The 56,760-nt window shown below is 39.2% G+C and overlaps 1 protein-coding gene across 1 annotated transcript; it reads left to right on the top strand.

Moving 5' to 3' along the window:
• Positions 1 to 9,150: 9,150 nt before the first annotated feature.
• On the top strand, positions 9,151 to 38,493 carry LOC130844447 (rho GTPase-activating protein 20-like). Its single transcript, XM_057720692.1, has 14 exons — positions 9,151 to 9,215; positions 10,172 to 10,339; positions 14,669 to 14,818; positions 17,234 to 17,275; positions 17,907 to 17,991; positions 21,757 to 21,834; positions 24,270 to 24,336; positions 26,866 to 27,066; positions 29,739 to 29,914; positions 31,305 to 31,466; positions 35,048 to 35,157; positions 35,701 to 35,890; positions 37,130 to 37,259; positions 38,190 to 38,493. Exons 1-14 carry the CDS (start codon positions 9,151 to 9,153, stop codon positions 38,318 to 38,320), a joined length of 1,755 nt encoding a protein of 584 aa, XP_057576675.1. The 3' UTR covers positions 38,321 to 38,493.
• Positions 38,494 to 56,760: the final 18,267 nt, after the last annotated feature.

Below are 56,760 nucleotides of genomic sequence, written 5' to 3'. Positions count from 1 at the left end.
ATGAAGGAAGGCTGGGAAACGATGTCATAAGGCATTGTTCTTAAGCGAGTTAGAAGTCAGCCAGGGCTGCCGTCCTCTCAGCAGGGCAGGCAGCTGCTCACAGTGCTGCTGTGCTCTCACCATGGTACACTCTGCTCCTTTCTACACAACGTTCCCCTCTGGAACTGCTGATGGGCATTTCACCTTTTGCCCACAAAAGACTCTAGCATCATGAGTCAGCCAGGATTCCATGCGGCACCCTAAGCTCAAAATTCACTCCCTATTCTATTCTTATCAGTAATTATCTCCTGTCATGTTGTCCAGAATAGATCCACCAGATTTTATGAAATGAATATAAAGACTGGATCAACAACATAAACATGTCCCAAATTTGAACAATAGGAAACTCTTATTATTCAACGTCCTCAAAACTAAATCCCCTTGCAAATAAAAGCCCACAGAAATTAAAGTCCAAATGCCTTCATTCCCAATTTTATACGACTGGCTCCGTCTCAGCCAGAGGGTCTTACGTACTTGTCTGGGTTCCCACATCTGCAGCTGTGTCCCAAGCTGTCTTTCATAGGTATGTAGCTTCTTCAGCCTCTTTAAATTCAAATCTCTGGTTAGTTTTACTCTCCAAGGGGTCAGTAGCCACAAAGGAAACTGCAGCTCCACTGCAGAAGTTATCACAAACAAAATTATGATCCCCAAATTAAATGAATGGTGGAATGTCGTTCGATGTTGCTATTCTCAGCCAAAGAGCATGGCAGGTAACTTAGTGGTAGCTGTGTGGGAGACAGTGAGAACCTGAGAACACCTGGTTTCAGTCCCATGGCAGGCCAGCCAGCTGCACCAGTGTTGAGTCCACAGCCTGGGCATCTGTGTGTACTGACCAGAAACTGCCCAACAGTTGTATTTCTACGTGTATAATATATGTATTTCTGTGTTTCTTCTTGTTTTGTTTTGTTTGGGAGATGCTTGTGGGGATTCCCCCCGTATGTGTTGCCTACTTTCTCTCAGAGAGTGACATGTGAGACATTATTGCCTTCTTATTTAGATATTCTGGTTTCTTCATTTCCTCCTGTCTATTGTCTCATGCAAGACTGTGGTCTAGAGAAAACCTCTACTCCCAGATCCTTCCAAGTGTGTTCTCTGTAGGGGTGAAGTACACTGTTCTCCATGAAAACGTGAGGAATGGAGTAGAGACCATCACCCTACTTCCTTAGCACTATGTTTTAACTTAATAATGTACACTGTTTTATTTACTCTGATACTAGTAATTGTCGTCACTTTTCCATAAACGTTTCCTTCCTACCTAGGCAGGCTGAGTTGGACCCAGGTGGGCCGTAGGTAACTAGAGTCAAAATTAAAAAAAAAAAAATTAAAACACTAGGATCAGGACTTCCCTGGTGGTCCAGTGGGTACGACTCTGCACTCCCAATGCAGGGGGCTGGGGTTCAGTGCCTGACAGGGGGAACTTGGTCCCACCTGCGTGCTGCAGCTAAGACGTCTGCATGCCATAACTACGTTCGCATGCTGCACCTATGACCTGGAGCAGCCCAAATAAGTATTAAAGAACAAAAAACAGAAACAAACAAAAAAACACCAGGATCACAATAGAGGCCAGTGAGTCAGGATTACTCTTGTGCACTGTTGGTAGGAATGTAAACTGGTTCAGCCACTGTGGAAAACAGTATGGAAACGCCTCAGAAATTTACTAGAACTTCTAAATGACCCAGCAGTTCTACTTCTGGGTATTTACCTGAAGAAAACAAAAACACTAATTTGAAAAGATATATGCACCCTTATGTTTACTGCAGCATTATTACAACAGCCAAGATATGGAAACAACCCAAACGTCCAAGGATGGGTGAATGGATAAAGAAGATGCAATGTATATAGACACAACAGAATACCGTGTAGCCATAAAAAAAGGAAATCTTGCCATTTGCGACAACATGGATGGACCTTGAGGGCATTATGCTAAGTGAAATAAGTCAGAAGAAGAAAGACAAATACCATATAATTTCTCTTTTATGTGCAATATAAAAACCAAAACAAACAAAACAAAAGCAAACTCACAGATTCAGAGAACAGATTGGTGTTTACCAGAAGGAAGAGGGTTGGAGGAAGGGTGAAGTGAGTGAAGGAGAGCAATTGTATGGTGATGGATGGTAGCTAGACGTACAGTGCTGATTATTTTGTAGTGTATACAAATATTGATTTATAATGTTGCATACCTGAAATTTGTATAAATGTTATATACCAATTTTACCTTGATTGAAAAAACAAAAAAAAGAAGAAAAAGTAACAGGAGGATACCAAAGTTTAGCAAAACTTTACGGAGATTCTAGATATCACAGATGTAAGTAGTCAAAAGTTAGTATTCCAAAAGGTTGGGCCACTGAAAAGACAGAGCACAAGCACAGACAAACAAAAAATACTTAAACCTAAGCTTCAGGGTAGACACTTTTCTGTTCTTACGCATTCCTGTCTCAGTAGGATCTGACCATCAGTGTAAGGAGAGAGACTGCAGCTGTGGAGGAAAATGGTGCCAAGAGCTGCAGCTGCAGAATTTTTTTTGTTTGTTTTTTCTGTGTGTTTTTTTTTTCAGTTTTTACTTTAACCTGTAAAATTAATACATGCACAAGTTAAAAAAAATAAAACAGTACAGAGTGGTACTAAAAAATGTAAGTTCTCTACCTGACCTCGTTCTCCCACGGCCCATTTCTAACCCAGCTTCCTACTTTTTTAATTAATTTTTATTGGAGTATAGTTGCTTTACAATGTTGTGTTAGTTTCTGCTGTAGAGCAAAGTGAATCAGCTATATGTATACACATATCCCCTCCTTTTTGGATTTCCTTTCCACTTAGGTCACCACAGAGCACTGAGTAGAGTTCCCTATACTATACAGTAGGTTTTCATTAGTTATCTATTTTATACTTAGTAGTGTATATATGTCAATCCCAAAGTCCCAATTCATCCCACCACCCCTTACTCCCTATTTTTAAACATCTTTTATTCTGTTGCTGGTTATTACCATACCTCTGAAACTTATGCTAATTCCTCCACTTCTCATTCATCAACTTTAGATAGTATCTATTGAAAGACGATAAACTTAGTTCATATTTCCTTATCCGTTACTAAGTTTTTCCAGTTATAGTGCTTTGGTTCTTCTGGTGGTTATCTATAATTTTAAAGAATATGCTTAAACCCCATATTTCGTTACATCAATTTTAGATAGTATATCTGATTCATTACTAGATAACGTGAGAAAAATCTGTCTGATATTACCTTCCACATCTCTCTGCTGCCTTAAAAGTCAGACTTCCATTTTTATACATTATCAATGTTATTAATATTAGATTCTCTTTTATAGCTACTATTGGCTTCCAAGTTTTGTTTATATGTTGATTCTACAAACTGAAATAGCATTTACATTATTCCGATTATTAAATTACTCCTTCTTGAAAGACTGAATAGCTCTACCTATTGAGGAAAAAAAGGTAATCTATATCATTAAAATGGAAAGATGAATGTTCCAAGTGTCAAGCTCAAATGGGATTCCTTAAACCCAATCTTCAAGACTTCCTACTAAAGTATTCATTTAGCCAATGATACCTTTAATTTCCAAGAAATCTTTCTTCTTTGATTATTCTAATTTCCCAGCCACCTATTCTTTGGCTTCTTGACTCTGAAGATGTTAGGGTTTGGGTTTTTTTTTTTTTTTAATCAAGTTTTTCTTCAGTTCTCTTAATTAACTGTTTTCTTCAGGAGCCAACTGTTATATCGGTTCCACTTGGACCCTATCATTTTTGCTGCTGGTTTCTACTACACTTTCTGGGGTTTTTTTCTCATACACATGCATGATGAAAAAGACTGATCAATACTGTTAGCATGATTCTCAACTCTGCTATCAGACCTGTCCCTTGAGTGAAAAGATGGATGGTAGGGTCTATGTACATATAAGATGGTACAGTCAGCCCTATGCATCCATAAGTTCCACGGATTCAACCAACTTAAGGTCCAAAATATTCCAAAAAAATTCCAGAAATTTCCAGAAAGCGATACTTAAATTTGCTGCACACTGGCAACTGTGTACCTAGAATTTACATTGTATTAGCTATTATAAGTACTCTGTAGATGATGTAAAGCATACAGAAGGATGTGCATAGGTTATATGCAAATACTATGCCATTTTACATAACAGACTCAAACATCCGTGGATTGTAGTATCCACAAGGAATCCTGGAACTAATCCCCCACAGATACTGAGGGATGACTGTATTCTTTAAGGATACACTGAGATATTTTGTTAATCATGTATTTTTTTTAAATTTGAAATATATTTTCAAGTATTTTTTTGAAATTTGCCTTTTAAAAATAATGCATGAAAATATCACTTATTTTATTTACTTAGTTTTTTTGTGTGTGCCAGGATTCACTCACTCTATTACGAATCTGGCTTGGACCAAGGGCCTGGGGGTTAAACATAATTCCCAGGTATGGTCAGCAGGGGGCAGAAAAGGGTAGTGGAACAAGTACTCACTGCCAAGGCCTGGGCATCCCTCTCTTTCCCCTTTCTGCGGAGGTAAAAATCAATTAGTAGGTAGTAGACGGTCCAGAGTGCCAGAATCAGGAGAGAAATTACTCACAGAGACAGTGACCCAGAATGGCGAGTAGGCTGAGGAGGCAGGGGAAAGGTTTAGCCACCATTCACAGCCTGGTCTGTGTCACAGAGACGTGGACAACCAGACATCAGGAGGTGAATCATCAGAGCACTTTCACAGTCCTGACTGCTACTCCCAGCCTGCCCAAAGCCCAAGGTCTGGCTCCTTAAAGTAACAGGAGTCGACGATCCACCTTGGGAGCTGATATAAACTTCCTGTCTGAGAGCTAGTCCATGCTGCCAGCCAAGGGTTCCACAACCAGCCATTTTAAGGAGGACAGAGTAGGGTATGGGCACCAAATGCAAATGCTGACAGTTAATGAAAACACTTAGATACATTCCAATTAAATAATTTGGGAGCCAACCTAAACCTGATGTGGCTTAAATATATTTTCTTCCCTCCTCCAGAGGGGAAACATTGTTCAGTTGTGCAAACATTTTGACTTTGAAATGAGACAAACGTGACTCTAAACTGTTCGGTATATGGTTCTCAGTTACTTAACCTTCCTGAGCCTCAGTTTCTCCATCTCTAAAACTAGAAATAATGATTCTCACCTCACAAATCTGCTGCAAAGAAATGAGATGATGTACATAAACTGCATGGCAAAGAGCTTGGCAACTTGTAGTCAGTCAGTCAACATTGGTAGCTGTTCTATCTCCCTGTCTTTGTCTTGGAAGAATATCCACCATACTGCTTGCTATCTTTGAATACAAAGTTTCAGTCTCCTAAAAGTATGACTAACATTAACTGAGGGATTACTGTGTTAGGTACCACAGTAAGTTTTCTGAAGTATAATCTCACTTAATTTTCATGATGTACTTTTATCATCATCTCTATTTTACAAATAAGGACATTGCACACCGATTTTCCTAGTCTTTCCACATGGTAAAGAACAAGGAAGGATTCAAAACTAGGTAACTGGATTCCAGAACTCATGCTCTTGACAATACCCAATCTGTTTTCCAATACAGACATTTAATCAAAGAGTTAAAAATCTAAAGGAAAAAACAGAATAGTCTCGTCTTTGCAACGTGTTTAAATGTTGGTACTATTGTCACAGGATCACCTCTTCTATTTGATACTTAGGGCAAAAGTTCAGTGTTCAATGAAATAAATGAAAACGCGCCTTGTCGCAGACACAGAGAATGGACATGTGGACACGGAGGGAGATGGAGAGGGTGGGACAAATTGGGAGATTATGATTGACATATATACACTACCATGGGTAAAACAGATAGCTGGTGGGAACCTGCTGTATAGCACAGGGAGCTCAGCTCGGTGCTCTGTAATGACCTAGATGGGTGGGATTGGGGGTGGGGGTGTAGGGAGATCCAAGAGGGAGGGGATATATGTATACATATAGCTGATCCACTTCATTGTACAGCAGAAACTAATACAACATTGTAAGGCAACTATACCCCAATAAAAAAATTAAATAAAATTTAAAAAAAAAGAAAACACACGTCACTGTTTTTCCATTTAGAATTCTTTCATAAAATTAAAAGAACTAACAATGGTATTTTGGAAGAAATTCAGCTTTAGCTATTACATTTAAAGATTACTATTACATGACTAAGGAACACTTCCTTGATCTTTCTGAGAAGTGTTCTCTCTTTTGCTTCACTAGAAAGGGAAGATGGTGTAAGAATACTTCTTCCTCAACTGATGCCTAAAAAAACAATCACAGTCCTGGTCCTATGTAAGGATCACACAAAACACTTTATATAAATACAGGTTTTCTGGATCTGGTAACTCAAAATTTCTGGGAGAGGACAGCCTAAAAAGCTCCTCGACGAATATCAGAACTGATTACCAGTGACTAGATTCTAGAAGGGGAGATGTCTTCCTGGCCCCTAACCTCTCCAAAAGGGAGAGGCAGAGAATGGAGATAATTTGGGAACTGGGCAAGGTGCAGAGATATGTCTGCCTACATTTCTTGCCTTAAATAGATTCTGCCAAATGCTTGATGAGAGGCCAGAAAGTGTTGCCCAATGAGCCTCCACAGTTCTAATCACAGTCAAGCATGTCCAGACCAGCACTGTCCCTTTAAAAGTGCTGAATAGTCTCTGGAGGCCACTGTCTATATGCCGCTTCTATGCTAGTTCATTTTAAGAGTGAAGACCTTAACAAAGTCACAAAGGACTAAAAAGACCTGTGCTTCTGGCCTCCACCCACCTTTCCTGACTTACTTCACCTTCCCGTACCTTCTGTTAGTGTCTCCAATCTACCAAACTCTTTCACGTCTCTGAAATTTCATATATTCAGATTCTATCCCTTCAGCAAGAAATATGAAACATCCTCTCCCAACACACATTTTTCTCTTCTCTTCTCTTCTTCTCCCTCTTTCCCTCTCTCTCTTTCCGCTCCTTCCCTCCAACCCTCTTTACCTCTCTCCTTTCCTCTCCACCCTCCTAATTAATTCCAAATTATCTTTTTAAAAAAATCTATTATTTATTTTGGCTATGCCGGGTCTTAGTTGTGGCATGTGGGGTCTTTAGTTGTGGCATGTGGAGTCTTAGTTGTGGTATGCATGTGGGATATAGTTCCCTGACCAGGGATCAAACCTGGGCCCTCTTCATTGGGAGCACAGAGTTTTACCCACTGGACCACCAGGGAAGTCCCCCAAATTATCTTGTAAAGCTCATTTCACAGGAGCTGTTCAAAGAAGCCTTCCTTGCCTGCCCTCTCCACAAAGTCAGGTGTCTGGTCCGTCTTGTAATTGCTCATCTCACTCTTTAATTTTTCTTTGTAGTACCTACCAGAGTCTGACATAAGAGTTATTGGTGAGATTCTGTTTAATTTCTGTCTCCCCCATTTCAATCTAGGTTTTGTGAGAGAGCTGGGCCAGAGTCCCTTTTGCTCCCTGCTGCCCAGACCTAACCAAGTGCCTTTCCTTCAGTACGGGTTCAAATACTCTCTGTTAAATGAATGAAGTAAAAGGAAGAGAGACTTTTAGATTCTCTCTTTTTTTCCTTCATCCAGGGCAGAAAGCTATATCATTGATTTACTCAATAAAATGTTTTGAATTCCTCCAATGTGCCAATGCCTGTGAGAATTTAATGATACATCAAAAAATAGACTCATTCCTTGAGGTCCTTAGAGTCTAGTGGGGAATAAAAGACATGTATTCAGATAACTATTACAGGAGCCTGCCAGGGAAACCACAAACTTTCTTACATAATCAAATTTCAGTCCTTCACTGTTGTCAGAGCAAAGAGACCATCCCTGTGAGAAAAGATTAGGGGCCTCACTGCCCAGAGGCTGTGTGACCTCCAGAGTCAGCGGGATTTGAATCCTTCCGTTACACTGTGGCTGCTTGGGTTCATGGTACCTAAACTATCTGTGCAGCAGCCTCCTCAACTGCACAATGGTCAGTTTTCTAGTGGAAAGAGAAAGGTGTCTTTACAGGAAATGTTTTTAGCAGATTACCGTAGGTTCGTAAAACTGAAGAAGATATACAGATGGCAAATAAGCACATGAAAAGATGTTCAGTGTCATTAACTATTAGGGGAATGCAAATTAAATCCACAATGAGATGGAGCTACCCAGCTATCAGAATGCCTAAAATAAAAAATGACACCACCAAATGTTTGTGTGGATTTGGGGAAACAAACACATACAGTACTGGTGAGAATGTGAAATGGTACAGCCACTCTGGAAAACGAGTTGACCGTTTCTTTAAAAACAAAAGGTACAACTACCATACAACCAGACATTTGCACTCCTGGGCATTTAGCCTAGAGAAAGGGAAACCTATGTTGACACAAAAATGTGTACACAAGTTTTTGTTGCGGCTTTATTTGTAACAGGCCAAAACTGAAGACAACCCAGTTGGTTAAGCAAACTGTGATACATCATTATCCTGGACTACTACCAAGAGTTACAAAGAAACGAACTATTATACCTGCAACAATCTGGATGAATCTCCAGTTATGCTGAGTGGACAAGAGCAAATCCCAAAATGTTACATACTGTGTGATCCCATTGGTATAACATTCTTGAAAATGGCAAAAAGTAAAGAAATGGAGAAAGATTAGTGGTTGCCAGGGATTAAAGAGGTGGTAAAAGTTGGAGGGAAGTCTACATAGCTGTAGAAGGGTAATTTAAAGGATTGCGGAGGTGATGGAAATGTGCTGTATCTTCACTGTTTCAATGTTAATATCCTAGTTATGATATTGTATTATAGCTTAGAGACATGTTACCATTGGGAGAAACTGAGTAAAAGGTTATAGACTCTGTATGATTTCCTATAGCTACATGGGAATCTACAGTTATTTCAAAATAAAAAGAGGAATTTTAAAATATGAAAAGGTGGAAGCAAAGTCAGCGAAACAAGTATGGCGTTTGTCAGTTATAGCATAAGCCTCAAAACTCTGACATCATAATGGCCAGTGATCTTGACTACTACAGAATCCTGAGCTTTCGTGGATTTGTCCACAGTACTCTGCCAAGTGCTGTAGACATACTCTGGTTTCAGTGCCAAGAATTGGAGAAAAAACGATGTTCGCGTCAATCAGAAAGCACTTTGAGCTTTTTGGTGGTCAGTCAAGGTTTCGCCGCCTCAGGTAGTCTTTTAATATACTATTTTTGATCATCAAAACAGATGGTGGTCACAGGAAGTGTTTTGTTTTATTTCCTCAAAGACATATGAACTAATTTTTAACTTCAGCACTGGTTTCATGAAAAGCTACTGGTGTTCATAGGATTCAGTGCTGCTGAACACAAGTGAGCAGCTTTACATTCCTGGGGTGGAGTGGGGAGTAGGAGACACTTTTTTGGCTCCACGGGGGAGAACTTTCTGTAGATCTATGAACATGTCTGTTCTATTTATCAAAGAGTATTTTCTGTTCAACTTAGTTGTTTTACCTATCATGACCTGAGAGTTATGTTAGAGCGTAGTCATAGCTCAACCAAATAATAGCTAAGCACTACCATACTTAGAAACTTTTTGATGTTTCCAGCATTATTTGCTGATCTTTGAGAATTTTCCCCCAAATTTGAATACTTAGATAAGATTGGGGTCAATCTTCCAGAATCCTCAGTTATCTACATTTTTATGTTCACGTGAAACTGAATTGTAATTACTTCTTTGCAAATCTCCATATCCTTTTATTTTATCTATATGAGGCCACGAATTGTCCTATTTTGGGTGGTTGTTGTTGGTGTGTTGGTGGTGGTGGTTTTTACCTTCTTGTCCTACTCTCTACCTTTGGCCTCTTGGTTCTCCTCTTCCTAACAGTTCCTGACCAGCTTTGCTGCTTTCTTCTTTTCCCCACCTTTAAGAGTCCACATGCCCCAGGGTTTTGTTCCTGAAACTGTTCTCTGTCCATATCAACTCCCTAGGTGACCTCATTTCTTTCAGTAACTTTCTATAACTTACTGACTCCTGAGTTTGAGCTATGAAGCCCTGTTTGGGAGATTGAGTCTAATTTTTAGAGGTGTGTCGAGCTTGACATTTAACATAAACTCCATCACATATCTGACCAGCGACTAGCTGTTCTATGGTGTTTGTGTTTTGCAGGAGAAGCCCTTCCGTTGAGGTGGACACCCACAGCCAAAATACTACATCCTCTGAGGGAGCCAATCATACCCTGCTGATCCACAGCCCCGTAGAACTCAAAAGAGGCTGGAGGAGGCAGAAGCTGCACCTCTTCTTATACAGCGATTTGTTGCTTATATCTAATACCAAGTGCGTATACATGACATGCTCTCCCGAGGATCATAAAATTGCACATTTGCTAACCCTTATTGTAGGAAAATATGACAGTGTCTCTCTTGCCTGGGGCTTGCAGACAGATGATAAAAATAAGAGGGGGAAATTACAGATTGTGATGAGTGCTTCTGATAAAAGGGAGATAGGGTACCGTGTAGAAGATGGGACCATCTTAGAGAGGGGCTGTGCAGGAGAACCTCTCAAGGCGGCAGCCTCTAAACTGGACCTGCGGGGCGAGCAGCAGCCACCATCCCCAGCCAAGGTGCATGAGTCTCCTAGGCGTCTAGGCCCAAGTGGGTGCGGCTCAGTCCCCTGGAGGGAGGAGTTCAGGGAAGGCCAGTGTGACTGGAGCCTAAAGCAGGGGGCGTGACATTAGATGTGATATGGTAGTCAGGTCACAGAGGGTCTCCACAGGCCTGGAAGGGGTTGAAATACTATGCTGAAGGGCGTTTAACTAGGATAGGAGCCATATCTAGTATATATTTTTAGCAGAATTTTCTAACTATTGGAAGATGATGGACTTTTGGGTAAGCAAGAGTGGAAGCAGGGAGACTAGTTAGAGGAGGCAACAGTCCTGATGAACAGTAACAAAGGCTCCATCGTGGGGTTGACAGTGACAATGAAAGATGAGGCCAGACAGATCTGGAATACATGTTGGAGACAGAACCAACTGGGTGCACTTTGCTATCAACCCTGAATACAAATGCAACGAATACCATAGACTTGGTGGCTTAAACAACAGAAACTTATTTTCTGATCGTTCTGGAGGCTGGAGGTCCAAGATCAGGCACCAGCGTAGGGAAGTTCTAATGAGAGCTCTCTTCCTGGCTTGCAGATGGCTGTCCTCTCACTGTGTGTTCACATGGCATTTCCTCAGTGCATGGATGCGGGGAGAGTGGAAGAAAGCTCTCTCCCTCCTCTAACAAGCCCACCAACCCTACTGGATTAGAATCTTAGCCTTATGACCTCATAAGCCTTAATTATATCCTAAAAGCTCCATCTCCAAATATAGTCGTGTTGGCAGTGAGGGCGTCAGGGTGTGAAGGTGTTGGCAGGGAGCGGGGGGAACACAATTCTTCCATTGCAATAACTAGCAGGACTGAGTGCCGCCAACCTTGCACAAATTTTCTCCACAATTTTTAGAAAACTACCTACAAGATCATTCCCATAATACATTTAGGTATAGTCATGATCATTATTAACATGAAAGAAAAATTGTTTTTTTTATTCCAGAAAGAAACAACAAACAAGAAATAGCCTTCTGTGATAACAAACGTACTTCTTCCCTGTCGTGCCTCATCTTTTTAGATGGAGGACCGTGTTATGCCCTGAATCAGTCTGTTCCAATTAATAATCTGAGTTTAGCACCCAGTTTTTCCACTTGCCGTAAGAAGGGGTGGAGGGAATGAATGAAGTTTCCTTTTACCTCAGCTCACCTTCAGACTTCAGGTGAAAACTCACTCATCTTTAGACTGATGCTACAGAAATCAACACAAATGGAATAAACAGCTGATTGCTACCTATGTAGTTGGTCAGAATAAGTAAAATTTAGCTTGTATGTAATAATAAGGGGGATTAAAATGTTTATTTCTTCACAAAGAAATTATATTTCTCCAGTTGTGTGGGATGTTAATATTCAGTGAAAATTGTTTTGAGGTTTTTGTCCTTTCTTTTTCATACTACATACACTAGAAAATTCTGTTCTCAAGAATTAAACTCAGATGAAACCTTCAATATCACTTTTGATATTCATTAGAATGCTTAATAAGTTATTTTTCAAATAAAATTATTACCTCTGTTGTTTAGAACAGGATCTGCTTTGTAAATACTAAGATATTAATACTAGTAGAGGTCCATGAAGAATTTACAAATGGGAAGGGACTGTACGTAGCTCACACTGTCTTTAGACATCACTATCCTCATGTTTAGTTATTGAAGAATACAGAAACAATGAAAAATGAATTTTATTTAGGTCAAAAGATGACGATTACTATTAATTTACCAGTGAAATGACAGATACTTACAGAATACACCACAATCCCTTCTCCTAAGCATCTAAGGGGACACCCCTGTGTAAAGAGAAATCTCCCTAGACTCCTATAAATTCCACAAACCATTGGGGCTTACTCCCTGGTATAAAGGTTGAGGTAAAGGAAAGGAGAGGGGTATCCATAGTAAGGGACACACGATAGAAATGAAAACTGCAGCCCTCCTCTCCCTTCTTCTCGAGTTAGTTTACATTAGCTTTGTTCTTTCTGACTTCTACTGAGAAAATCTCACTGAGTTGTGACTGAGTGTGAAGAAACACAATGAGACCCTAGGAGAATCACTGTAGTATAAAGCTTTGTTGTGATACAGTTTAAACATTTCCAAGCTAGCATCTAGCTCTGTTGGTATAATATCATGAGATATATCATCTCACTCCACAAATAAAAGAACAATCCCATCAGAAGGCCTGGTGGCTCTGTGGGAAGAGGTGGGGCTGAGGACAGGCAAGAGGAGGAGGCTTCTTCAGGGACCTACAGGTCAACACCCATGGAGGCCAAGTGGTTACGAGCACAGGCTCATGAGTCAGGTTGTCTGAGTTCAAACCGTTTCTGTTGCTTTTGGCAATTCACTTAACCTCTCTGTGAGTTTCCTCCTCTGTAAAATGGGGCTAAAAAAGAGTGCCTGGTGTGGTTGTTTGACAATTAAAGGAAATAGTGTTTATAAAATATTTACAACAGTGCTTGGCATATGGTAAGTGCTCAATGTTATAGGACATTGGAAACCATGCTCTGGACTTTTGGATAACTCCTAGGTTTGGTTTCAAGGGAGTGGATAATTTTGGCACTTCATTTCACTAAGAAGAGAATTACTGAAATGACTTTTGCAAGGTCAGTGTATTGGGAAGTTTCTGCACAGTACTTTGGGTGTCAATACACATGGATATCTACATCAGAAAAAAAAATCTATAAAATCCAGCAGATATGTGTCTATCTTCCCCATTGGCCATATATTTTTAGCTTCATAATGTCTTTAGAATTACTATGTAGAAAAAGAATTTTATCTGATAATTGTGTTTCATAGAAATCTTAAAATACACAGACATAGGGTAAAACTGTTGAAATTAAGTGTAGAAAAAAGCCACCTTGAATTATAAGGTATGTTTCCATATATATATATATATATATATTCATAGTGCCCACTGAATCTAGATTATCCTTCAAGTGGGCTTCCTGCAAAATTATTTTCATTTCATAAATCCCACTGAAGAGTTGTAGCTTTAACTGTTCCATGAATCAGTAGAGTCACAGGGATTTCTGCACATGCGGTGTCTTTGATCTCATTCTACCTTTAGTGTTTCTACATGTGGTTCTGGCTAGTGGGGAGTTCCAGAGCAGTGTGCCCAAGTCCCCTAGGCATCTTTCATAGGACTTGTAAAGATCTAAATCCTAGGCCCACCTAAGTGTTAAATTTGTGAATTAACCAAAAGATATGGTAGTTTCCATATCAGAAGTCAAAAGAGAATCAGCAGAAACTGTCAGAAAGCAGTTTCACTGGTGACAATCACCTTCTGACTCCCCAGAGATAAATGGGAAGTATGTCTATCACTTACACATGAGACACCCTAGCCACTGGTCTGAGATTGACTGACTGATTTTTCAGTTGGGGTTCAGCCTGTATGCTAACAGTTTTTCAGTTTTAGCTATAATCAAAGAGAAAATTGTATGAACAAAATCTTAAGAAAGGAAACTTAAAATAACCTATACTAAAAAATCTTTTTAAAAATTAAGGTTGAAAATGTATTTTAAATCTCTCTAATCCCAGCTTTTATTTTGCCTGTCTCTGCTAGGAAAAAAGACTGTATAATTATTTTTACAAACCATGTACCATGTATCTTTGTTCAGCCCCTCAATACTTTTTGAAGTAGGCAAGACGTGAATGTATAATAAATTATAATTACAAAGATACATATATAATATATAGTGTCATAAATAACAAATATAAGAATGAGTTAATGGTTCTCTAAAAAAAGCTCTAAAATATAAACGATGGTCCATACTCAACACTCAACATTCAGAAAATGCCTATTTCCTGCCATCGAGGAAGTGTTTTCAGGGCCTTCCTGGACCAGCCTCTGCTCAGCACACACTTTGAAAAGGTCTATCAAACTACTCGCTATGCTGTGCACACAGAGTAACAGAGATGAAGGAGACATGCTTTGCCCTGGAGCAGTGAGAACTAGCATCCTTAGCATGAACACAGCTTCTCCCATTACATTTAAGAAACAGACTAACAGAAGTGTTGTTTGGTTCTTTCCAGGTATAAAAAGAACTTTAAGGTAAAAAATGAAATACCACTGAGCACCATGTGGACTGCCAACTGTACAGACAAAATTGGTGAAGCCAACATTGGTGCCAGGAAGTCCTTTGTCCTAGGCTGGCCCACGGTGAACTTTGTGGCCACCTTCAGGTAAGACCTACAGCTTGGTCCTGTATTTGTAAGGGTTAAAAAAGGAAAACACTTAAATCTGATCGTATATCACGCCAGTGACTCACCTTTTGACAGCCCATGACACCTGTATGCCTTGTACTTTCCCCAAAAACGGTTTTTATGTGCAAATACGTGCATATTGATCATAAATAGTGGGAACTACTGGAATAACTTCCTTTGGTTTTGACCAGCGGTTTTTCAATGGGCCATGTGAGCTTGGGAAGTTGCATCTTCATGTGTTCATGGTGTTCGTGTATCTGGAAGGAGGAGCATGAGAGCAAGACCCTAGGAACCCGCTCCAACTTCCTGCCCCCTAATCTCAAGGGAGTATCTGTGTCTTTAAATCACTAGAATATCTTTCTTGAGCAAGTACAATTACATTTGAAAAACTGACTTTGTATTCCCAAATTAATTCCCTTAAAAACAGGATTTAATTAGACACATAACATTCATCATTTCATCAAATACTAGGTCGCCTACATTGCTGTGTACAGGTTATCTTATTTGGTGTCTGCAGAGGGGTGACAGTCTAAAACAAAGGTATGATTTCATGGAGTACAGGTCAGTTTTCCAAGACGCATCCTTAGGCTGGAGTGAGGATGGGGAATGTGGACATCCTAGGTCGACACTGCTGGGTTCCCAGGGGTCACGCAACACTTATGCCTGCCCTTCGGGAACAACCACACCTCAAGTCTCATTCTTATGCACACTGAGTGCTCATCACAGGCACTCAACACTCCTCTTTCTTGTCCCCCCCGCCCCACTCCACCAAAATCTCTGGCACCATCACAAAGACAGGACAATGAAAATGTTGCCAAGTTGTTAATTTATACTCTATTCTAGAATGCAGCTGTTGACTTCAGGAACGTTTTCAAAGCTTTTTGGGAAGAAACATGATTTGTGTCATTTTCTACATGTCTACTTTCCATGACTTACTTCTCGAAAGATTATCAGCTCCTATGGCTTAACATCTTTTCCATGTTGCAAGTGAAAGGAAGCAGTTTCAACTGGGAATATTCAAAGATTATGATAAGGGAGGGTCCAAGATTCTTGTTTTCTAGTGAGGGGGGAATGCGAAAGGCAGGTTCACACGTGTCATACTGGCTAAAAATCTGTGTAAGAACATATACGGCATGTATGACAATGCCTGGCACCTAGCGCTTTTGCCATTGGCTGTTTTGCTCTCCCACAGACTGCCATGAGTAATTAGAAGCTGTGTCATGTACATATGTCGGTTGCGGAGATAAGTGGGCATTTCCACTTCCTGATTAAAACACGTCCTGAAATGGTGATGGAGGGGGCAGGAGCAGCGTTGCGGACAGGAAAATAAAATGTGGCAGCCCCTGGAGAACATATATATTCTGGGTATATACCCAAAGGAAATGAAAACACACATCCACACAAAAATTTATACACACATGCTCACAGAAGCATTATCCACAATAGCCAAATAAACAAGCCTAAGTGTTCATCAGCTGATGAATGTATAAACAAAATGTGGTACAGGGCCTGAGGGTGGGGGGATGGGGAGTGACTGCTTAATGGACACTGGGTTTGCTTTTGGGTGATGAAAATGCTCCAGAACCAGATAGTGGTGACGGTTGCACAATACTGTTAATGTACTGAAGGTCACTCATGGTCAATTTTATGTTATGTGAAATTTACTACAATAAATAAAAGCTAGTAAGTGATAAGTCCACACATGAATGAGACTTAAAACATTTTCAGCTTTGGATAGTAAATGCTGCACAAACTTTAGCAGACAAACTACTACTCTTTAATAACTTAGCAGTAGGTAGACTGATCTCGATCAGAGGATCACAGTACTGAAAAACGTGTTTTCTAGAAACTAATTTAATGTATTACAATCTGCTATACGCTATACACATAAAGGAATAAAATACTGTAGGGTTTTTTCCCTAAAAAGATACTCTTGTTTCTGGGACAAGACAGTTCCATCCAAATGCCAGTTCCTAAGTATGATGTAATCTGAATAATAATGTTCTTTATACCTGAATCGCACTTCCAGCTGCAAGAACACTCTGAGGTATAATTAACCTTTCTTCAGTTCTGAAAACTGAAGCTCAGAGTGGTTAAGTGACTTGCCCGTGATGACACAACTTGCATCACACAGCTGCAATCAAGTGTTTAGATTCCAAACCAATTTCTCTTAAGATCTACTTGCGATCGCTGTAATACTGCTTGAAAAAGAGCAGAGTCCATCCATCAAAAGCCCAGTTATGAGGAAGGTACAACTTACACATGCATACACATCGGTTAACAACTGGCTGCTGATATTTTTATCTGGAATGGCACTTGATATGTTAGTACAAGTCTTAATATGTTAGTGTAAGTATTTCATGTAATTTTTTCTCCCATTTTTTAATATTACAGTTCTTCCAAACTAAAGGAAAAATGGCACTCTTTCCTTCAAAGGTATTTTGTATACGTATCTTAAATCTTTAATCCATGATAGAAGAATACAAATCTCTTCAAGGCAGTGCCCCCAAACTTTTCTCCCTCTCTTTGGTAGGAATTGTTAGACTACCCTCTTGTGTAGATTTATCATGGCTCCTACTGCAAATACTGTTCTCTCATTTACATGTATGTTCTGCTTATTTTTGAGGAAGTTCTGATTATCACTCTCATCTTTCCCTTTTCTCCATCCTGATGGCCGGAGCTACCATTATTCTCAAAACATATATTAAATTTCCATAAGTGCAGGTTACTGACTGTACTGAATGATTCTCAAAGCAACTGCTACTTCCTACCCTTGAACCCAGGAAGGCACTGGGCCTGCCAATCTAGGCAGGAAAGCTTTGAGGACTGGATCTGCTGCCCACATCTCACATGACAAAGGAGACCTGTTATTTTCTGGGTCATATCTTATTTTCCTGAAACATTTTTGCATATTTTCTTCCAACCCCTAATTTGATTTTGTTGAGTCTATCTATATGCTTTGAGAATAAAAAAGACTATTTAAAATATTAGCAACACAGATTGATTTGAAAATAAGCTAATAGCTAATTCGTCTACTCTGTTTTGGGTTATTACTGAATTTTATTAGGTACATCAAGTTAGCCAAAGAGAAGGACCAGCCAAAAAGCATTCCCCTCAAAATCTTCACTGAGGACATCAAGAACTGTGCCTGTGTAAGTGTTTTTAAGATCAAACATGAAATTCCAAGTTCTTGGCTTAGCAAAATGAAACTGATAGACATATACAGGAGAGAGCAAGAGAGAGAGAGAGAGATGGGATGGGTGGGAGGGAGGGAGAATGAAAGAGAGTGGAAAGAGAGAGGGAGTATTTAGAAAGTACTATGTGGGAACATGTATTTTCCTATAAAAATGTGTGTCTACACACACACACACACACACACACACACAAGGGTGAGTCAGAAATGATCTGCACTCTGGCTGTAGAATTTAACTTTCAGAAAAGACAAATACATCATTTTTCGATGTAATCTCCTCGCTTTTCAACACACTTTGTCCGTCAACAAGCTTTCGTATTCCCTCATTAAAAATGTTCAAATGCACTGCTGTCTTCACTTCTTCATCAGAAGTGAATCTGGCTCCTTCTTGATGGCTAACACTTGTGTGACCTTCCTTGAACTCCTCTATCCATTCATACACACTTCGTCACAACAAAACACTTTCTCCATACTGCGCACAAAGTCTTCGATAAATATCGGCACCGGGTACACCCTCAGACCACAAAAAACAAATCACTGCACGCTGCTCTTCTTTTGTGCAGATCACAAGTGGGGCATCCATTTTTGCTTGCACTGCAGTTACAAATGAACTGATGTAACACGTTCACACCTCCACACCAGTGACTGCGGAGACAGTAGCCTTGAACAGAAAGCGCTGATAAGACAGTACAGCCAACAGAAGTTTTAATATAACCGGAGTGTGGATAATTTTTGACTCTCCCTCATAAAAAGTGAATCCTAGGCAATATGAAGCAAGAGGAATCCACGATAGCTACACTGTTTAAGCATGGAAAGAATACTGACCGTTAAGTGTCCATAATATTTCTCTGGATTCTTCTAATAACGACTTTAGTGGTTCACTGTAATAAAGTAATTTTCATAAGCAGGTATTTCCTATTGAAATTAAACATTTTTTCTTCTAATTGTTGCTACTTACATACATTGTGGTTTGGATTGTTTCCACAGTTTTTTTTTTTTCCTGTGATGTTTTTATTTGGAATAATTGCAAACTTACAGAAAAGCAACAAAAATAAAAACAGTGCAAAGAATACTCCACATACCCTTGACCTAGATTCATCTATTTATGAACACTTTGTTCCATTTGCTTTATCATTTCTCCCTCCCTCTCTCTCTCTCTCTCTCTGTAGGTGTATGTGTCTAACTATTTTTGAGGGTCATACATACACCATGGCCCTTTATGCTTAAATACTGAGGTATCTCCTAAGAATGAGCATCTTCTCTCATATAACCACCACACAGTTATGACCTTTACTAAATTTAACATTGATGTAATACTTTAATCAACCATTCATGTTCCCATTTTGTCAGCTGACCTCAGTGCTGTCCCCTTTCCAGTACAGGATCAAGGGGATGGTGTTCCTTTTAGTCATGTCAAATGCAGAAGTCTTCTGAAAGGTCTTTCATTCTGAAGAATGTCAGGATCAAATTGAGCTGAAAGGGATGACACTCTGAAATTACCAGCATATTTCTACCTGATTTTGTTTCCGCTGTTGGAGAAAAAAAAGAGTCACAGCATTAGCCCCAGTTATCTGTATATAATTTAATTTCTGAACGTGTACTGTAGTAGCCAAAACATTTACAGTGACAAGATATTCTGGGTATTTTTTATGACATTCTGTTCTGCTCTAGTTTACAGTAGCTCTAGATCACACAAAATAGTATTTGCAGACAGAAGAAGAGGTAGTTTAAGACAGTTATTTCCTGGCCAACAGCAAAAGCCATGCAAATATTCTGATCTGTTTCTGAGCACCAGATAAATGCAATGGTTGAGGGAGATGAGACTAGAGAATTCTCCTGTAGCAAAGCCCACTCTTTATCTCTGCCAGCTTTGATTTGTGGCAGCGGGTTACACTCAGAATTTTTCACAGAAAATCACCTTGAAATTTTAAAAAATCAACTTTATATATAATTTACACAAAATAAACATTTCTGATGTTTTTCATTCCTGAAGATCCAAGTTTCCCTCTGGTACTACCTCATTTCATCCTGAGGAAACTGTCCTTAGCTTTTCTTGTACAGATCTGGTGCTAACAGATTTTCTTAGTTTCTTTTATCTAAAAATGTCTTTACTTTGGGAGACTTCCCTGGCAGCCAAGTGGTTAAGACGTTGCCTTCCAATGCAAGGGGTGCAGGTTCAATCCCTGGTCAGGGAGATAAGATCCCACGTGCCTCAGGGTCAAAAAAAAACAAAAAACATAAGACAGAAGCAATATCGTAATAAAGTCAATAAAGACTTTTTAAAAAGTCTATCTCACCTTAACTCTTGAAGGCTATTTTTGCTGGCTATAGAATTTTGTTTGCAAATGTTTTCCTTTCAGCACTTTAAGGATGTTCCATTGTCTTTTAGTCTCTGTGTTTTCTGATGAGTATTCTGTGCTCAAACATTAATCCCCTGTATGTGATTTGTCATTTTTCTTTGGCTGCTTTCAAGATTTTTTTCTTTATTTTTCGTTTTTAGCAGCGTGGCGATGAAGTTTCAAAGCATGGTCTTTTTTGAATCTGCCTGTTTAGCATTTTCTGAACTTCTTGAATTTGTACATTTATGTCTTTCACCAAGTTTGCAAAATTTTAATCATTATTACCTCATATTAATTTTCTATAAATTGTCTTCCTATTTTTTTGGAGCAGTTTCTTAATGTGATGTGTGGTAGAGCTATTATAAATACCCTATTCACTGGCAGAGTTTGGAATGGAACTGGAATCTTTAAAATTTTCAATCTCATTTCCTAGATTCATTGATTTTATTTAATTGACTCAACAGATTTCTTTTTTTAAATTAATTAACTAATTAATTTATTTTTGGCTGCATTGGGTCTTTGTTGCTGTGCACGAGGGCGTTCTCTAGTTGCAGCGAGAGGAGACTACTCTTCATTGCAGTGCGCAGGCTTCTCATTGCGGTGGCTTCTCTTGCTGCAGAGCACAGGCTCTAGGCGTGCAGGCTTCAGTAGCTGTGGCACACGGGTGGAGCAGTTGTCACTTTCGGGCTCGAGAGCGCAGCCTCAGTAGTTGTGGCACACGGGCTTGGTTGCTCCTCGGAATGAGGGATCTTCCCTGACCAGGGATCGAACCTGCGTCCCCTGCATTGTCAGCTGGATTCTTAACCACTGTGCCACCAGGGAAGTCCTCAACAGATTTCAATCATGAAAATCTTAGTACCCATGATACCTGACACAGAGAAAGTACTCAATAAATAGTAGTTTTTTTAGAAATATATTTTACAGCCAGCTCTTATTCTAATTTTACTAATTTACTTTACTATGTAATTGCAAAGCAATAAAACCATACTATAAAAACACAACTCAGGAAGAGAGAAGAGGGTCCAGATCCTTCTTTTTAAACTATCCTTCCTCTATTATAGACACAGCCTTAAGGTGCTGAAGACCAGCCCATGTGCCCTCTCAGAATTCTGTCTTTCTCTTTCTTACTTAAGCTTCTATATTTTGTGTGCCACAAATCCTTTAAGAGAAATATCTGTTTTACTGAAATGCTTTCTCCTAGCTAGCTTCATGTTATATAAAGAAATGGAAATCAACTATAATTAGGGGTTTGTGTTCTACATGCGCTTTACATTGTCATTACCTGAAAACAAGCTTTGCCTTTAGAATATGGATAATAATTTGACAATAGTTATTTACTCACCTGTTTAAAACTTATTTATAGCAATTTTTCTTGCTTCTTGCAGTCTGTAACTATAACAGTAACAAATTCAGACACAGTGAATGATGTTATCAACATGTCACTTTCAAAGCTAGGAATAACTGTAAGTACCTGAAAGTTATTTTTAGTTAAAAACCAACTTTGATTTTTGAGATTCGTGTGTGTGTGTGTGTGTGTGTGTGTGTGTGTAATGTACCTACCATCATAAGACAGCTGATTATTACAGATATGTAAGTCATATTTTGTCCCCTAAATTTAGAAGTTGAAGGCAGCAAAGCTATATTATTAGCCTATGCATGTTATTCTTGTATTCTCATTTTAAATTTTGTGTGAGTTGAAAGTCACAGCATAATGAAATCGGGCTATAATTTTAGAGTGCTAATGAAAACATGTGCTTTTTATTGTCTATATTATATATATAGGCAATAAAATATTATAAGATTCTAAACATCTCCTCCTCTCTAGGACTGTTCTTTCTGTATCTTCATTCCTGATTCCTCTAGTCCCATCCCTATTTATCCTGATTGCCACCTGAGGACTCAATCTCAGCATCAGAAATCCTAAATGATATGTTTTGTTGTAAATTTGACGTAAAGACCACCTGGCTAGACACTACATCCCCTTGATGCAGGTCCTGAGAACTAGATGGCTAATGCCACCTGTGAACTGGTAAAGAAGATAAGTTCTGAGTAAGACCATGGATCTGGGGGCATCTGTGTACACATCACTTTCATCTTGTTTTGCTTTCAAGTGTCTGTTCCTTTTTTTTTTTTTTTGATATTTTGATTATTTTATTTGTTAAAGCTCTTTATTGGAATATAATTGCTTTACACTCTTGTACCAGTTTTTGAGGTACACCAAAGTCAACCAGCTGTATTTATACACATATCCCCATATTCCCTCCCTCCCGCGACTCCCTCTCCTTTATGTTTTGATAGGACTGTTATGGCTTGTAAGAATTTTTTGGTGAAAGAGATGGCTATGGGGATGAGGGTGCATAGGGGAAAAGAGAGGGAGAGGGACATTCAGATGGACAGAATTGAAAAAAGCACTTGTAAAGCACGGCTCCTTATATAAAATTTATATATACAAATATGAATATATATTTATATATATATATATATATACATAAATGCGAAAATGTCTTGCTATTGTGAAATGACATAATTAAAATGTTTGTATTTAAGTTTTGTCTGACTCAGTGGTGTAATAAAGCCCCTTAAAAACTCAGGGCAGCCAGAATTTTATATAAGAAAGCGTTGATTCTGTAAAAATGGAATTTAATAATACATTATAAATAAAATTGAATTTATATGCACTGGGTGAAGTACTCCTCTGCATTGATTTCTAACCTATTTGATATGTATGTCCTGAATAAGAATTAAATCTTACAAGAGAGTGGTTTTAGGGATAAGGCTGGGGAGACTCATTAATGTTACAGCTCATTTTATTTCATTTTTGTAATTTTCCTTTGCTTAAAGTGATCAATCTCACTAGACAAGAAAAAATTTCTATTTTAATGAAGAATTGGGGTTATTTGTTATTATATGTGTATGCCTGATTTAAGGGATTCCAACATAGTTTTTTCAATCTTTACCTTAAAAGAAAAGATTTTTTATTAGCTTTCACTTCTTATTTGCAATACAATTTTGAGCAGGTTTAGCTGTGTGTGTGTGTGTGTGACTGCTTCCACTACCTGGGACCTTGCCTCCTTCATGGCAAGGCCATGGTTTTTAATCAGAAGTCAAGGGCAAGCATAGTACCTATCACCAACAACTCTATTTCAAACATTTTTTTGCTTTATCCGCTCCTGGAGGACTCTTTAATTCAGCATTTTTTATAATTTAGGCTTGTTTCAAATGGGATATCCAATATTCCTAGGCAGTGATTGTTTTCTGCATCTGACACTCTCTAGGCTACAGTCCTTGTCCCTTCTCTCCCTTGAATGGCACTCATCTACATCAGAGCCAGTGGGCTGACTTGATTCTGCCATCTACTCAAAGCCTCTTGGGCATCTGTCTCCTTTTGCTCATGGTTGCTGAGCTTATGATGCCTTTCAAGTTGTACTTTGCTCAGGAATGGTCATGGCAGAGTGTGTGGCTCTCTGGACAACATGCTTGTCTGGGCTGGGATATTCGAAGCCAAAAGCCAACATTCTCCAAGGAATCTAGAGACAGCAGAAAGCAGGACTCCTGAGATTAGACTTCTCCTCCACAGCGAAGGGGCATTACTGCGATTTTTTTTATGCCATGGGCCGCCCACAAAGTGAGGGGCTAATTGCACTGTGGTACCATAGATCCCCACCCTTTACCAAAAAGGACAAGAATCTCAGAAGGTCCACTGGAGGCTGCGAAAGAGACAGGAGATGCTGAAATCAGCATTGTTAACTCAAAAATTGTAGCCACCCCCATGCACCACATAGCATTTATACTGGCCCAAATTCTTTCTCTTTGGAAGTATAAAAGTGCTAAGGAAATGGGTTCTTCAAGTACCTACTGGGAAGATTTGCTGTGACACACAGTTCTTTTTGTCTCCAAGGGCTCTGAGAAAGATTACCAGCTGTGGGCCAGTTCTGGTAAGAAAGAGGCCTCATACCCACTCATCGGTAAGTGTCAGGGAAAACCTAAGATGGGGTTGATTGGGTTCAAAACTGTAACTCTAAAGTCTCAAAGTAACAGCTGATCAGTCTTGAACTTAAATACCCTTAAAAATGAAAATCTCATGCAATATTTATTCATACATTTATTAACTAATTCCAAGCACTTACTCTATCCTGAGCACTAATAACATCTCTTCATTCAGCAACTTATGGTCTAGCTGGGGAGAGAAATGGGAATTTTTCTTCTTTACTTTTTTCACTTGACAAACAGACTTGTCTTGAAAACATTGATTTACCTCCCTACGTACTTACTTACTTAGGTATGAAAGCAACACAAACTGGAATTTCTTTTTCTCATACATTACTTTTCTTTTCTTAAGCTCTTTATTGGAATATAATTGCTTCACACTGTTGTGCCAGTTTTGCTGTACAACAAAGTGAATCAGCTGTATTTATACATATATCCCCATATCCTCTCCCTCCTGCGACTCCTTCCCACCTTCCCTATACTTTTCATATTCCAGTCTTGAAGTCCTCTGATCCATTTCCTAACTACTAAGCAGTCTCTATTTTGTGAGACTCTTCTAAAATCCAGCCATGCCTCTGTACCCGAGTACATTTATTTAATAATCTGCTCTGTGCCCAAAACTTTTCTCAGCATCATAAAGAGAATGAGATAATCACACTCAGATTCTTCAAGTCTTCACTGACTAAACCACCTGTACTTTGCTGTTTCTCAAGCTGTTTACCAGCATTGCTCTTGAGGTTTTTGATACGTAGATTCCATCTTTCCTACAATAGTTATTATATAATAGTTAGAAATAATAATAATATAATAATAGCTAAAAATAATCTAGCTTTTCTAAAGCTAGGAAAGACTTGCTTTTCTTAGATCAGCAAGTCTGTTCAGTGTGGTCAGTGAAAAAAGGAGGGAATAAAACAAAGGAAAGGACAAAACCTATAGCAGAACTTGCAATACAGTAATGGTGACAATGATTTCTGCTAGAAATCTTAGAGCATTCCCTCTTTTTTCTTTTTTTAATCTGTTCAATAATCCTGTGAGGCTTTTACTCTTTCAAGTGACCTGAAGAACGTTTTCAAGTGATCTAGAAAATCTAATCAACTGAGCTTTTTCTGTGATATGTATATTCCCAGTCTCAGAAATACATGGAGTCACCAAGCACCAAGCTGAGGACAAACTCCCCTCACCTATTTCATGTGTTTTTCTTTTTTAATGTTGACATTTTTGTAAAAGTCCACCAGCAATAAGGTGAAAAAAATCGAATACTTAAATATATTTATTTTAATGAAATGCATTCATTTAAACAAAACCATGTAAATGACAATCTTTAGGCTTAGAACAGCTTCACGCACCGTGGCTGGCTCTAAGGACTCCTAAGAGCCTGGCCTTCATGATGCTACCTCAGCAGTCACCCTGAATGCATTTCCTAACCTGCTCTCAACTCACAGTTATGGATTAGCTCCTGGTTATCCTGGTGATTTGGTTGCATTTTATTGCTGTCATGGAAGCTTCTTTTGCTTTAAAGGATGGAAGTCACTGTGATTCTTGCTCTGAACAGAACGCTGACATTGCACTTATGTTAGATGAAAAGCAAAAGCAAGAGCTCCCCAAGTTACATTCAATAATAAATCAGAAACAAAAGAAAAGGAACTTTCCTTCTATTCTTAAAAAATGAAATCCACGTCACAACACAGGGTCTTTGGGCATTCTATGGAGAGGAAGCAATGTAAAGCATGAAAGAGCAAAACAAATCACTTGGCAGGCAACTCCTGAGGATTTCTGGTGCGGTTTTCCACTCTGTAAACACTGGTTTGCACTTTGCTTCCGGGTTTCCACCACCGCGCAGCCTTGCCTCTGATCACTGCCTCGCAGGAACCCCCGCCACGGAGGGAAGGCAGCAATGGGAGGGAAACATAAAGGCAAACCACCCCGCTGCTCTGGAATAGCTCTGGCTGTTGAACTGACAAAAGGAAATGAAAAATCTGTGTGTTAAACTGACATGTGTGAGAGAACAGTGATCATAGCAATTCTTAACGTATATAGTCCAATCATTTTAAAAATATTAAGCACCAATGTTTATTCATATATTTACTTTGCTCCTTATCAGTCTATGTGAGGGTGAGCATTTCAAAGGAAGAACGTAAGGCTTGCCTGAGATGTACAATCTAGTGAGTGTCAAGGCAGAAACTAGAAGGCCTTCAATATTCTCAGATGGAAACACAACAAAAGTCAACATTGTGCAATGCAGGGATGGATATATACATTCCAAACCAAGCAAGGTGTCTCAAAACATTCTTCTCTTTACTATTTAAACTCATTTGCTTGGGCACCTGCTTTTTGTAGGGTGTCCCCCATGACAGTGCACATCCTACTCAGAAAGTACAGCCTTCTCTACCCAGAAGCCCCAGAAGAACAGCAGCCACACCAGTGTGGGGCACTTGCTCACGGTAAGGTAGGTTTGACTGTACCCATCATATCAGCCTGAATCTATATGTAGATTTTTCTCCACATAGGGCATGAACATCCCTATGGAATTAAAATGAGCCATCTTCCAGCTACTGTGCTCCTGCAGCGGGGATCGGAGGACTCCACCTCTCCTTCTGCCCTCCAGGAGGCCTTCCCACTGCAGCAGGAGTCCCAAGAGATCCAAGGCCGGTTTATCCTGAAACCCAAGCACACAGCCAGGAACCAAGCCAGGAATCAGCAGGGGAAAGGTGAGCCCCTTCCTTTCCTGTAAGTGTCTTCCCTTGGCTCTTGTCTCTCCTGCTGTAAACAAACTCATGACATACAGCCGATTCTCCATGTGGGGTTAAGGGAACCGTATAGGCAGGCCCCAATACCCACAGAATCAAGCTCAGAGAAACACCAAAGGTCTGAAATCAAGATCCAACTCACTTCCAGGAAGGTTTTGGCTTTTGGTTTTTTGGTTTTGTTTTTTTTTTTAATTCCTCCAGGTACACATCTCCCTTCTCTGTATCCCCAGAGCACTGCCTACATATAATTACATCTGTACACATCTGTGTGTCTTATTAGAGTATGAGCTTCTTATGGCCTGGGAACACATGTTCCCCATGTTGTGTCTAGCATCTCATGCCTTCACAGGAGGTGGTTAGATGACTGTATGGCTTAAAAAAGACTTCAAATCTATTCTGGACTTAGGTTGAAGTGGCTCTGGGGGTTCTGGTTAGAATTGAACTCTTAATTCTACCCCCACAGCAGTCTCATTTCCACGTTTGCTTCAGACCCAGGTTGCGATTGGAACTGAACGTTTATGGCTGGGGTTTTTAAAAATCTTCCCTCTTGCAATTTTCTCCCCCTACCATCCCAATATTGTCCCACTGATATTTCTTTCTCTGAATAAAATGTTCTTAATTAATCTGGGAAGTACTGGGGCCAGAATAGAATTCCTACTTAAAGTATTTTTATTGTTATGATTGTTATTCTGTAAGCAAAAAGTTTCAAAAATTATATATTTTTTTAATATTCAAACCCTAATCTGAGCATCAGGAAACACTAAACTACATCTTGCCAAGACTGTGTAAGAAAGATGAGGTTGTAAGGTTAGCTTGTTTACTAGTCTCCATAGTTTTCATGGCTATAGCATATATTTTGATTGGTCACAGAGGCAACATAAACTTTAATGTACATTATGAGAGGACCAACTAAGCCTGAAAGTATCTTTGAGAAAGTATAGGACTCAATGTCTATTTTGCTTTCTGTCTATGCTCATAGAGTAGCTGGATATATAGCTTTATAGCAAGGGATAGAGCACTCTTCTTAGGAGTATTCTTATTAAAGCTGAACAGTGAATGAATACAGTTGTAATACATGAGTACATTTGGATAGCTTTAAAAATAATACAGTCAGGTTAAGAATAGGGAAACCAGGTTGCATAAAACAACTCAACCTATCTAAACATGTATCTTAAATTTCTGTACATGTTAAGGTAGAAAAATCTCCTCCTGGATTTAAGAATGTATTTGCTTTCTTCATTCTCTCCTTTTAAAATGATGGAGGTATACATGCCAGGGCAGGAAGAGCCTAAGGTGGACTGGTGGCATTCGTTCATGACTGCACATCTGCAGGCTGCAAAATCAACTGAAGAATGGGGGTGGGGTCTGCTTTGCAGGGAGGAGACTGATGTCTAGGCTGCCTTAGGCTCCCTGGGGGGGGGGGGGAATTACCTCTGCTAAGGCTGCTATGAGCCATGTCTTGTGTTGAGTAGTACATTACATTATGTAGTTCAATGAAGTGTAGGTAGCATCATTTATGTTAAATTTGAGCAAACCAAAGCTCAAAGAGTTTAAAGTAACTTATCCAACTAGCTGGCAGAACAGGAGCCTTCTGGTTCTCTCATCCAGAACCAGAAGTGTTCCGTCCACATGAGTGGACATGGTGATGCACTCACTATGTCTCAGGAAAGCCAAGTGGATGGGCGTTTAAGGATATTTGGTAAAATGTTGCTCATCTGTTTATTTTCCTACAACTTGGCACCTCTGTTGACTTTTTTAGTTGGTTATTTAAGCAGGTTTTTTAAGTAAATGTTAAACAGGTTACTTAAGCAAATATCCAGAAAATACTCATAGTTAGGCAGTAGAAATTTTGAACTCAGCTTTTCATTGATGATCACTTTTTCTTTAAAAGCCTGTCTTCAGCTTTCCTTTGACAGGGGCCTGGGTAGCTGGGTAGGGTGTTACAGGAAGATGGCCACCTGGCATCTTACCATATAGCCAGCATTTAATGACTACTTCCCAAGGACCCTGACTGCAGAAAGTCATCTATAGAGCTGCCAGAGGGTTGTGGCCACCCAGAAGAGAGGTCCAGAAGCTGGCTGAGAAGTGGGGTCAGGCAGGATGTCTCATGACAGGCAGATCCTTTTGACGGGAGAAAGTTGACCATGGTTGGGTACTCAGCCAAACAGGAAATCTAAGAGTGGGAAGAAACCTACTACAAAAGTAAATGATTACCAAACTCTGCTTGATTTGAATACCAAATCTTTTTGGCTTTTAAAATGAGATCTGACACCTGAATCCACGGATAACACTTAACATCAGGAAATTTGTATAATACAGGTTAAGTGCCTCAGGACACAGTTAAGAGGCAGTAGATAGCACTGTCTGGGGAACACTGTCACTGGGAGAATCAGTCCTGAGTCTAATCAAGCCTCTAAGTTTAAATACTGGGTTGCAGGATACGTTGAAGAAGAACACATGAACACCACAAGGATGCAAGTAGCCAATTTCAGAATGTGGGAAATTCTGTACAACAAATGACTCAGTTTTTCTCTCTTCCGGCCACTGCAATGAATATGCTGTAAAATGTAAACCGTGGAAATCAGGTTAAATAAACTACACTGCTATTCGTAATAATCTCACTTCTTCCTTAGATGCAGGCCAAAAGACAGTCAAGAAGAGTTCTGCCAAAAACTGGGCCTTCTGGCGGAGCTTCAGGACTCGCCGGGACAGCCAGGGCCCAGCCCCACTGCCCACAAAGCCAAAACCGCTCTTCGGAGTTTCTCTGGAGGATGTGTGCGATGATGACAGCCTGCCCACCCCAATCCGAGTAGGTCTCATTTTGGGCTTCTGCAGCCCTCCTGAGGAGGGGAGCTCTGAGAGATCAAGTGTTCTCATCCAAATCCACCCTCAAATGGAGACGTCATTAGACAGCCCCTGGCTCTGACTGAGAAGTTTTGTTAACACTATTTCAAAGAATAGGATCTGATTTAGGTAGCGCAGAGTCATAAGGCAAATACAACAAGGAAAAGATGCTCTTGGCCATTCCACTGGTTTCAGCAAAGACCCACCTGCACCTGGTCAGATCAACTGTAACGGGCTCTGTGCATATGAATCTCTGAAAACCCACCTCATCCTCATAGTCTCATCTCCTTCCTTGAACTCCATACAAGTCTCAAGTCTCCTTCAGCTGAGTCTACTCCACCTTACCACTCAAAACATCTCACAGAGATTTCATTTGTAATTCACATGCTTAAGCATAAAGATATCCTCTGGCAAATACGAATCATTTAATCCTGACAGAATGTGTCAAATGAAAGTCACAGAGTTTGGCCTCTGTTATCTCAAAGTAGTGTATTGAATTGTCAGTGTTAACATCTGTTCACGATCCACTATCCCTCCAAGCACTGTCCTAGATGCAGGGATTCTTACGCTATCTATGAAGAAATTTATCACGCTATTAATAGGTACATGCTAGCTCCTACCCCAGTCCTTGCACCTTTCACAGCAAATTTGGGGCTAACTATGATAATTACCATCCCCACTTCATAAATGAAAAATAAAAAAGCCTCAATAAAGTATGTGCTGTGCCTATAGTCACACAGCAGATGAGTAGCATAACAGAGTTCAGAGTGCTTGGATTACCTGACTTCAACATCTGTTATCTCTCTACCCTGTAAGTACAGGACCTGAAGACACAGCAAAAGGAAATGAAAGACTGATGGGAAGGGAATGTGATCAGAGAAGGAGGAGAAGGGTTTTGAGCCTGTTTTAAGAGAGGGGAGGAAATACCGGAAGTAGAAATGGGGTGTACAGTCACGGAAAAAAGAAAAAGCAAATGGGAAATGAGTATGGAAAAAGATTTCTACACTTAGGAAGGAGCACCTATATTAGGTAATACTGAGAAAGGAACAGTGGAGGAGGAGAGGATGATTCTACTAACGCCTCAAAGCAGAGAAGTTTGACTTAGTGTAAATTTACTAAAAAGGAAAATCTGATTAAGCAAGTGTGTAAAATGTTTCAGTGTATGAATGTAAAATGGATTGTTGGGTAGAAAATATATTTAGAGACACTGAAAAAAAATTTCAAATAGACTCCAGTCCTTGCAGCTCTAGCACTGTACCCTCATACACCTCAGCTCTGTCAAAAAGGGGGCAAGCTTGTGCTCTGAGCTTGTAGATATGAAATGCTGCACAGTTTTCTTTTTTTTTTCTCTATAGGATATACTTTACTTTATCAATCAAAAAGGGCCACTCACAGAAGGCATCTTCAGTAAACCAGGCGGTATAAAATCATGCAGAGCCCTAAAAGAGAAGATAAACTCTGGGGACAAAGTGAACTTGGATGAGGAATCCGTTCTTGTGGCAGCATCCGTCTTCAAGGTAGGGAAATTTCTAGCATTATCCACACAGAGTAACTCTGAAGCTATATGACTGGTCCTGCATCATGACTGCCCAAGAACCCTAACAGGCGTAATATAAAAACACTTCACTCACCTCACCGGTTAGAATGGGGATCATCAGAAAATCTAAAAACAGTAGATGGTGGAGAGGGTGTGGAGAGAAGGGAATGCTCTTGAACTGTTGGTGGGAATGTAAATTGATACAGCCACTATGGAGAACAGTTGGGAGGTTCCTTGCAAAACTAAAAATAGAGTTCCATATAACCCAGAAATCCCACTACTGGGCATATACCCAGAGGGCACCATAATTCAAAAAGACACATGCACTCCAATGTTCACTGCAGCACTATTTTCAATAGCCAGGACATGGAAGCAACCTAAATGTCCATCAACAGATGAATGGATAAAAAAGATGTGGTACAGGGAGTCAAGGAAGGGAGGGAATACGGGTATATGTGTATAAAAACAGATGATTAAACCTGGTGTACCCCCAAAAAAATAATAAAAAAATAAATAAATAAAAAATAAAACAACAATTTGAATATAAAAAAAAAAAAGATGTGGTACATAGATACAATGGAATATTACGCAGCTGTAAAAGGCAACAAAACGGGGACATTTGTAGAGACATGGATGGACCTAGAGACTGTCATACAGAGTGAAATGAGTCAGAAAGAAAAAACAAATATCGTATATTAACATATATATGCGGAATATAGAAAAATGGTACAAATCAACCGGTTTGCAAGGCAAAAATAGAGACACAGATGTAGAGAACAAACATATGGACACCAAGTGGGGAGGTTTGGGGGGGAATGAACTGGGAGATTGGGACTGCCATATATACATTACTAAGAAAAAAATACCAAATTGTACACTCTAAATATATGCAGTTTATTGTATGTTAACTATATCTCAATAAAAGTTCTTAAAAAAAAGAAAACTTCACCAAGTCAGAATTGGAGGAAGCTACTTTGGGTGTTAAAAGCCCCACATGTTACATATACTTTCCTTTTTCATCACACAACACCCTCCCCCATTTACTCCTGAACACTCTATGCAAAAGAATGAAAATAATAAATTTCAAAACACACACTTATACACACAGAGTGTTTACCAAAACAAGCCTCCTGCTTGTAATGACTTCCTTGCCACTAATGAAGGCAAAGTTCATATTAAAGAAAATTCATATTAAGCTTTTGGAAACAGTTACAGAAGTTTACCACAGTAAGTAAACATTTGCCTTACCATAAATCAAAAAATGCTCAGTGAGGCCACTGAAATCGCTGACCATTTCATCTTCCTTCCCCTGTCTCTCAATGCCTTTTACTTTAAAGTTAGTGTAGGGATGACTCCACCCTTTGTTCCTCCTTTTTCCTCCTTGTACCACCTTTGGCATCCTTTGTTAATACTTGTTATGTTTAACCCACCACCTGCGGTTATAGTTACATGGTAACCAGCTCCTACCCACGTGCCTTTTCCTATAAATCTGACTTTTAAAGTGGGTGCAGCAGTCAAAATCAGTTTGGAATTCTGAAAATTCAATAGATTCATACAAAAATAGATTGAGTTTGAAATGATACAGCTGAATTACAAGTGTCTAGTTACATTCTACTTGTTAGTAGCTCTGAACAAAAATATGTTAATGTAGTAAACAGGTTATTAAAAGTATCTTAGGAACTCAGTAACATGTGGTCTTTCCCTGTCCCCTATTACTGTTCGGTCATAATTCGATTATATGATAAAGAGCGACAGTTTAGAAATGACTTAGAGTTGACCGCTACTACACTCGCACCATAATAATACACACTAGGTAGGCAAACAGCAAGCTAAGTGTTGCCCTCTGTAAGGTACACACATGGAATTGACTTGATTTTCTAGCAAGAGTTAGTAGGCTCTTACCTATTTCCGTGTTATAAGCACAGACTAGCAAGAGGGTGGCTACTCATGGGTACGGTTCTTAGACATTCCCAAAGTTTTCTCTTCCTAAAGTTGACGGACCTTGGTGGAGGATCAGACTTTGCAACCTTGACCTTGATGATGCCATGTGTCAAACTAACCAGAGAGTTGGCCTCAATCAGAAATGAATGTATCATGCGTACCGCACCGAGCTTGCCATTAAACTTTCTGTAAACAGAGGTCCAACAGCAAATACCCTTGGCATGTTCTGCATGGGTCATGTTCTGGCTTAATGACACTCAGTCCCACCAGTGGACTCTGCAGCACAGGGTCCAGGAAAGAGAGGAGACACACACTCCAAGTGCATGCAGTTTGGTACACATGAGGCAAAGGCCCTGCTGCACCCTCCCAGACTCCCAGAACCAGCCAAAGCTGGAGTGCTGCTTCTCTCCAAAGACACTGGGGTCACTCCGTAGGAAACAGTGAAGAACTTAAAGACCGTGAGTGGGTATTGTATACCAATAACACAGTGAAGGTTTGAGAAAACTGAGACTTTGTCCATTGTCTTCACTGCTCTATCCCCAGTACTCAGCAGAGTGTCTGGCACAAAGAGTAGCTCAATAAGTATCAGAACAAGTGGACAGTTACTGGATTATAATCATGATAGTTGCCTAGAAGCACTTCCTGGACAAACTACTACTAAGAGAAGTCGGGCTATATATTAAGATCAGTGGAAGCAAGGTGTGCCTTTGAAACTAGCAAGGCAATGCAATAATTTCCCCTCAGTCTTGCACAGAAGATTACAACTTCATAAATTTTAATGGGCCCAATTCTATGATATTAAGACTTGTTCCTCAGCCCTCTAAAGGGACAAATTTTCCAGGCCTCCACTTGGGAAACTTACATTTGCATATCACTAGCCTGATACTCAGAGGCCTGAAGCTGCTATATATCTAAATTTTTAACTTCCTTTTTTTAGGAGGATGTGTTCCATTCAAGGAGGTGTAAGAGGTAACATGTAGTTACCCACTGGGGATTTTGATATATTTCAACACCTGCTGCTTAGAAGTCTGCAGAACAAACTTTTATATAGTTATAAAAAAAAAGGAAGACTGAAACTATTATTAGAGTAGTTTTTTCCCAAGGAGCACACATACCTCAAGTCAGAAAGCCCAGTTCTCTCTTAAGATGCAAGAGCATGTGGGAGTGTGTTTTTTGGTTGTTTTTTTGTTTCAGAACTTCTCTTGCTTGAATTAAGAGCAAGCACTGTGTCTAAAGTAAACAAGCAAAATGGGTATGTGCATTTCTTTTCAAAAAACTAATACGATTTAGGATGAGCTATCACCAGACCTTGTCAGTTTGTGCTACTGTGCTAACATGTACACAAAGAGTAAGTTCCAGGTGATAGAAGGGGCTTTAGCTTCACTCTCTCTACAGCCCAGACTCTACTTTTATGCTTCTAATTTCAGTTGCAGAAAATCCAAGCAATGCTTCTGGATGTGCAAGTCTATGGAGAATCAGAGCCAAGCTCTGTGTGGATCACAGTTTGTGTAGTTGTGAAGGAAATGGGCATTGAACTCAATTTTTCAACTAAATGTTTTCTCTGTAATTTCTCCAACATATTTAACTTAAGATTAATATATATATTTTTATCCATGTAAGGATTTTCTTCGAAATATCCAAGGAAGTATATTTTCGGCCAGTCTCTATGATAAATGGCTTGGTGTTACTGACCAGGGGAACGAGGAGGAGAAAATAGCTGCAGCCCAGAGGTAATGATGCAATAATTACTCAACCCTGTTCACACCTCAAAAATGCAACCAACATACTCTCAGGAAAATATTAGCTTATAGTTTACAGCTTTGTCCACTAAAATAATGACCAATGTCAAAGGGTTCCACTTGATCCTAACCATGGCAGCCAGTATAAAAAATAGACACATGCCTTACTGCTGATATTGAATTCATGTTTTTCTCCTAATCTTATTAATATGGAATCCTTGACCATTTTATACCTTCTAAATACATGAAACTGCTGGAGATGAAATCCACTGGTCTAAAAAGAGATGCTAAAGGACCAATCTGCCAGGGGTATATGATTTTAACTTTGTCAAACACATAACTAACCAGAGGAGTTCTTATCTGGATCAGGAATTAAATTCAATGAAACATTTTTGTATGCATTCACGCCTGCAACTCTGTGAGAGTGGAATGTGTACATAGTATACAAAGAAGTCCTCTATTTTCTGTCTTTGTATTTCCACTTCCTAAGCAAAATGACTTGTTTTATTTAGAAGTGCATTCTTCTGCCTTTAGTCTTTTAGGCCAGCTGCCAAGAGCTAATGTAGTTCTCTTGCAATACCTTTTTGGAGTGTTACGCAACATTGAGCAGAATTCCTCATCCAACCAGATGACAGCTCACAATTTATCAGTGTGTATAGCCCCAAGCATTCTTTGCCCACCTCATTCTGGCAGCTCAGCATTAGAAAACGACTTCAGAAAAAAGGTAATAAGATCTCTCATTTTTATGCCTTATGGGAAGGAGTCCCTGCTTTGAACCTGAAGTTTGTGGTATTAACTCTGATGGACCAGTTTTTTAAGGTGCACATTTTAATTACACTCCCCTGGAGTGGCAGAGTCCTTCTCTGGTGGGATATGGGAAGGTGGGCTATTAAGCGGGAAGCTGAGAGCAGTTGAGTCACTTCTCCTTTTCCATCTAGGAGTCCCAAACAATAGAAAGATGAGAGTAGGATGATATGATAGAAAAGAATCTGGGCTTTGAAGTCTAAGAGCCAAGGTTCAACTCTCAGCCTAATCACTGAAGGATGTGTAAACTTGGGCAAAGTTTCCAAGCCATGGTTTCATCATTACATAGTGATGCCAACACCTTGCGGCTCCGGTCACTGCTGGCACATCCTAGGTGGCTCGGGCAACGTGAGCACCTGTGGCTCCACACACGCTGGCCTCCCGCTGGCTCGTTCAGAAAAATACTTGGCTACTATTTCACCTCCACTACAGGATGAAGAAACTAGTAAAAGATTTCAGAACATCCTAACAGAGCCACAACATGCCTAATAGGATCACAGCTCTTCCCCCAAGCTTACCCAGAGCAAGCATGAGGCAAGGCAATGCAGTTAGACAAGCAGACGTTTTCTCTCCAGCTGCTTCCTTCTTTCACAAAAAACCACTGAAATCTCTGCTTCCCATATTTCAGATATTTCTTAACTGAAGTAAACCACACAAGTTTTTCTGTATTGGATACTTTATAAATTTTAATAAGATGTTATATATAAATTATATCTCAATAAAACTGGAAAAATTTTTAAATACAAATAAATAAAATTTAATAAGAGAATATACACCTTGGCCCCAAACATTCTATGTGGGTTACTTGAAAATTATCCTAGTATTAAAGACGTAACCATCATTACAAAAATGTTCGCTATTTAAACTAGCCCACAAATTATAACTTTAGCCCACTGATTGAAAGAATTTTAAAATCTGTGTCCAAAGTCCTCTTGAAAGTATTGGTTATTTCTTAGAGAAAACTGGTTTATAAATATGTATGTGTGTGTGTGTGTGTATATATATATATATATATATATATATATTTTTTTAATCAAGTCTGAATTTCTCTCAGGATTATTTTGCTTTTTTGTTAGAGCCAAGATTCATATATGAAGTGTGATTTACCACTATGCCATAGGTAAAATAATACCTTGTTTTTTGCCCTTTTGTGTAACAGATTTCTTTTGTACAATTTCTCATTGAAAACTGCCTCAAGATATTTGGAGAAGATATCACTTCCCTCTTTGAAGAGAGCCCAATGAGTTGTGATAGTAGTGATATCACTGATAGCCGTGAGAAGGCTGCAGGTACTGTGAATAATTTAACTGGCCTTGATGAGAAAGACAGCAAGGCTGCCAGGGGTCACGGCAGATCCTTAGACTGTGCTGTCCTGGAGCCTAAAGCACATCCCAAGGGCAACGATTTCCATGTGCTCCCGGTCAGGTGAGGTTTCACACTGTTGTGAGAGCAAAGAAAGGATGAGACAGATCTAACTGCAAGAAGTTGCAAGCACAGCATTAGGAGACATCACGGTATAATACAGCATTTGGTTTTTCAAACAAAACTTTAAATGGGACTGATATATGTATCACATGTGCTCTGGTTGAAACCAGAGTGAGAGGCCCAGAGCACTGCTTGGTTTATTCCCCTCTCTCTCCTTTTTCTGGTCAGTGGTTCCTGACGTACCACAGGTACCCCGTGTCTTTGAAATAGGTTGAAAAGAACCAGCATCACTGAGAGAAAAAGGACTTGACTTCACGTTAAACAGCCTTTCCAGACTATAACCTCATGTGCCTCTACTTACCAGCTGCGTTAACTTCAGCCAGTTATTCTAGCTCAGTTTCAGTTTCTTCGTCTCTAAAATGTGAATAAAAATAATGTCTAAATCTTAGGATTATTGAAAAGATTAAATACAACAATGGATGTAAAATAAATTTGTAAAAAAGCAATTAATGGGGCCAGTAGAAGTTTCCATGAGATCAGAGCTAGTTCTGACTGAGCCTAGCTAATCACAGCTAACTGATAGCAGTCCATTTTATGCGGCAGCATTTAGATTCAGAACCTGAGGACATGTGTCATGAGTTCCTTCATATTTTTCACATTTCTTGGTTTTATGACATTTACCTCACTGCTTTGAGGAAACCGTTAGGAAAAGCCATTTAATCAGGCATTGAGATGAGCCTAGTATCTGAGAAGATGCTTATCCTTAGATAACTGTTTGTTTTTCATTTCATCAGTGACAACAGAACAACCTCTTGAATCCAAGCCAGTGAGAGAGATAGTGATTTACAAAAAGGCACAACTGCAGGATGATGCCAAGACCCCGCCTAGCATGGGTCCACCCAGCGACGTGTCTACAATTTTCTAAGTCCCCGAAGGTTATAATCTCCATAATCACACTTGACCCTTCCTTTTCCTCTCTTTAGCGACCTGTCTACAATTTTCAAAGTCACTGAAGATTAGAATTCCCCATAATCACACCTGACCCTTCCTTTTTGTGTATTTCCTATAATACCTCATTTGAATTTTATTAAAGGCTTTTTCTGCATCTATTGAGATGATCATATGGTTTTTATCTCTCAGTTTGTGAATATGTATCACATTGATTGATTTGCGTATAGTGAAGAATCCTTGCATTCCAGGGTATTCATGGAATACTTGCATTCATGGTATATGATCTTTTTAATGTGCTCTTGGATTCTGTTTGCTCGTATTTTTTTGAGGATTTTTACATCTATATTCATCAGTGATATTGGCCTGAAATTTTCTTTTTTGGGTGACATCTTTTTCTGGTTTTGGTATCAGGGCGATGGTGGCCTCGTAGAATGAGTTTGGGAGTGTTCCTCCTTCTACTATATTCTGGAAGAGTTTGAGAAGCATAGGTGTTAGCTCTTCTCTAAATGTTTGATAGAATTCACCTGTGAAGCCATCTGGCCCTGGACTTTTGTTTCTTGGGAGATTTTTAATCACCATCTCAATTTCAGTGCTTGTCATTGGTCTGTTCATATATTCTATTTCTTCCTGGTTCAGTCTTGCCCCCAAATAGTCAAAGCAATCTTGAGAAGGAAAGATGGAGCCAGAGGAATCAGGCTCCCTGACTTCAAACGGTACTAAAGGCTACAGTGATCAAGACAGTATGGTACTGGCACAAAAATAGAAACATAGATCAATGAACAGAATAGAGAGCCCACAGATAAACCCACGCACATATGAGCACCAAAGGAGGCAAGAATATACAATGGAGAAAAGACAGCCTCTTCAATAAGTGGAGCTGGGAAAATTGGACAGCTACATGTAAAAGAATGAACTTAGAACACTTCCTAACACCATACACAAAAATAAACTCAAAATGGATTAATGACCTAAATGTAAGGCCAGACACTATAAAACTCTTAGAGGAAAACACAGGCAGAACACTCTATGACATAAATCAAAGCAAGATCCTTTTTGATCCACCTCCTAGAATAATGGAAATAAAATAAAAAATAAACAAATCGGACCTAATGAAACTTAGGTACCATTTGCACAGCAAAAGAAACCATAAACAAGACAAGAAGGGATTTCTTAGGTGGCGCAGTGGTTAAGAATCCGCCTGCCAACACAGGGGACACGGGTTCAATCCCTGCCCCAGGAAGATACCACACGCTGCAGAGCAACTAAGGCCATGCGCCAAAAAAACAAAAACTAAAAACAAACACAAGACAAGAAGACAGCGCTCAGAATGGGAGAAAATATTTGCCAACAAAGCAACGGACAAAGGATTAATCTCCAAAATATACCAGCAGCTCATGCAGCTCAATATCAAAAAAAGCAAATAACCCAATCCAAAAATGGGCAGGAAACCTAAATAGATATTTCTCCAAAGAAGACATGCAGATGGCTAACGAACACATGAAAAGATGCTCAACATCACTCATCATCATAGGAATGCAAGTCAAAACCACAATGAGGTATCACCTCACACCGGTCAGAATGGCCATCATCACAAAATCTAAAAACAGCAAATGATGGAGAGGATACAGAGAAAAGGGAACCCTCCTGCACTGTTGGTGGGAATGTAAATTGGTACAGCCACTATGGAGAACAGTATGGAGGTTCCTTAAAAAACTAAAAATAGAACTAGCATATGAGCCAGCAATCCCACTCTTGGGCATATACCCTGAGAAAACCATAATCCAAAAAGAAACATGTACCACAGTGTTCACTGCAGCACTATTTACAATAGTCAGGACATGGAAGCAACCTAAATGCCCACCAACAGATGAATGGATAAAGAAGATGTGGCACACATATACAATGAAATATTACTCAGCCATAAAAATGAATGAAACTGATTTATTTGTAGTGAGGTGGATGGACCTAGAGTCTGTCATACAGAGCAAAGTAAGCCAGAAAGAGAAAAACAAATACTGTATGCTAACTCATATATATGGAATCTAAAAAAATGGTACTGATGAACCCAGTGACAGGGAAAGAATAAAGATGCAGATGTAGAGAACGGATTTGAGGACACGGGGTGGGGGGTGAAGGGGAAGTTGGGACGAAGTGAGAGATTAGCATTGACATATATACACTACCAAATGTAAAATAGATAGCTAGGGGAAAGCTGCTGCATAGCACAGGGAGATCAACTGGATGATGGGTGACAACTTAGAGGGCTGGGATAGGAAGGGTTGGGAAGGAGTCACGGGAGGGAGGGGATATGGGAGCATGTGTGTAAATACAGTTGATTCACTTTGTTGTACAGCAAAAACTGGCACAACAAGGTAAAGCAAGTATATTCCAATAAAGAGCTTAAAAGAAATATCTCTTTGAGAACTCTTTTCATGAAACATGTGCATGATTTTGTTCAGTCTGGATTAAATCCTCAGATCCTGTCCAGAAATAAATGAATTTCCTGGCAGAAGGATATACATGAGGCACCTTAAACCAAGAAAACACTGTAGATCACTGAATGAAAGTTAAGACCTTACAAGGTCGCAGCTCATCCCATCTGAGTTTTCTTTGTCTTGATCCCATGTATGCATATTTGAGAAAATCTTCCCACAAAATATCTCCTCTATCTTCTATTCCTACCATATTATGTTTTTTGTATTTTACTGTACATTTTTATATTAATAAAAGTGGGTTAGACAACCATTTTATTTGCTTATGATTCATATTAACACTGGTGGTGGCTCATCTGGCAGTCTGGGTCTCAACTAAGATCACTTACGCACCCTGCAGTCAGCTGGCAGCTCACCTGGAGCTGACTTACATGTCTGCTGGTTGCTGTTGGCTCTGGGTCGACCCCCATTGTCTTCAACAAGCTAGCCAGTCTTCTTCACATGGTGGAAGAAGAGTTCCCAACAGCACGAGAGGCTTTTCAAGAGTCAGTGTAGGAGAGGACTCCACAAAAGACCACAAAGACAATGAGTTATTCATTATTTACTGAGGGCTATTCCTGTAATCTACCAGACATGAAAATCATAACTCGACAGCATTACTACCACACACCTCCCTTTATTCATCCACTTTCAACCCTCCGTTCTTCAGAACAGCACTTCCCAAGGGGTGTTAGGAAGTGTGGTAGAAAATATCTCTGAAACAATAATTGATTTTTTTTCCTCAGATATTTCTTGCCTCTACCCTTCTCCCTGTCTTAAGCTGTCTTAAGAGACAGCTAGATCATTTCCTCAGGGAACAGAAGTTACAGAAGAATATGAGGGGAAAAGAGCTCTTTGTTGCTTATCAGTTTTGAAAATTTATTTCAAACAAAACAAAACAATTCATGGCACAGAGTAAAGATTTAGGTGGAAACCTCATGGGAAAAGCCCAAAACCATTCGATGTACGGAACATGTGACCCATTTCCTGAACAGAAACCAAGAGGAATCAGGAAGCCCTCACAGAACAACTAAATGACATGTCTAAGAAAGATGGGGTGTTGTACATTCATGCAGAATTTCTTGTACCTCAACATGGAACACATCAGTGAAGTTATTCCCATCAATCTGAGAATGGTATGGAAGGAACAAAGCCACTGGAATTGAATGACACGTCTCAGCAACAGTTGTACAGACCAATTCCCTGGGACCAGATAGGAATTAGGACATCTCAGCAGATGCCCAGCATACACAGATGACACAGAGGATAAGTTACATGTCGTCTCCCCACTCCATAACCTCCTAACTGCTTGGCACTAGAAGACTCCAGCACATGGACACACTCATGGAGAAAACCGATCTTGAATTTCTGCCAATCTGGGAACAAAAGATTAAACTAGAAATCAAATGAGTTATTTAAAAGTATAGAACAGTACATATCTTACATATATCAGTTTGTAGACTGAGATTAGTACCAATACATGTTGAATACTTGATCCACGCATTGTTTTCCCAGAAGGGGTTCCATGATCACATAGGTTTGGGAAATGCTGTATTTTCTTTTCAGAAATCAAAATGCCCATTAACATATTAATGTCTTAGAGAAGACCCACAGTACAGAAAACACAGTATTTTCCACATTTATTTGACCTGGGAGATCCTTTGGGAGGAACCCTATTAATGAATGAATTAATAAATGAATATATTAATAAACTTTGCTCTACATTTATCTTCTTAGGTCATAGAAGATCCTCCACAATGCAACCTGCTCCAGTAATCAGTTTTCTCTTCACTATTTCCCAGTGTAGAACCTTTTCTTTAGCTAGGTCAGACACTCCACTGTTTCCCGAACAAGATACACTCATGTTTCTACGTACAATTATCAACTACCCTTGGTCTCTACATATCCACAGACTAGGTAGCCACTTGGGTTCTACTCTCCTAGAAATTTCACAAAGCTGTCCTTGACCATTCCAGCTCAAATTAATTGTTTTTTTTTAATAATGCACGAGCATTTGATTTCATTAGACATTGGCTCATATGCTGCTTTGCAACATCAGGAATTATGCTGGTATGTTTATACATAGCTCAACAAATCCAAATTCCTGTGGTAAATGGTTATACCTTGTGTTAGTTTTATATTACTTTTAACGCCTGGCTAAATGTGTACTAAAAAAATGTCTGAATTTGTGAGCTTTTCTAAGAATATAGAAATTTTACATAGATTGGTAATGACTGCAAATTTTAAACCTGAAGAGGTAGAACACAGCACAAATGGAATTTCAGTGGGTGGCAGTAAGACATCAGTTTGACTAAAGTGTTTTAGATATAGTCATATCTTCACAGTGTACTATTCACAGGTTCTGGGATATACTAGTTTTATTCATCTTGCAAAAAATGGGATATTGGTGTGATGTGTTTGGGAATAATTACATGCTTGTGTGAAATTTCTTTTAAATAGCAACAATTCCATAATAAAGGGGGCAAAAAACATAGTTGGGCAGTGCAACTGTGAGTTTTTGAGCCAATAAAGATATACAAAAGTCCCTCAAATTTGAAAAGAAGAAATAATAGGAGGTAAAGAAAAGCTGAAAATAACTAATTTGTCAATTGTAACTCATAGAGGAGATTCTTGCCATGTGGAAATGGTCAATAAATGTTTTTCCCCCTCAGGATGCTCAAGTATAATGTATCATTGAGAAAGTCAATTTATTAAATTTTAGAAAATTTAGGAACTGATAAACTATAAAAGGACCCAGTTGTCTGATCCAGAATGTACAAAAGGCAATTAAGACTTTCTGATATTGGTCTTTACCAGCTGGTAAGATCTGTATAATCATCAATCAACCTGCATTTAATGATGTAATTAAGATGAAACATTTTCAAAAGTACAGCAAAGATACTGAGGATGAAAATCTTATTTTATTTCAGAAACAAAGCTATTCATAGGCTACCTTTATGAGAAAACTAATCCTCTTTATGGTAATTAATTACTATGATATATTGAATGGAAAAATATATATAATATGTATAATACATATATTCAACTTTTATTCCACAAAAGCAACATGTAAGAATTGGGGGGATGGGGTATATGTTTGTACAAAAAGCCATCTTTTTTCAGAAAGGATTGGGCAATGCCTTTCATATTTCTCCATCATTCCTCCCATGCTAGCCAAATGAGCCAGTAGGTACTCTAAAGATCTGTAGTGAATGGTGACTGTATTTTCCACTTTTATGCTTTACATGTCCACAGCATAACTGGTGCTAGGAAGACACTGATTTCTTTTTGGCCTTGGGTCTAAATGTCAGTATTCATTTGGTTGGCTAAGTCTTTCCAAAGAATGAAATCATTCCTTTGTCATGTAAAAGAAACTACTAGAAAACAAAATTCTCAAAGGAGTAGTTATAGTTTCCTAAAATGGGAAAAGAGAAACTACTTTGTGACAGTGGGAGTTTTTCCGAAATGCAGAGGTATAAAACGAGTTGGAAAAGTAAAATAAAACAAAACGATACTGACTTCAGGATAACGGATACCTCTGTGGATGAAAGGAAGAGAATGGGATATAGGAAAGGTGAAAAAGAGACTTCAAGCATATGTATATTATTTTATTGCTTAAAAGGTTTTTAAATGCTAACATTTTGCCGTATGCTTCCATTTTTTTAAGAAATAGAATGTTAATAGGTAATTTTGTTACATAAATACCCGCAACACACTAATGCACACGCGCACACACACACACACACATATATACATTTTTATATATAACATAAAACTTTATCCAATGAATAAATAAAACAGAAATTTTTATCATTCAGCAACTTTATTCTTTTCCTTAACATATGTTTTTGTGATTTCTGTATACTGATACATGCAGGCCCGATTCACTCAGTCTAGTTGCTGTAAAGTAGTATTCCATGATAAGAATCACGCATTAATCTACGTACGTATTGGACTGGCCAAAAACTTCATTCGGGTTTTCCCATGAGATGTTACTTTTGGGCCAACCCAATATATCTATCTTGCTCATACTTTCTAGAGACTTGACTAGTTTACTAGCTTTCAAAGGAATAGATTTTTAAAATTATCTCCATTAATGTTTTTCCTAGATTAATGTGTTGTTTTTATACTTTCATTGCTTCAACCTTCTTACTCTTCTTTTGATTTCTTCATCTAGCTTCTTAGATTAAATGGTAGCTCATTTACTTATAATAAATACATTTAAGACTATTCATAACTTCTAGGTACTGCTTTAGCTACATCTCATAAATTTTTTATTTTTATTTTTTTAGTAATTTAGTTTTTTTAATCATCATTCAGTTAATACATTTTATAATTTCTTTGTGAATTATTTTTTAATCCATTCATTGTTTAGGCTTTTTATTTTTTCAGGGTTTCCATTACTATTTATAATACTTCATTTCTAATTTAATTACATAGTGATCAGATGATATGTGAATCACTGTGATTCTTTATGACTGAAAGTATATAGTAAATTTTATACATTTAAAATGTTGAATGCATTCTCTGTTGGGTTCTCTTTTGGATACAGAGACATATACGTTCAAAATCATGCTATATGTGTTATTCAAATCCTTTGTTATATATTCTCCAAATAAGTAGTTTCTAAGAGAGGTGTTAAATTCTGCCGTTATGATAATGAGTTTGTCAACTTTATTTTGTAATTCTGAGTTTCTGTAGGTTTTTTGTGTGTGTGTGTGTTTTACAGCTTGTCTGCGTTAAGTATACATAAATTTATAATTTTTATACTCTTTTCATACATATTCTTTATTCATGTTAATGCTTTTGCTTCATCTTGTATTTTGAGCGATACTGTTATACCAGCTCTTTTTTGGTCCATATAGCCTGGCATATCTCTTTTCCTTTTTTTCTTTTTCAATGTTCTGTTTTAGGGTAGTAGGTATGCATGGGTGTGGCAATGTGTGTATGTGTGTGTCAGTGTCTCCTATAAAGAGCATGTAACTGATCTTTTTATATGCAAGCTAATAATTTGATTTTTAATTTAATCAGAATCATGTACTCCATTTACATTTACTGTCACTATAATGTATTTGGAGTTACACTCACCATTTTATTCCATGGTTTACGTTCATCAGCAATTTCTCACGGCTTCATTTCTCCTCCTTTCCTAACTTTTCTTGGATTGGTAAACTGTAGACTAGTGTTTTCCCTATTGATTTTTATTTATACACATTAAAATTTCTCAGGCATTATCTCTTTGAATTTGCTGCTATAATATTCCTCTATTTTGCTAGAATCCCATTAAAATTTTACGAAACAAGGATTCTTGAAGAACACCATATCTCAACAACTTTTTCAATTTTTTTCTTTATGCTGCATCCTGGGTATAATTCTTAGTTCTCTCTTCCAGTTTATTAAGTCTTTACCTTTGTTCATTCCAGAGTTTATGCTTTCAGTTTTATGACTTTTTTAATGCTGATATAGTTTCTGGGGTTACTAATTGGATCTTTTTCCTATTCACATATATGATTTTATCTTTTTAAACAGAGGTCATTCCTTCCTTTTCCTCTCTGATCCTGGTACCAAGAAGTAGGATGCTTCTGTAGTAAATAACTAAAAATGTGGAAGGGGCTTTGCAACTGGGTAGTGAGTAGAGGCTAGAGTTTTTGAGATGCATATTAGGAAAAGCCTGAATTGCTGTGAAAGCAGTATTGCCTTCTGAACCTCACCAGAAAGATCTTTAACATCCATATTTCTACTAACATTCTGTTCATGATTATTTATGTATTCTCAAACTCTCCTCTTTTCTTTCTGAACCCTTGCTAGAATCTAGAGACAGTCTGTATCTTCTTCAAGAATACATAAATAATCATGAACAGAATGTTAGTAGAAACATAGATGGTAAAGGTCATTCTGGTGACGTCTCAGATGGAAATGAACATGTTACTGGAAACTGTAAGAAAAAAATAACCATGTTATAAAGGGCAAAAAATTTGGCTGATCTGGTCTTCTAGTGTTTTGTGGAAGACAGAACTTGCAAGCAGTAAAAATGAGTATTTAGTTCAGTGGCAGGATTTCCACTACTCTGTCTTCCAGATCACTGATCCATTCCTCTGTATCATTTAGTCTACTGTTGATTTCTTCTAGTGTATTTTTCATTTCAGTTATTGTATTCTTCCTCTCTGGCTGGTTGTTCTTTATATTTTCTCTTTGTTAAAAACTTCTAACTTCTCACTCTGTGCATTCATTCATACTGTGGAAAACAGTATGGAAGTTTCTCAAAACCTCCAAAAACAGAACTACCACATGACCCAACAATTTCATTTCTGAGTATATATCTGAAAAGACCAAAAACTAATTTGAAAAGATACATGCACCCCAATGTCCATAGCAGCATTAATCACAATTGTCAAGACATGCAAGCACCTTAAGTGTCCATCAACAGATGAACGGAATGTACATATATACAATGGAATACTACTCAGCCGTAAAAAAGAATGAAATTTTGCCATTTGCAGCAACATGGATGGACTTGGGGGGCATTATGCTAAGTGAAATAAGTCAACAAAGACAAATACTACATGGTATCACTTACATGTGGAATCTAAAAAAATACAACAGATTGGGGAATAAAACAAAAAAGAAACTCACAGATACAGAGAACAAACTAGTGGTTACAAGTAGGGACAGGACATGAGGGAATTAATAGGTACAAGCTATTAGGTATAAAATAAGCTACAAGAATATATTGTACAACACGGGAAATATGGTAAATATTTTATAATTATAAATGGAATATAATCTTTACAAATTGTGAATCACTAATTCACATACCTGTAACTTCTATAATATTATATAGCAACTATGCTTCAATTAAAAAATAAAATTTAGGGACTTCCCTGGTGCTGCAGTGGTTAAGAATCCACCTGCCAATGCAGGGGACATGGGTTTGAGCCCTGGGACAGGAAGATCTCACATGCTGTGGAGCAACTAAGCCCATGCACCACAACTACTGAGCCCATGTGCTGCAGCTACTGAAGCCTGCATGCCTAGAGCCCATACTCTGCAACAAGAGAAGCCACCGCACTGAGGAGCCCCAGCACCACAATGAAGAGTAGCCCCTGCTTGCTACAAGTAGAGAAAGTCCTTTCACAGCAACAAAGATCCAACACAAAAATAAAACATAAATTAAAAATAATTTCTTTAAATAAAATAAAATCTAAAAAAATGGGTATTTAGCTGAGGAGTTTGCTCAGCAAAGACGTTAAAGGAACAGTGTGGTTCCTCCTGACTGCTTACAGTAAAATGCAAGAAGCGGGAGATGAACTAAAGAAAGAATTGTTAAGCAAAAAGGAACCATAACTTGAAGACTTAAAAAATTCTCAGTCTACCCATTTTATAAAAAATGAGAAAGCTTGTACTGAAGAAAACACTGAGGATATGGCTAAACAACCATTTGAAAGGAAGATTAGCAGGGATTAGAATCACAAATTTATTCAGCTACCTCAGCAAAAACAAGGGATAGAGATGGGACTCTAGTAGCAGAAACACTGCCAGTTAAGGAGACTGAGACAGGATGAAATGAAAGAAGGCTGTCAACCTTAGATTCTACAAGACAGGACCGCAGAGCTATTTGGGTGCAAATGTACACTATTCTTTAAGAAAAGGGAAGCATTACTCCAAAGGCCATTCAGAGATCATTGGCGCTGCCTCTTCAGCTTCGAAGGGTAGGGCCATCACCTTGGTTTCAACAGGCCAGCCAACCTCCAACTGAAGGCTTGGAGATGAGACCCCCACCCAGCAGAGAGCCACAGGACTGCCACCCCAGTGGGTCCAGAAGGTGGGGCATGGAGCCAAAGAGGATTATTCCCAAGCCTTAAAATCTAGTGGAATTTGCCTACTAGGTTTTGGACTTGCCCGGGACCTGTCACCCCATCCTTCTTTCCCATTTCTTTCTTCTGGAGTGGGGAATGTCTATGCCTGTCCCACCACTGTAGTTCACAAGCACATAAACTGTCTGGTATCACAGGTTCACAGCTGGAGAGGAATTTTTGTTTCAGGACAAACTGTACCTTGAGTCTCATCCATATCTCATTTAGATGATATTTAGATTAGACTGTGAACTTTAGACTTAAGAGTTGATGCTAGAATGAGTTAAGGCTTTGGGGGTTGTTGGGACAGAATGAACGTATTTTGCACATGATAAAGACATGAATTTGGAGTGGCTAGAGGCATATTTGAACTGAATGGTGTCCCCTCCCCAATTTTATATGTTGAAACCCTAATCCCCTATGTGACTGTATTAGAGATGGAGCCTTTAAGAAGATGATTAAGGTTAAATGAAGTCAGAAGGGTGGTAATCTGATACACTGGAACTGGTGTCCCTATGAAAGAGGAGACATCAGATTCCACACCCCCTCCCTCTCGACATATGAGGACAAAGTGAGAAGGTAGCCCTCTGCAAGCTAGGAAGAGAGCCCTCACCAGAAGCAGACCCTGCGAGCACCTTGATCTTGGACTTCCCAGCCTCCAGAACTGTGAGAAAATAAATTTCTGTTGTTTAAGCCACCCAGTCTTTGGTATTACATTATGGCAGCCTGAGCAGACTAAGACAGCATTTTAAACAGACAAAGTCATTTTAAGACTGCTCATTTTTTTCATTTTTATCTGGAATGAATTCATCTTCTGAATGGTTAGTTTTTTACTGTCTTCATAGCTCCTATATTTTTAGTTTGATGGCTCCCCTTGAATAAACATTTTTAAAGCTCTTTTCCTGCCCTTGTCATTCTCATTTCATGTTCTTCAGCTGCCCCCTATCTAGCCCCCTGAAGCTACCAGCCTAAAGAAAGACTTTTATATCAGTAGCACAGAGCTTCATCAGCACGAATATTGGGAATATCGGAGTCAGTCCCAGTGCTTCAAGGCTAGGTCTATTTCATGCCTTATAAATGGTTCCCTAGGCAGTTTTTCAGTGTTTTGGGCCTACTTCATGTATAACAACTTGGGATTTTCTGGTCTCTAGTTAGTAGATCAGAGCTATAGACTAGGTGGTCACAACTCCTGGACTGCACACGTGCATCATTATATGACTGTATTAATCACGTCTTTCTTTTTTGCATTCTGATGCTTTGACATCTGACACCTTGCTAGCTTGAAAGAACTGCCCCTCCCAGTGTTAGCCAATTCTTAGGAAACCAAAAACAAAAACCAAAAAAAAACCTCTCCCTTGCATGCACCTTTCAAATGTAAACCAAACAATCCAGAGCCCACATCCCCAATGACTTCCTTTATTGGGCTCTTACACTCCAGACCGATATCCCCTTGTCCCAATTCCTCCAAAGGCTAGGTACAGTAAGTCCCCTACATACAAACCTTCAAGTGCGAACTTTCAAAGATGCAAACATGCGTTCACACGTCCAATCACGTACGTTAGTTCACGTGTCTGGCGTACATTTTCAGGTGCGGGCATCCTCTACAAGTGGTTGTACTTTTGTGTACCTTACCATACAGTACTATATAGAGTACAGTAGTACAGTATCTTTATTTCAAGCCCAGGATGTCCAGAAGCAAGTGTAAAAGCGATGGTGATGTAGCTGGTACTGCTAAGAAGCGCCGATACATAACGATGGAAACAAAAGTGAAAAAAATTGAGTGGAGTGAGATGAAAAGATGGTAGACGTCGCTCATTTTTATAACATGAATCGTTCGACTAGTGGCACAATTCCAAAGAACAAAGACAAGATCATGGAACATGTGAAGTCTGCTGTGCCGATGATGTCGGCAATAATACCAAAGAAGTGTGGAAAAGTGATGGAGGAGATGGAGACACTTCTCACTGTGTGGATGCAGGTTCAGCATCAGCATCGAGTCCAGCTCAGCTTAATGCTGTTTCAAGAGAAAGCTAAAAGGTTTTATGAAGACTCGAAGAAGAAACACAGCGAAGAATCAGAGGGCGCATCTTTTGATGCCAGCCATGGCTGGTTTCATTGGTTCAAGCCTACAGCCAAACTTCCCAATGTAAAAGTAGGTGGTGAGGCAGCAAGTGCAGATACTGTAGTTGCCCAAGAATTTCCTGAAATGCTTTGAGAAATTATTGATGAAGGCACATATTTACCTGAGTAGGTTTTTGATGTGGATGAGAAACGTCTGTCCTGGAAGAGAATCCAGACCACAGTTACATCAGTAAGGAGGAAAAGCTGATGCCGGGCTATACAGCAGCAAAGGATAGGCTAACTGTTTGGTGGCAATGCTTCCAGCGATATATGAAGCTGAAGCCTCTCTTAGTTCATCATTCAGACAATCCAAGAGCCCTTACAAACACAGCCAAGGGCTCTCTCCCTGTTGTGTGGAAGAGTAACCCCAAAGCCTGGGTTACACAGGCCATTTTCCAGGACTGGTTTTTCTACCACTTCATCCCAGAGATAGAGAAATATTGCTTGGAGAAGGACGTCCCATTCAACATTCTTCTGCTGTTCAACAATCTCCGGGCCACCTCCCCCTGCCCCCCAATTCATGGACAACTTTCATCCCAGTGTCAAAGTACCGCATCTGCCACCGAATGCTACATCACTCATCTAGCCTATGGACCAGGGAGCTATAGCGACTTTCAATAAATATTATTGATGTCACACTTTTCGTCAGGCAGTAAAGGCAAGTGATGAATCGGGAACAAACCTGTGATAATTTTGGAAGGACTATAACATCTACAAGGCCATAAAAACACTGACTTTGCTTGGCGTGAGGTTACGGCTGTTGCCATGAATGGGGTTTGGAAGAACCTTTGCCTGCAGTTTGTTCACTATTTTCCTGGATTTGAGAAGGTGGATGAGGAGTCCAAAGAGGTCTTCAGCAACTTAATGACCCTCAGTGAGAAGCTGGAGCTAGATCTGCAGGAGGACAATGTCACTGAACTCCTTGCTGTGCAACAGGAAGAGCTTACTAATGAAGACCTGATGGAATGGGAGGCCCAGAGAAAGGACGAAGAGAGAAAAGAGGAAGAGGTAACTGAAGAATTGAAGAGATTCACGACACAGGAAATGGCAAGGGGGTTTTCTTTATTTGAGGAGGGACTGCTAGTTTTGGAGGCACAGAACCCAAACACAGAATGGTACACGAAGGCTGCAGCAGCTGGTCAGAATGCAATACAGTGCTACCGTGTCATCTATGATGAGAAAAAAAGAGCTGTTACCCAGACGTCACTGGATCGTTTTTTTAAGAAGGTGGATAGAATTGAATCCAGCAGGGAACCAGAACCTGTGCCATGAACATCAGGCATGAGTGAAATTGCAGCTTGCCCTCCGTCTTCTATTGCGGACGATCCTTCAGCTCTACCACCTCCCACCTCCTCTCCCTCCTCCCGTCGGTAAATCTTCTTGCCTGTTCACGCGATGCCAGTCCCTGTACGCCAGTTGTTGTACTGTACTCCTGTACTTTTCAAGCTACTGTACTATACGATGAAAAATGTTTCATTTTTTGTGTTTGTTTTTTATATATTATTGGTGTGAAAAGTATTATAAACCTATTACAGTACAGTATTATGTTAGTTGGGTACCTGGGCTCCCTTTGTTGGACTAACGAACAAATTGGACTTACAAACGCTCTCTCAGAAGGGGACGCGTTCATAAATAGGGGATTTACTGTACTAGACAATGAAGCCCTACGCCCCCAGGGACTGCTGAGCCTCTTCAAACTAGCCAATCGTGAACCTGTTTACACGGCCTCACCTGTGCCTTCCCTTGGAAACCACAGTAAAGGCTCCTGCCCATGATGTCCTCCACGCCCTCTGCCTCCTGACCAACTGTGCGGTCCCCCTGCAGGGTGTGCTGTGCCTCCTCTTTCTAGGGATCTGTGAGAGTTCTTGCTTCATAAACATTCATTTCCTAGTCTGCATGTCTTACCATACCTTATTAAAATAAATCCCAAGTACCATCAAGGCTATGATGAACTACTTGAATGACAGAAAAATAAAGTAACTTGCGGTAGTGGAAAACACATGTCTCTGTACTTGGTTAACTCTAGTCCATTTAACACCATAACTGCAAAGTTTTGGGGGTTTGGGAATGTGTGCTTTTATAATATTGTGAACCCAATAGTTCAAATCAATATTGGATTATTACTTTAAAAACATAATTGCATTGGAACTTCCCTGGTGGTCCTGTGGTTAAGACTCCGTGCTTCCACTCAGGGGGTGTGGGTTCAATTTGTGGCACAGCCAAAATGTAAAAAGAAAAAAAATGTAATTGCATTAACAATACATAGTTTAAATATGAGGTCTATAGGAGCAAACAGCACAGGGCGCTTTTCTAATTGAAAAAAAAAAGAGCTCTCCCATTAACTCCTGAATCCAATAAAACTTCCTCATTTTACACTGAATTTTAAACACCCAGTATGTATTGGGGAAAGTTCTAAACGCTTAATGTTCAGAGGTGATCCAACACGTCCGGTGTCCTGCCCCCAGTAATGCTTCTCAATCTATCCAATTATTTCAACTACTCATCACACAGCCTCTTCACTCCACACTGGTGAGTCTCCCAATGTCAATTTCTGTCATTCCTGCTCCAGCACGTGTGCTCACGCTGTCACCACTCCTAGATGGTTCCCTTCTTGTCCTTTTCCTTGTCCGAATCCGACATATTGAGTGCTGGCTTCCCAGTGAAGGCTGTCTTGATTTGTTCAGTCACACTGTCATTTACTCTTCTGAATTTCTATAGCCTTGTAATCATTTTCGCATAATTTTTGTGCAATGGAGTCTTTAAGCCACACACCTTTTAATTTAAAAATTTCTGAAACTGAAGTACTTCTCTGTGTATATATGTGTTTTGTTTTTCTTCCCCTAGTGATTCAACCAAATGTGTTTAAATGAAATAACACACGTACAATTCTTGGGTTCTAGAAATGGAGAAAATAGGAAATACTGATTTCTCAATGGTTCTCAGGTAGCCCCTCCACAGCACCTCCGGAGCCCCCAGGAGCAGGGCTGAAGCAGTAGGAAATTGAGGGAAACCAGTGGGGCCCTGCTCTGGTCACTCCTACAACCTTGAACAAGCAGCTCAACTTATTCTTTTTTTTTTTTTTCTTTTGGTGGTTTTTTCTTTACTATTTTATTCATGCATCTGAACAAAAGGTTTTGTGAGCCTGAAAATATTTATGTAAATGCTTAGTATGTGATAGCTTGGTCTCTCTCATTAGATTCCAGGCTTCTGCACCCAAAGAGCCTGGCACAGTTATGGCCAGATAATTGGGTCAGCTTGTTCCTGACGGGTTCATGTGCAACACGCAGACTACATCCACAGTGATCATTTCTCTTCATCTTTTCAAACAACTCTATGCCAGTCTCCTAAATGTTAGTTCCTTTCTGTGTTCTCTCATTTTCTTAAAAAATGGTGTCTTGGGCTTCCCAGAATGAACATGAATTACAGCTTCATTATGTCTTTATAGATAGCAACTTTGGCTTTCTTGCCAAAGCACACACATAGATTTTAAGGAGATCTGCAAATGGTTATAATTTAAGATCAGAGGGTACTATCCTTGAGATAAGATTAGAATTTGGCAGGAAAAAAACACATCTTTTATTTAGAAACTTGGCATCTTGAACATAGAATTTTAGTGAGGCAGAATTTCAAGTTAGACACTTGGGATGCAAGAAGTAAAGGTTGGAAAACTAGAAGTAGATGAAATTTGAAGAGACTATGTAGTGAGTGAATTTACACCTTAAACTGTTGTCTACTTTCCCCCCTTCATTTTGTTGTACTGAAATTTGTTTATTTATTTGTTTATTTCAGGCAGAGAGAGGGAGAGAGAGAAAGCATACACAAGCACTTCGTCATAAGAAACTAGTTTAAATGTTCATGAGGGCTGGCAAGTCTGAGATCTGCAGGGCAAGCGAACAGGCTAGAAATTCAAGTAAGAGTTAATGTCACAGTCTTGAGTCCAAATTCTGAAAGCTGGTCAGGCAGGTGAGAAACTCAGGCAGGGCTTCTACACTGGAGTCTTAAGGCTGAAATCCTTCTGCTTGGGAATCTAGACTAATGTTGACCAAACTACTGTACACCACAGCCTAGTCAAGTTGACGTAAAATTAACCATCACTGTGGCTTGTTACCTGTTAGGCTCTGTTTTCTGAAATCTTTTCCTCAGTCAGCTCTGCTCAATTCCACCTTACTCCACAAAGTAAAATGCAACTTAATATTAGCCTTTTAAGGGTCTCCAGTTTGCTATAGACTTGAAATCACTGAATTCATCTGGATTTCAGAGAGCTTCTGGATGATACAGCTACACAGACCAAATCCCCGGTGGCCTTGTGCATCAGAGGCTTTCCTGGCTGGTATGTTTGGTGGAAGAGAAAACAGAGACAGAAATGGGTTCTGTGAGGCAGGTCGACCCCCCAGTTTTCATACAGACTTGTCACTGAATCAGTATGATTATGGACGGTATGTCACTTATGTCATTATTGCTGTAAGTAAATTTTCATGAAGCCTTTGAGGCAGTCCACTGGTAAGGTACATACGTCAAGAGTGCGGGTAGGTGTGGATCCGAACGGCTCTTTCATCCTGTGTTTGGTATCTCAGTGGTCATCTCCATGGATTCGTTTAGAGCAGAACTGAGGTATTCAACACCATAATTCAAGCTCCCAAAATGACATTTGTCCAAATGAACACAAGCGGCCTCATAAAATGAACACTAAAAAATGAGGTTAACCATTGTAGTAATGCTTTATGAGCCTTTGTGTGCTGCTTGAGTTTTTCTTCTAGTGCCATGGTAACAGGAAACTTACTTGTAGCATTCATGTCTGTTTAAAAAGCAGCACATATGCATTTCCACATTTGATTCTCCTTCCAAATAACACTAAAACAAAATACTGTTGTCCTACAGATACGTAACTGGAGGTTCGGAATTCAGATTTCACATGCTGAAGGACAAATAGTAAATACTGGGGTCAGAACTAGATCAGAGCTTTTTCCACTACATCATCTAGTCTGTTAAACACTCATAATTACTGTTCTGGGAAATAGAAATCATTATGTTTCTAAAGTAAATTATGGACAAGCAGCACTGAACTACTTATTCTAGAGGTAGGGGTTTTGACAGGAAAAAAAAACCAAAAAAACAAAAACTGGCATTACTTTGAAAGTCTCTTATAGTGAATTGCCAGAGGAAAAATAAACTTTACATGAATCTCACTGATTTAAAATGTAACATTAAAAAAAAATGGAAGAAGAAAGAAATGATATTTTTCAGTTATGATAATAAAGGAAGCAATTTTCTTTTGTGCCTGGTAATTACAGTGAAAACTTGACTGCAGGTCAAATTTAGCTGGATCTTTGAAGAAGTAGAGCGGGTAAGAGATTCATTTATGGATTCTGAGGATCAACTTGATCCTCCCTTCTTTCATAGAGATCAAAAGAGTTATTGTTACTTGAGAAGGAGAAGCAAGATTCAACAATGGCTGAGATGAAAGACACCAGGAGCAGAGTAGCTGCCTTTTCAATATTCCTAATTGGGTATCATGTCTCCAACTAGATACTCTTTTAATTGATTCTTCAAAATCTTTTTTTATTATTATTATTATTTTTATTTATTATTTTTTGGGAGTACACCAAGTTCAATCATCTGTTTTTATGCACATATCCCCGTATTCCCTCCCTCCCTTGACTCCCCCCCACCCTCCCCCAAGTCCCCCCCACCCTCCCCGTCCCAGTCCTCTAAGGCATCTTCCATCCTCGAGTCGATCTTCAAAATCTTAATTCCAATATTAAGCCATTTGGGACACTGGAAAGATGTTAACAGAGTCCAGTAAGAGCAATACAACTCAAAGCCATTGCAAATGACAAAAGTGGAAAAGTGACAAAGGAATTGGAAGATACTTTTTTTTTTCCTAGCCCTCCAAAATTAATCTGCAATGCCTCAAATTTATCTTTCACAGGACAAATAATATGTCTTTGAACTCTCAGAACTTGTTTCTC

This window comes from Hippopotamus amphibius, chromosome 2 (genome assembly GCF_030028045.1).
Source record: "Hippopotamus amphibius kiboko isolate mHipAmp2 chromosome 2, mHipAmp2.hap2, whole genome shotgun sequence".
Classification (NCBI taxonomy): Eukaryota; Metazoa; Chordata; class Mammalia; order Artiodactyla; family Hippopotamidae; genus Hippopotamus; species Hippopotamus amphibius.
The sequence above is the reverse complement of the archived record's forward strand: the minus strand, read 5'-3'. Positions and strand labels throughout refer to the sequence as shown.

Bases quoted from the DNA above. Each gene is read 5' to 3' on its own strand.
- LOC130844447 (XM_057720692.1), top strand. From the start codon at position 9,151: ATGTTCGCGTCAATCAGAAAGCACTTTGAGCTTTTTGGTGGTCAGTCA. The intron at 17,992-21,756 runs GTAAGTGTTTTT...TGCTTCTTGCAG, and splicing joins ACATCAAGAACTGTGCCTGT to TCTGTAACTATAACAGTAAC. The intron at 35,891-37,129 runs GTAATAAGATCT...TTTGTGTAACAG, and splicing joins AAAACGACTTCAGAAAAAAG to ATTTCTTTTGTACAATTTCT.